We start from the raw sequence: 71,929 nt of genomic DNA on the forward strand, positions 1-71,929 counted from the left end.
CGACTTCCGTCGGGATCGAACTCAGGCCACGAGCAGAGCTTGGGACCGCAGTCCCCTCCCCTCCCCAAACCCCGCCCTCCTCAGGCTCCGCCCCCAAAACCTCCCGCCGGTGGCGAAGAGGCAACCCTACGTCATCCAAAGTGGTGCGCTTTTGTTTTTCTACAAGACATCCGGTTTTGAAAACGGGTTAGCAAGAGGTTCGCAAAAATGACTGGCACCGGCCCTGCCCAGTGGGCAGCCGCGGGCTGAGCGAGGGGGCGGGGCCAGCGCGGCTTCCCTCGCGCCCTCCCGCCCACTCGCCCCTTTCCTGAGGCGACGGGTTAGCAATAGGGGCGCTAAAATGACTGGCACCGGCCCTGCCCAGTGGGCAGCCGCGGGCTGAGCGAGGGGGCGGGGCCAGCGCGGCTTCCCTCGCGCCCTCCCGCCCACACGCCCCTTTCCTGAGGCGACGGGTTAGCAATAGGGGAGCTAAAATGACTGGCACCGGCCCTGCCCAGTGGGCAGCCGCGGGCTGAGCGAGGGGGCGGGGCCAGCGCGGCTTCCCTCGCGCCCTCCCGCCCACACGCCCCTTTCCTGAGGCGACGGGTTAGCAATAGGGGAGCTAAAATGACTGGCACCGGCCCTGCCCAGTGGGCAGCCGCGGGCTGAGCGAGGGGGCGGGCCCAGCGCGGCTTCCCTCGCGCCCTCCTGCCCACACGCCCCTTTCCTGAGGCGACGGGCCTCTCTCCGGCCTTCCTTCCTTTCCCCCCACGCTCCGCCCTCCGCGAGGTTCCCTCCAAACCCCGCGATATTTCCCCGCCGCCATCTTTGTTGCTCCCGCGGCGGCGGCGAGAGCGGGGAGGCGAGGCCTTGGAGACGGGCCGGGTTAGGCCGCAGGGGGGCGGGAGGAGAAAAAGGGGGGGGGGGACGGCGGCCGTTGCTGCTTCTGTCGCCGCTTCGGCCTCTCCGGGCTCAGCTGCCGACTTCGGGGCGAGACTCCCCCTCCCCGGCCCCGGCCCCGCCCCTCTCTCGGCCCCGGGCCCCGGCTGCTGCCCCTCCCCCCCCGCCATCGCTGCCTGGGGGAGGCGGGGCTCGGGCCGCTCTGGATGGTGGTTAAAATGATCATAGAAAACTTCGAGGCGCTGAAATCCTGGCTCAGCAAAACCTTGGAGCCCATGTGAGTAGACCCAGCCGTCTGTGTCCCTCCCCCCCTCTTCCTCCTCCTCCCCCTCCCCCGTTTCTTGCTTCGGTGCACGCCCCCCTCGGTCCCCGGTGCGCAGCGGGGGGACCCGTGCATGGGGAGGCTGGGGCCATGCACGCCTGGGAGGTTTCGCCTTGGGTTTGCCGCTCTCTAGATGCACATCCCCCCCCCCTCCATCCGAAATCTCAAATCTAATAGATGCACGGGTTTTTTTCCCCCCGCTTGGATTTCCCTTGGATCTCTAAATGCACATTTCCCCCCCCCCCAATCTGAATTCTCAAAACTCAACAGTAACCCCCCCCCCCCAAACACAGATTTGAGAACCTGAATGGGGGGGACATGCACCTAGAGAGTGTCAAATCTAAGGCGAAACCTCTCATGCATAAATGGCTCAAAATAAGCCCCCCCCCCATATACAGATTTGAGAATCTGAATGGGGGTAAATGTGTGTCTAGAGAGCGTCAGGTCCAAGGCGAAACCTCTCATGCATAAATAACCAAAAATAAGCCCCCCCCCCCACACAGATTTGAGAATCTGAATGGGGGGAACATGCACCTAGAGTGTCAAATCTAAGGCGAAACCTCTCATGCAGAAATGGCTCAAAATAAGCCCCCCCATATACAGATTTGAGAATCTGAATGGGGGTAAATGTGTGTCTAGAGAGCGTCAGGTCCAAGATGAAACCTCTCATGCATAAATAACCAAAAATAAGCCCCCCCATACATAGATTTGAGAATCTGAATAGGGGGAAATGTGCGTCTAGAGAGTGTCAGGTCCAAGGCGAAACCTCTCATGCATAAATAACCAAAAATAAGCCCCCCCCCCTACACAGATTTGAGAATCTGAATGGGGGGAACATGCACCTAGAGAGTGTCAAATCTAAGGCGAAACCTCTCATGCAGAAATGGCTCAAAATAAGCCCCCCCATATACAGATTTGAGAATCTGAATGGGGGTAAATGTGTGTCTAGAGAGCGTCAGGTCCAAGGTGAAACCTCTCATGCATAAATAACCAAAAATAAGCCCCCCCATACATAGATTTGAGAATCTGAATAGGGGGGAACATGCACCTAGAGAGTGTCAAATCTAAGGCGAAACCTCTCATGCATAAATGGCTCAAAATAACCCCCCCCCCCCACAGATTTGAGAATCTGAATGGGGGGAAATGTGCGTCTAGAGAGTGTCAGGTCCAAGGCGAAACCTCTCATGCATAAATAACCAAAAATAAGCCCCCCCCATACACAGATTTGAGAATCTGAATGGGGGGGAACATGCACCTAGAGAGTGTCAAATCTAAGGCGAAACCTCTCATGCATAAATGGCCTAAAATAAGCCCCCCATACACAGATTTGAGAATCTGAATGGGGAAAAATGTGCGTCTAGAGAGCGTCAGGTCCAAGGCGAAACCTCTCATGCATAAATGACCAAAAATAAGCCTCCCCCATACACAGATTTGAGAATCTGAATTGGGGGGGGGGGAACATGCACCTAGAGAGTGTCAAATCTAAAGCGAAACCTCTCATGCATAAATGGCTCAAAATAAGCCCCCCCCCCCACACTCACAGATTTGAGAATCTGAATGGGGGAAAATGTGCGTCTAGAGAGCGTCAGGTCCAAGGCGAAACCTCTCATGCATAAATGACCAAAAATAAGCCTCCCCCATACACAGATTTGAGAATCTGAATTGGGGGGGGGGAACATGCACCTAGAGAGTGTCAAATCTAAAGCGAAACCTCTCATGCATAAATGGCTCAAAATAAGCCCCCCCCCCCCACACTCACAGATTTGAGAATCTGAATGGGGGAAAATGTGCGTCTAGAGAGCGTCAGGTCCAAGGCGAAACCTCTCATGCATAAATGACCAAAAATAAGCCCCCCCCCCATACACAGATTTGAGAATCTGAATGGGGGGGGGGAACATGCACCTAGAGAGTGTCAAATCTAAGGCGAAACCTCTCATGCATAAATGGCCCAAAATAAGCCCCCCCATACACAGATTTGAGAATCTGAATTGGGGAAAATGTGCGTCTAGGGAGTGTCAGGTCCAAGGCGAAACCTCTCATGCATAAATGACCAAAAATAAGCCCCCCCCCCATACACAGATTTGAGAATCTGAATTGGGGGGGGGGAACATGCACCTAGAGAGTGTCAAATCTAAGGCGAAACCTCTCATGCATAAATGGCTCAAAATAACCCCCCCCCCACAGATTTGAGAATCTGAATGGGGAAAAATGTGCGTCTAGAGAGCGTCAGGTCCAAGGCGAAACCTCTCATGCATAAATGACCAAAAATAAGCCTCCCCCATACACAGATTTGAGAATCTGAATTGGGGGGGGGGAACATGCACCTAGAGAGTGTCAAATCTAAAGCGAAACCTCTCATGCATAAATGGCTCAAAATAAGCCCCCCCCCCCACACTCACAGATTTGAGAATCTGAATGGGGGAAAATGTGCGTCTAGAGAGCGTCAGGTCCAAGGCGAAACCTCTCATGCATAAATGACCAAAAATAAGCCTCCCCCATACACAGATTTGAGAATCTGAATTGGGGGGGGGGAACATGCACCTAGAGAGTGTCAAATCTAAAGCGAAACCTCTCATGCATAAATGGCTCAAAATAAGCCCCCCCCCCCACACTCACAGATTTGAGAATCTGAATGGGGGAAAATGTGCGTCTAGAGAGCGTCAGGTCCAAGGCGAAACCTCTCATGCATAAATGACCAAAAATAAGCCCCCCCCCCATACACAGATTTGAGAATCTGAATGGGGGGGGGGAACATGCACCTAGAGAGTGTCAAATCTAAGGCGAAACCTCTCATGCATAAATGGCCCAAAATAAGCCCCCCCATACACAGATTTGAGAATCTGAATTGGGGAAAATGTGCGTCTAGGGAGTGTCAGGTCCAAGGCGAAACCTCTCATGCATAAATGACCAAAAATAAGCCCCCCCCCATACACAGATTTGAGAATCTGAATGGGGGAAAATGTGCATCTAGAGAGCGGCAAAGCCTCCCAGGCATAAATGGCCTCGGATACATGTTGACCTGTATAGAAAACGGAAGCCTGTAATAGCCCCAGCTGATCTACACCCCGTTGCTGCAAGATCCGTGTACTACTCAGGGCTGCCTTAACGGCAATAGAGGTCTCCTGGGCAAAGCAGTGCGCTGGGGCCCCTACCTACACAACCACTCACAGGAATAAAAATGTACATGGTCGATCAATGTCAATGTATCCTCTCCAGGATCAGAGGATCATGCCTATTCTATTAGGTGCTGTGGAACACAGGCAGGACAATGCTGCTGCTGTCGTCTTGTTTGTGGGCTTCCTGGCCACTGTGTGAACAGACTGCTGGGCTTGGTGGACCAGCATGGCCTTTCTTATGTTCTTTTGTCCTTGCTCCTTACACAGACATCGCTCTAAACAGCCATTTGTATTTATTCAGTATATTTGTGTGTGTTTATTTGTGTAAAGCATCTCTGTGAGTGGGGATGTGTTGGTGCCATTTTCCCCTGCCAGTTTTCCCCAACTTCAACTCAAGGTGCTGGTTATAACTTTTAAAGCCCTTCATGGCTTAGGACCCACATATCTGAAGACTATCCCCATTCATCCCTATTCACAGTACAGTCTTTTACTTGCCGTCTTTTGGTTGGCTTCTTAGCATCTCCAGGATCAGAGGAGCATGCCTGTTATATTAGGTGTTGTGGAACATAGGCAGGATAATGCTGCTGCGGTCGTCTTGTTTGTGGGCTTCCTAGAGGCACCTGGTTGGCCGCTGTGAGAACAGACTGCTGGACTTGATGGGCCTCGGTCTGATCCAGTAGGGCTTTTCTTGTGTTCTTATGATAAAATTAAAGATATATTTACTGGTGCTTCCATAATGAACAAGTCCTTCCTTACATTATACTTCAGTATTTGTTCTTGGTCCAAACCCAAATTAACAATATTGTTCATTATCTTTAGTGCAACACGTGCTAAATATGCACTTTCCAATAACAAATATTTATAATTTGGCATAGTCTTTATTTATTCATTGACAGCAAGTCACAACATACATAGATTAGTGTGGGGCCCCCTGGGCAACTGCCCAGCATGCCCATGCGTTAAGACAGCCCTGTTTATCTGTGTACTGCTGATACCCTGCCAGGGATTTTGTTAGTTTTTAAGGTGCTACTGGACTCTTTTCTACTGCTAGTGACAGACTAACTTGGCTACCCATTGCAACCTTTCTCCTTGAAAGTCTGGTTTTCTGTGTGAAAGGATTATTTCTTTATTTGCTTCCATTCCTATGGAGGAACATTTTGCCATGCAAGCCCCTACTTGATGTATGGTACACATTGAACATGTGTTGCTGTCTCCTACTGAGACAGGCTACTGGTCTATGGAGGGCAGCATCATCTGTTCTGACTGGAAGAAACAGATCTTCCGGATCTCAAGTGGAGCTCTACTACCCCGTCCTATTAACTGGAGAGACCATGGATTTAAGCAGAGGTCTTTCTCTGTGTATGCTGATGCTTTACCACAAACCCACCCCAGTTTACTCCACTGTGAGATCTGTACCATGCAAATTGTTGCTGAAAATCGCTTTGGGCTCCCAGACAAAGATTCTCTGTCTCCCCACTCTCCCACACAACTTAGACCCAAACACCATATGGAAAAATCACAGCTGTGGCTCTCAGGGCCCCTAGAATATTTTCCTCTTCCGTAGCAGTAGGGCCGTGGAAAAGAATTGGGGATATGGTGTTCTGGAAAAGGCTTTGTGTGCTTTCCTAAGGTTTGTGCCTTATTTAGGGGTATATATTCATAGCTCACCCACCATGGATCATAGTATATATGCATACTCCATGTTTTCAAAGGCTCTGACACAGGTTTTTATAGGTATGAGTGTTAAATAGTTGCATTCAATGGTTTTTGAGCATGTTAAACCTTTATAGCATGTACGAATAACTGATGATGTATGTATATATACTTTACTGTTGTTTTGGTTATTTGGGTGACACTCAGACCTTGTTAATTTCCATAGACTCTGTTACAAGTATAGGCTATGCTGCCGTACCTAAGCTATGTGCTTCAGATTTATGTAAAGGCGACTATGAACAGGAAATGAAAAGTAGGAACAAGTAATTTTTTCAAAAGGTCAGCTGCAGATGAATTCTTGCCTGGTTCAAATTCCAAGAGGAATCAGCAATGGCTTACCTAAGTACCTAATTTAATGAAATTCCTTGATTTGTTTCTTCGTTAGTTTGAGTATGCAGGGTAGACAGAAGAGCTTGAGTGTGGAGCTCGGTTTGACTTGGGGTTTTGTCTTCTTCACCAGTTATTGTGGGTTCCCCTCACTTTAAAGTATGTGTAATGGTTTGCTAGGCTCAAATGTAGGCAAAGTATGTAGCAAAGTGTGGTGCTGCAGTCATTAAAAGAGAGGGTAGTTTTAGCATTTTCACTTACCAGTGGTAAAAGCAACGTGGAGGCAATTTTTTTTTCATTCTGCTGCTTCAGAAGCTGAGCACCGAATGAGGCTTTCTTGTTTGTGACTGTTGTATAGTCTTCCTAGTATTAAGCATCTTGTAACTTTGCTTTAAAATAACAGGACTTTAACAACCATAAACATGAAGCTGGCCATGCCTTCTTTTACCCAAAGAGTTAATCACGTTATCAACATAATGAATGTTTCAGATTTCAGTGGGTTTCAGATTGTTTTCCATAGGCTATAAAGTCTGGATGGCCCCCGGATTGTGAGAGGAATAAATGATTGCAGTAGATTTCCTTGATTACCTTTGGAACATGACACCCCCCCCCCCAGTAAATATAGGAGTTGGTGAATTTACAGAGTTCCTTCTTTCCATGGAAGTTATTGTAGCTTAACTTTATTTGAAACTGCTTGACTTTTTGTCAGGGTGCATTTTGTGAATGATGGGCGATAAAACAAGGTTTCGGTTTATTATTCTGAGCAAACAGTCTTCTCCCCATTTTTCTTTTAATATGCCCATGTCTCCCAGATTGCTGGTGTCCCTGAAGAGGCTGTCCATCCGTGCAGCTCATTGGGCAAACATTTTCATAGAATCACAGAGTTGGAAGGGACTACCAGGGTCATCTAGTCCAACCCCCAGTGCCCAGAAGATGGCCAAGATGCCCTCCCTCTCATGAACTGCCTAAGGCCATAGAATCAGCATTGCTGACAGATGGCCATCTAGCCTCTGCTTAAAAACCAGGGAAGGAGAGTTTACCACCTCCCGAGGAAACCTGTTCTACTGAGGAACTGCTCTAACTGTTAGAAAATTAAGTGTTGTTAAGAGTGTTATTTTCATTGCAGTGCTCTCTGGAGTTTTTAGTTGTATTTGTGTCGCACTGGAACTTGTTGCTTTGGTTTGGCTTTTCCAAAATCTGAGAATATTCTGTGTAGAGAGCTTTTCTTCGGTTGGCACCATCATTTTTTAATACAAAGGGATTTTATTTGTTGGCTTGTAGAAAATGGCCGTTGGAACATTTGGATTATATGAGTGCAGAAGCACAGGCTAAATAGCTGGGATTTTATTGTTTTAACTCCATAGTATGAAAGGAATTAATGTAAGGAGATTTCAGTGTAGTTCATGGTTTACGATTAGTTTTGTATTCTGTGTTTTATGACAAGTTTGAGGGAAGGGGACTCGGTCTTTATTTCATTTGTGTCCTGTGGCGGTTGGTTTTCTTCTGCCTTGTAATGGATTTGTTAGTATCTGGTTATTAATATCTGATGTACATGCTTTCATTTTAAGTAATCCACATGGGTGATCCATTCCGAAGAAAAGTTTTCATGTGGTGTGCTGCTGAGGAACAGCATTGGAACTACAATCCTTACTGCTGGTTTTGAGCAAGCGGAGTCCTTGTTTATTTAATATTTAAACAATGAAAGTAAAACAAAATTAAAGGCTCTGCTTCACTGAATGCTGGTGAGCTTGCAGACTGTCATTGGGAGCTGAGGCATTCAATTTTCCCCCCATTCCTTTGGTCTGTGAAACTGGATTTCTGCAGCGTATTTTTCCCAGATTGTCAGGGTAAGGAAAGTATGTTGCTGGTGAGCTAATAAAGAACGGGGAGCACTGTGTGTAAGTACTTTGCATGAATTTGTCCATGTACATACCTGTTCTTGCTAAGGAGGCTGAGAGAGAAGGATGGTTACATTTCCCCCCCCCCCCAACTCGCTGATTCTCAGGTTTGAAACCTGCCAGATCTTGGGAAGAGTAACAGTGTTAACTGTCCAGACTGTAAGGAGTTACTTAATAACCGCATATAACTCTTGCATACTGATCTTATCATTGGAATACAGTTTATGCTGCACTTGAGAAGATACACAATACGTGTCTGTAACATTTGGCATGGATACAGACCTAAATAAATACCATTGGCCACAGTGCAGAAAGGCGCCATGGGAAAGTTCTGTTGTTACAGTTTGAAAAGAGTACACAGTATGCATTGTAGGAGTACACACATTGTCCCTGGATTTGATAGTCAACCATTACATCTGAACAACCTGTTATTAAGTGCGGTCAATGCTACAGATTACTGTCAGCTTCTGACAAAAATTTAGGAAAGAGTATAATAGGGTGGGGTCTGTGTGAAGGTTATCAGATGAGTGCAGGCTGTTGATTCCTCATTCGAAGTAGAAGAGTTGGTTTTTATATGCCGACTTTCTCTTAAAGGAGACTCAAACTGGCTTACAATCACCTTCCCTTCCCCACAACAGATACCCTGTGAGGTAGGTGGGACTGAGAGAGAGTGACTTGCCCAAGGTCACGCAGCTGGCTTTGTGTGTAGGAGTGGAGAAACAAGATTAGCCTCTACCCATCATGTGGAGGAGTGGGGAATCAAACCCGGTTCTCCAGATCAGACTCCACCGCTCCAAACCACCGCTCTTAACCACTACACCACGCTGGATCTTGTTAGTGATGAAATGGCACTCTGTATATGTCTAAGGAATAACTTTTAAAGTTGATTGCTTCATTACAACTTGGTCAGTTATTTCCCCAGTGCTCATCCCATCCAGTGGCTTTTTGTTGCTATTTCAATTTGATAATGCAAAATCCTATTGCCCCATATGGAAAAACAGTGTCTTCTACTCCCCCCCTCCACTGCAGTTAGCTACCCCCCACTCGACTTAGCTAAAGCAAGTGTTCTTAGCCGCATAATCCTACGCTTGTTTATTTCAGAACTAAGCCCCACCGAATTCAGCAGTGCTTGCTTCCGAGCAATTGTACATAGGCATTTGAGATGCCACACTCTGACCCCTCTAGTAACTTTTTTAGGGGGGCACCTACCCGTGTGCTAACGGGAACGTGCATCATACGGAAAACCTTGAGAATGGTCAAAACAGATTTTGACTATGTTGCTCCAGAGAGCGCTGCATCCTGTGCAGCAGTGCAGAGAAACTCATGTGGTCCCTCTTTCGTAGTTGGTTTGGCGTGTGGGGGGGGAGATAATCACTTCCATACTCATTCACACAGGCCAGCAGATAGTGCTACTGGGCAGTTGCAGCCTGCTGCACCAAGATCGGCCAATCTATTCAGCATGAACACATGAAGCTGCCTTATACTGAACCAGACCCTTGGTCCATCAAAGTCAGAATTGTCTACCCAGACCGGCAGTGGCTCTCCAGGGTCTTAGGCAGAGGTCTTTCACATTACCCACCTGCCTAGTCCCTTTAACTGGAGATGCCGGGGATTGAACCTGGGACCTTCTGCGTGCCAAACAGATGCTCTGCCACTGAGCCATGGACCTTCTCTATGGAGCTGCCTTATACTGAATCAGACACTTGGTCCATCGAAGTCAGTATTGTCTACTCTGACCCGCAGCAGCTCTCCAGGGTCTCAGGCAGAGGTCTTTCACGTCACCCACCTGACTAGTCCCTTTAACTGGAGATTCCGGGGATTGAACCTGGGACCTTCTGCATGTCGAACAGATGCTCTGCCACTGAGCCACAGCCCCTCCCCCAAACCTGCGATTGAGTTAAGGACAGTTTTAGTGTGTTTTAATTTGACTATATATTAGCCTTTGCCCGTTTTGTCTTCACAACAGCCCTGTGCATAGGTCAGGCTGGCAGACAGTGCCCAAGAAACTCGCAGAGGGGAGTCCCATCTCCCTCTGACGGGGAGGGGGGAGGAGTCCCATCTCCCCCTGCTGGGGATGGGGGCAGGAGTCCTATCTCCCCCTGGCAGTCCTGTGGATGAGGAGCCAAGGCCATGAACGGCTTTATGCGTGATGGCCGATACCTTGAATTGAATCTGGCACTAATGGCCAGCCAGTTAGAGTGACGATGTTATGGCAGCAGGTGCACACTACCGTTTTTTGCCCCAGAGCAACAAAGAGCACCCGCCCTTCCTCTCTCCCTCCCAAGTGCTTCCGGGAGGAACAGAAAGATGATTTCTCTCTCTCACACACACATAGGGCTTTTGCAAGAGGTGCCTGCAGCAATGGGGGCAGCGTATGTGGGAGAGAAGCAGGGGCATTTGTCAAACAGGAGAAGCATTTGCTGATCAGACACCTTGGTTTATAGAGGCTGAAGGGCCTGTAATGTGTATTCCAGAGGCCTCTGCGTTCATGCCAGCCCTCAAGGCTGCAGTTATTGCTCCAGGAGCTCTGTGGGCGTTTTACTTACTTGACATTTATATGTGTTCTTGTACTCACTTTTCTCTGCTCAAAGCAGATTCAGGTTAGGAAATTAGTACAAGAATATGCTGGGATATCTGCAAAAACAGTTTGTATTGGAAAACCAAACAACAACAGCAAAGTGCTACATACAGAAGTGACAATTCACATCAGTGAAGTGCTATGTACATAAATTGCCATAAGCATATACAGCAATCTAGGCATATATTTTTCGTATCCTAAACGCAGGTAGATGTCCAATGGATGTTCATGCTACTGAAGAGCAAGGTGGAATGCTGGGATACGATCGTTTCGGAGTCTTCTTCAGTCCCTCATCTACACAAAAGTACACAATACACAATGTTCTAAACTATCCATACAATAATAAATTACTAGTATACATCATATTATGAAAAAAATGTTTTGTTACTCACAGATTTTATGCAGATTCAGAGCAGTTTAAGTTGTCTACAACAGCAGCCACCCAAGCCCGCCAGCGTTTAAGCCCAGGTTACTTAACAGCAAATCTGCTTGCCATCCACGGGGGGGCAGAATAGGGGGGGCAGAACTCTGCCTTTGATGGCAGCCCTCTCCCCCCCCCCCCCGGCACTTCCTTTCAGGACTCAGCTTTCCTTTAAGGGTCTGGGAAGTGGATGGGAAGGGGTAGGGCAGGTGGTAACAGCTTGATGGCAGCAACCACACATCCTTATGGTCCTGGAAAGGTACTCTTGAACCAGAGTATTTAATTTCTGAAAACAAAGAAGTGGAGAAGAAAACCTCCTTTTGTTGCTCCTTCTGGCCCCTGTGATGTGAGCTTAGTCAGGTCAATGTACGCTGTGCAGAATAACAAAAATCTGCATACATGCATTTAAATTTTTTTAACGATGTAAAAGTGGATTTGATACAAATAACTGAGTATTTCAAGAGACAATTTCTTTTTGTAATGACTTATAAACTTTTAAGGTGTGTTGTAAGGCTGCTGCAGAAAAAAAAATTCACCCAGCCTCTTGATGCTACTTTGCTTAGATCCTGTTTTTGGAATGGAAAGTGCTCGTTCTGTGTTAAACACTATCCTGACCTCTGGGCAAGTAATTAATGCTAGTAATTGGCTGCTTCTTCTGAATGGACATGGTTGATGAGAGAGAATTAAAATGGTGGAAAGTTAATTCTTAATCTTCAAAGAACATGTAGTCATTTGAATGCCTCTGCTATTTTTAGGTTTTTTCAGTTTCCTTGAACCTTTCCTTTGGCCAATTTACATGTGACTCTTAACAGAAGAGCCACCTGGCCTGATCTGAAAATGTGCTACCTTTTGTGTTTTAATAAACTTTAACTATAACATTCCTTCCTTTATCAACATTTCGTCTTTTTGTTTTTGTTTTATCCATCTCTTTTCTGCTTCCTTTATCAACATTCCTTCCTTTATCAACATTTCATCTTTTTTGTTTTGTTTTATCCATCTCTTTTCTGCTTAGCTAAACATCAAACACCAAATTGAGATATATTTTATTAGGGTTTCATATGGCTGTGTTTGCAGGTGTAAGTGAAACAATAAGGCAATATAACTAGAAGAAACTGTTACCCACCCACACTACACAAAACAGATTAAGGTTAACCAGGTTTTGAGGCTGTATTGGTTTCTAGCTGACTAGTCTAAAACGTTGGAAGAATATGTTGATTCTAGCACCGAATGAAAACTTTCAGAGATGCACGACTGGATCCACTTCAGAAATAATGGGAGACAACTGCCATGGATATCTTTGAAAACTAAGGAGATCATATGATTTGATAAGCCAGCGTGGTGTAGTGGATAAAAGCGGTGATTTGGAGTGGTGGAGTCTGATCTGGAGAACCGGGCTTGATTCCCCACTCCACATGAGTGGTGGAGGCTAATCTGGTGAACTGGATTTGTTTCCCCACTCCTACACATGAAGCAAGCTGGGTGACCTTGGGCAAGTTACAGCTCTGTTAGTGCTCTCTCAGCCCCACCTACCTCACAGTGTGTCTGTTGTGGGGAGGGGAGGGGAAGGTGATTGTAAGACAGTTTGATTCTCCCTTAAATGGCGGAGAAAGTCGGCATATAAAAACCAACTCTTCCTCTTCTCCTCCTTCTCTTCCTTCTCTTCCTCTTCTTCCTCCTCCTCCTCCTCCTCCTTTTCCTCCTCCCCCTCCCACTCCTCCCCCCTCCTTCTTCCTTGTTGGATCCTATAGATTTGTTCTGCTAAAAGTACCACCTTCCTTTGGCACATGCGTTCCCCTTCCACCAGGGGAAGGCAACTTGAGTTGGAGGAAGGTTCTGTTGTTAGTGGAACAAATCCGTAGGATCCAACCCATTATAATTAGTAAAATCTCATTTTTACAATTGGGGGGGGGGCTTGGCAAAAGGAATGGTGTGTTGTGGGAGTTGGGGAAGGAAGTAAAGCAGAACATATGAGGATGTGTTTGTTGTACCTCTGTGGTTGCTGTTCCGTGGTGCCTGGGGCTGCTGAGTTGTGTTGGTGGGGAGTAGGTTTAGGCCCCCCACCAAAATGTGTTCCAAAGGCTGGCAAAGATGAAACCGAGGAACTGACGTGTGTACTGCAGATCGGCACTTGGAATATGTGCATCTTCAAGTGGCGGAAGATATAGGCTCGGATTTAGCGAGCAGGGTAGGTCCCGATAAGTACTTGGATGGGAGACCACCAAGGATGTCCAGGGTTGCTACGCAAAGGCAGGCAATAGCAAACCACCTCTAAACGTCTCTTGCCTTGAAAGCCCTACAGGGTCACCGTAAGGTGGCTGTGACTTGACAGCTCTTCCCACCAAGTGAAAACGTAAACTGGTTTTATACAGTTCTGCTGGTTCCTAATGCTTTCCTCCCTATATATCTTATAATGCCCATAAATTGCTTGTGTAGTATCTTGCACAGGCTGAAAAGCAGGGTGGGGTACACCAGTATGAGGTTTTTTCCACACCTTCTCCAAGGACCCTAGCACATGCAGATATTTCCCGTGGAGCCAAGTTGTTGAATACGCCCATCATATTTCGTCAGCTTGAAGATACCTTTCTCACTGGCATATATTCCTGTGTCTTTTCATTTCCAGATGTGATGCTGATCCGTCAGCACTAGCTAAGTATGTTCTTGCTTTGGTGAAGAAGGATAAAAGTGAGAAGGAACTGAAAGCACTGTGTGTTGATCAGCTGGATGTGTTTCTTCAGAAAGGTAAGATCTTGTCAATGCAAGCTTCCGGTGAGTTCTGTTTTAAGTGTTTCTGAATTATCAGTTTAGGATCCAGTGTGTTTGCTTTTACTGTATCTTGGATTAAACACCTCAACATTAAGTAGAACAAAGGTACAACCTGGCAATGTTATTGCCATGTAGAAATATAAGTGTTATGCACATACAAAAATAAATACTGATATTTAATGCTGCTGTAGAACTAGGAGTCCCTGTGAATGTCTCTGTTGAAGGCTTTCACGTAATATATTCTGTCTAGTCCTTAGATTTCTGTGTTTAGAAAAAACAACTTTGCAAATGCTATGGAGTGTGTACTTATTGCATCCCTTCCATGCTCTGCCCCTTAGCTCCACCCCCACCCCCTGGTGATAACTGAAGAGCCTATGCTGGTAGTTTAAAAAGATTACTCTAGCTTGAATATTTCATAATTGGTGCATCTAATCACATTCCTTGACAGAAGCCATATTTCCTGTTCCTCATGCTTCAAATGTTAGGTACCAAAAGTATGTGCATGATGGTTGGGATCTTGGCTCGGATTGGAGTGGCTAATTTTTTCTACCATTTTTTCTACCATTCTACCAGCTGACTTCCCTTCCTTTCCCTTTCCTTTTTTCCTTCCCTTTTTTGTCCTTTCCCCCTTTTCCTTGTTCCCTCTTCCTGTCCCTATTCCTTGGAGGACCTGGGACTTTCCGGGTTCATGTTGGTCACCTGAGTATCACCTTAGATCATCCTCAACATCGAGGATATTCTTGTCATTTCTAAGAAGTGGTTATGGAGTTAGGACACCATCTTGATAATTTAAACTGGACAGCTGGTTTAAAAATAATGTTTTAATCTTACATTTATCTTGTAATACATTGTGAGTTGTCAACGTTGGAAGCTGTCCTGAGCCTGGCTTTGCTGGGAAAGGGCAGGGTATACGTTAAATAAAATTTATAATATAATAATAATCACATTCCTTGAGTTTCTTTAAGTACCAACTACAGGGTAAGGTGTTAGCCATACTGCCTTTCTGGCCCTTGATGTTCTTTGACTGGCACCTGTGACATCACCACGATGAAGGACTCTTGGAATCCACAGTTTATTTCTCAAATGCTAACTTGTGTACTTTTTCGGTCAATGTTTTAGAGACCCAGATATTTGTAGAAAAACTTTTCGACGCTGTGAATACAAAGAGCTATCTACCTCCACCAGAGCAGCCATCGTCAGGAAGCCTGAAATCGGACTTCTTCCAGCATCAAGAAAAAGAAGCAAAAAAGGAGGAGGTAGTACAGATGCCTGTTCTTTGGTTTTGTAGGTTTGCTCTGCCTAGAAACTGCGTACAAAATGTCATGATAGTCTTTGCGACGGGGTAGCTGTGTTAGTCTATTGTAGCAAAATAAAACAAATGTCCAGTGGCACCTTAAAAGACCGACAACGTTTATTTCAAAATGAGCTTTTGTTAGTCACAACTCACTTGTTCAGGTATCGTGACAGGTTGCTCCTGGGAGATAGAGTTGGTAGATTCTATAGCATATTTAATAGCAGATGAACCCTGGAGATACAAATGAAGGTTAAAAGGGCTATACAGTAAAATAATGGTTCGGGAAGGCACTGGGTAAAGGGAAAGGGACTGTGGACTGTACCACCATGTATAGATTGTATTATCTGGTTGCTGTATTTATTATGCTGCTGTCACCGCATTTTTTCTACTAATGTAATACCATTTTTTGCATTGTGTCTGCATTCTATATCATGTCTAGTATCTTACGCTTGTTCAGATTTCTTTAATCCTGATCCAAGTACATTGCTTATTAGATGGCTCGAGTACATTGCTTATTAGGTGGCTCGAGTACATTGCTTATTAGATGGCTCGAGTACGTTGCTTATTAGATGGCTATGGGTGGGGAGGGAGTCTATCGGGGAGGGAAGGAGTTTGGAATTTCCTGCATTGTTCAGGGGGTTGGATTAGATGACCCTGGTGGTCCCTTCCAACTCTATGATTCATTATACTGATTGCATAGATTTACATTGCGTAATCCGCACTGTGTCTTAGTGAGAAAAAGGCAGACTGTAAACCTAGTATATAAAATGAATAAATACGTTAATGGCAGGCCGAAGTTACAAGGAGCCAATATTCATTGGTGTAAGAGTTGTATGGAGAGCTAGTAGTAACAGCAGAACAAAGCAAAAGTGTGACACTGACCAATTTCTTCTTTATTTAGTATTATTTCATGGCATCTTCTATAAAGCAAAGACGAGAGCAGTGGTGATGGGTAGCTCAAGGCTTGAAATTTTATTATTCTGCAGGAAAGCCTCACAATTGCTTCAGTTTTAGCTGATTGCTGGATTTCGGGAAGCCGTTTTCTGTATTGTAGACCCAAGTTTGATTCTCTCCCCCCTTATTCTCAAGGTAATTAAGGAAGACGAGCGAGAGAAAAAGTTTTCTCGAAGGCTGAATCATAGTCCACCTCAATCAAGTTCACGGTACCGAGAAACCAGGTAGCCATTTCTTCTCATTCTTGCTCTAAATGTGTCGTTAGAGGTACAAAGATAGAGATAAGCAAGCAGATTATATACGGTTAGATTTTGGGGCAGGGTCACAATCCATATTTTGTAGTTTTTTTCAAAGATAGAACATTACATTTTCAGAAAAAGTGAAAATAAATAATTACATAATAACTTCAGTGTTGTACTTTTCAAACATACCTGTCTTCTCTCACTTAATCATTTTGAAGTTAAAGTGAAACACACTAAAAACAAAATGAATAGTGATGTAGTAGAAAGTAGCCACTGTCAGGAATTTTTGTCTGATAATGGCATATCTCTGCATCATCTGTGGTTTTTTCCCCCCACCCCCACTTGCATTTGGCTGTCTAAGAAGGAAGTTTGAAAATGACAGTGACTGAGTTGTGAAAGGAAGGATCAGTATAAACTTCATATGCTTTCAGAGGGGCAATTGATATTGAAATAAGTGCTTGCTTATGCAAGAAGGCCTTTGTTCCTCAAACCCTTAACTGTGGACGAGATGTCACAGAGACTGAGGAGATGCTGAAATGTAGTAGGTGTATGTGTGCAAAGAGCATGAACAAGCTATACCATGCCTACAACTATGACTTGGGTACAGAGTGCTTAAGGGTCAGAGTTGGGCCTTGAGCATGCTGAATGACTGCACTTACCCAGTATTGTAGTTTACAATACATGAATTGAGGCAATGGAGCATCACATTTGCCTTAAGCTTGTGAATACAGGAGATGAATTCCAGCACTCCAGTCTTATAGATCCCCTTGTTGTAGCACAATTTGTGGCTCAGTGGTAGAGCATCTGCTTGGCAATTTGTGGCTCAGTGGTAGAGCCTCTGCTTGGCATGCAGAAGGTCCCAGGTTCAATCCCCGGCATCTCCAGTTAAAGGGACTAGGCAAGTAAGTGATGTGAAAGACCTCTGCCTGAGACCCTGGAGAGCCGCTGCCGGTCTGAGTAGACAACAAATGGAGGAGGGGAGAATGATAGCATAAGCCACATAAGGCTGTTGCTCAGTTGGTAGAGCATCTGCTTGGCATGCAGGAAGTCCCAGGTTCAGTCCCCAGCATCGCCAGTTAAAGGGACTAGGCAAGTAGGTGATGTGAAAGACCTCTGCCTGTGACCCTGGAGAGCCGCTGCTGGTCTGAGTAGACAATATTGAGTTTGATGGACCAAGGGTCTGATTCAGTAGAAGGCAGCTTCACGTGTTCAGTCGGAGGGTTCAACATCTACTTGGATCTAGAACTTATTGCCCCTTGTATAATAGCTAACCTGAAATATTTAGAAGCAGGGATGAAAGAAAGAAAGATGAGCGTTCTCGGAAGAGAGAATACGACCGGAATCCTCCCCGAAGGGAGTCCTACAGAGACCGCTACAACAGAAGAAGGGGCCGGAGTCGGAGCTACAGCAGGAGCCGCAGTAGAAGCTGGAGCAAGGAAAGGTTGCGGGATCGAGATAGAGACAGGACCAGGAGTCGCAGCAGAAGCAGAACGAGAAGCAGAGGTAATTGGGGGGCTTTATTTCGCTGACTTTCAGTATTTTCAAAACAAAGATATTGTATGTATATGCCTGTACTCCCTTTCATCAACGACTATGCCCATGCAAAACAGAGAAAGTGGAAACAGTAGAACATGTTCTGCTGCAATGTCCCTTCTACAACAACATTAAATCGCAGTACATTCTCCCCATATTGTCATCCTTTCCTGGGAGACCAGAAGCACAAGTTTCCCTTCTCTTAGCAGACTCCTCTCGGGAGATAACCATTCAAGTAGCCAAATTTTGCCTCCGGTCTAGTCGGATTAATAAACAGCCAATTGAAAACCCTTCCCCATAGAAAATCTTTCCTCCTCCTCTTCAAATCATCCTTCCCAGAATCATCCCCAGAATCATCAACTTTTATTATTTTATTATTTTAAACCCAACTTTGATTTTTATTCAGAGCTGATATTGTATCGTAATAAAGATTGATTGATGTATCTGTCTATCTCACATTTTCATCCTGCCCTTGACGTGCCAGCTGTGAGTTTTGTTTTTAGAAAAAGAAGTCCAGCTTCCTTGGTCTCTGGCATTCCTCTTACGTTACTCTGTCACCATGTACCCTCCCCCCCCCCAAAAAAAAATTTCTTGCAGAAAGGGACCTGGGGAAGCCCAAATACGACTTGGACAGACCAGAGCCGCTGGAAAACAACTATACCCCTGTTTCTTCCGTAACAAACATTTCATCCGGCCACTACCCTGTCCCTACGCTAAGCAGCACTATAACAGTCATTGCTCCGGCTCATCATGGGAATAACACTACTGAAAGTTGGTCGGAGTTTCACGAAGAACAGATGGACCACAACTCCTATGGAAGACCTCCGCTGCCAAAGAAGCGTTGCAGAGACTATGATGGTGAGCCTTGGGGGGTGGGGGTGAAATCCCAGCATTCCAGTTTCAGACTAACCCAGAGTTCTTAGTGTCATGTCAGGTTATCAGTCACTAAATGCATCAATCTGTTTACCACTTTGCTCACTCCGTTTCAGCATGCTACTCTAGTTGAAAAGGCAACATTTTTCCTGCTTGGAATCTTTTCTGTTTTGTCGCTGACAAAATCGAATGCATTAATACATAGCCATGCCAGCAGATTTTTTTTAAAGTTTGAAACATTTATATTTTGCCTTTGAATTTAAAGCCAAATGTTCAAGTTGGCTTACCTCTCTATTACAAGTAAACTGAAAAAGTCTTAATACAAGAAAGACTGAAACACAAAACGTCAGCCAGGGTAAGAATCTAATTAATCATCATCGTAACCTTTATTAGGCATTTGTCACACCATGTTTATAAAACAAAATTGCAAAAACCAAACCGTCTATAAAAGAGTTAAAACAACAATGTCAGTAACGTTATCTAGGAACACATATAAGCTGTTCATGTATTCTTGATGCAGCTAGCAGATACCTGGCTACTTGTTGAGTGATAAAAGAGTTTCTGTCTGATAAAAGATACGCCACCGACTGCTGGTCTGAGAAGCTCTGGGCCCTAGACAACGGGTCCGATAAAAGCACTCCTTGGCCCCAAGTAAAATTTACAGTGCAATAACACATAAAATCATAGAGTTGGAAGGGACCACCAGGGTCATCTAGTCCAACCCCCTGCACAATGCAGGAAATTCACAACTACCTCCCCCACACACACACCCAGTGACCCCTACTCCATGCCCAGAAGATGACTAAGATACCCTCCCTCTCATGATCTGCCTGTGGTCATAGAATCAGCATTGCTGACAGATGGCCATCTATCCTCTGCATAAAATTAACATAAATTAAGTGTTCAGATACCCCAACCATAAATGGACAACTAATTTTAAAAGTCCTTTTGAAATCAAGCATTTATGTGCTGTTGGAAGTTCTGTAGTTTTACACTTCCAATAGCACCTTGTTGTCTAGTGCCCAGGCCAAAAGGACAACGGGAGGCCACACGCTAGAAGCAGTTCCATCACTTCCATGAGAAGGCGGCAGAACACCAAAGGGGGGGGGGAGAAAAAAAAAAGGAGAGGAAGGGAAAATGAAGAGGATGGGAAGTTAACATTCAAAATCCTACCAAATATAAAAGAGGGCACCCCCTCAAGGCAATGTCAATAATGGGGAGAGCGATCAAGGAGGAAAGGAAGGCAGGAGGGGAAAGAAGAAGGGGGGGACAAGAGAGGGCGGCCAGCTAGAATGGAACTGTCGCTGTCCTCAACTGTGGGCCCAGCGGAACATCTTGGTTCTTACAGGCCCTGCGGAACTGAGCCAAGTCCCAAAAGATCTCATCCGACAGAGGGTTTCAGCAAGTCGGAGCTGGAGCCGAAAAGGCCCTGGCCCGAGGCCAGCCGGATACTTGACTAGGAGTCAACATTATATTGCTGGTTGTGATATTGTGTCCTGGATGAACTGGTGTCCTGGAGATCAAGCTAGGACAGGAGTAACAGGAAATAGGAAGTGGGAGGAGACTGGACAGAGGACACGGAAGAGCATGAAACCTTTGTCCCAGTGCCTTGCTTGGCTTATAAACCTTCAGTAGCTACCTCCTATACACTTTCGTGACCCTTCTGAAATTGTGAATCCTAGAAGTAATTGCTTTTGGTGCCTTGAGCTTGGGCTTGCAGGCAAAAGTACATGGGGAAAGAGTTTAAAAGGGTCGTTTTCTGGCATATTTTTGCAGAAGAATTGGATGACATCAACTTAAGCCCTGTTGTGGTTGCAGTCCAGAAAGGAAGCAGGAGGTACCAAGCAGAAAGGGAAGGGAAGATACTTGTTAAACTGATAATAATCAGTGTGCAGATACCCTGGCTCAATAGCTGGCATCTGTAGATGAACTTGGTATAAGAAAATAACTGATAGATTCTTCGGTATCTTTTATAGTAGGTTCTCTGTACTTGGGAAAGTTAAACACGAAAATTATTCATTGTTCAGAGGTCTCTGATATTCTCAATTAAAATACTTGAAAGCAGTATTCTGGACTTGAAAGTGAAGTAATACAAGGCATAGAGAAAGAACGACTGATTTTTTTTTTTATTTTTTGCAATAGGTTTGTTGAGTTGCAAACCCAAATCTATTAAACTTGTAAATAAACTAGGCAGGAAAGTGTTAACTTCTGTCGCCCGACCCTTTTTTGTTTTTTTTTCAGAAAAGGGTTTCTGCATGAGAGGAGACATGTGTCCTTTTGACCACGGAAGTGACCCTGTGGTCGTGGAGGATGTGAATCTTCCAGGCATCCTGCCTTTTCCAGCACAGCCCCCGGTTGTTGAAGGACCACCTCCGCCAGGACTTCCTCCGCCACCACCTATTCTTACTCCCCCTCCAGTAAACCTCAGACCTCCAGTTCCACCCCCAGGCCCTTTACCGCCCAGCCTTCCACCCGTCACTGGTAGGATGTACCTCTTTAATTTTTTATTTTATTTTTGAATAACAGCATATTATAATACTGTACTATTTTATATTGAATTTATATAAAGTTCATGAAAGCCCTGAGTCTGTCTTATTCTGTGACCAGTTATAGATTTTCTTCACTGTATTTATAACGCAGAATATGTTACGTGTGCTTGAATTTTGTTCACCCAGTGGGACTTCAGGACACTTTATAGTTCCTGCAGGCTAGTAATAACTGCCCGGTAAGCTAATGTTGATTCAATTGGTATATTCTCCACAACAAAATGACAGCAACAAATCGATAGATATAATAAATTACAAAAAAAATTAATCAACCCTCATAAATCCCTGAGGTGAGCTTAACTCCCGATACTACTACAGATTAAAATTAACTCCAGCTGAAAACTCTCTGAAGTAAAATAGTTTTTGCCTGCTTCCTGGAAGAATGGAAGAAGATAAAGGCAGACTTCTGGGCAGAGAGTTCTGTAAGAGAGGTGGTGCTATCAAAAGGGCTGTGGCTCTTAAAGCAATGTGCTGCACCTCAGAATGTGGCCCTTTGCAGAAAGCTTTTTCTGAAGTTTTTGATGAGGAGGTACGTTTTCTGAGATGCAAGGACCAGGCTGTGTAGTACTTTAAAGTCAAAGCCTGCACCTTGTGTGGTGCTGGAAACCAAATGCCTGTCAGAGTTAGACATTTTAGGATCAATGTTATGTGCTCACTGTGGCCCACTTGGCTGCAGATTCCAGGCAACACATTTTCAGGTTGCTATAGTTTCTTGCCAGTCTTCAGGGGCAGCCCCTCATGGAGTTCATTACAAGCAGTCTAATGTAGAAATTACCAAGGTATGAATCGTGGGGCATAAAGCTTGATTAGCAAAGAGAGAATATACTAGGTAAAGCTAGAAAAAGGCAATCCTGGCCACAGTCACAATCACATAACAAGGCTGGGTCCAGAAACTCCCCAGTCTGCAATCCTGCATATTTAGGGAAACCGTGACTCCATGTAGGATAGGCCATCCACCCATTCCCTGAGTTGAGACACACTTCACGCCATCAGTTCTGTTTTATCTGAATTGAGCTTAACTGTACTGGCCCACTGTTGATTCCAGGCAAGAACTGGGAGGAGTGATAGGAAGCTGCTGCCGTTGCTTCTCCCCCATCACTGTACACAGCATCTTCCCTCTTTGGTGTGCCATCACATCCCGACGTTTACTAGGCAGACTTTGTTTGCGGGGTGGTTTGCCAGTACCTTTCCCAGTCATCTTCCCTTTACCCCCAGCAAGCTGGATACTCATTTTACCGACCTCGGAAGGATGGAAGGCTGATTCAACCTTGAGCCGGCGTCCTGAAACCAACTTCCGTTGGGATCGAACTCAGGTCGTGAACAGAGCTTGGACTGCAGTACTGCGCCACGGGGCTCTTTGATTAGAGACTTAATACATGCAATTTACATGTTGAGGATATCCTTACATTCTAAACCAGCGGAAAGCCTAGCGATGGAATCTTCTGTGCTATGTTTCCAACTGTTTCTGAAGATCCAGAATGGGATCCCCAACTTGGTGACTGGCAAAACCTTTCCTGGCACCCGCCAAGTGCTTTTAAAAAGTTGGCATGGCCAGATGAAACTTTTGCCCAGCAAGGCTTCTGATTGGCTGTGCAGATTTTTTTTTAAAAAAAAATGTTGCTTTGGCAGCAGCTGCCACCACAGCACAAGGATCTTCACCATGAGGCTGAAGGGTAAGCCACGGCAGCACTTTTGTGGCTGGCTCTGCCTTCTGCGGCAGCCATTTTTCGGCAGCCATTTTGTGGCTGTGGCCACCACACTGCGTCAGAATTCCAATTGTGCCCACGGGCTCAAAAAGGTTGGGCCCCCCAGACTTCCGCTAGAGACACTGGACTGAGCACCACGTTCTTCGGGGGCTCCTGAAGAACCCAAGAAACGTTCAAATCTGGGATGCATCCTGCACCTCTACCCGGATCCTAAATAGTGGACCAGGGACCAGGAACTCCCCTGCAGCCTTGAAGAGCGGTTTGACCCCCATTTTTCTGAGAGAGGACAACTCTCGGGGAACTGGGCGAGGTCCCGCGGGCATTGAGGGGAAAATACAAAGCCGCGAACGTCTCTTTGGATTTAGGCTCAGTCCTCCTCTACCTATTACCACCTAAGCAACTACATGGAAGCAAGAATACCTACTCTTCTAAAATCTGAGTAAGTTATAAAAACTCTTTTGTTTTACCTGGATTTGGAGGATCTGAAGAATTGGCAAATACATCTATCAAATCCGTGCCTCCCCACATCAGATAAACCGGCAGGAATTCTATCAATTTGATCAGTGGGTAGACATAACAAACAGGAGCTTTTGAAAGACGTTACAACTACCAATCAGATACTTTGACATTGAAAGGGGAGGGAGGAAGAATCCCCCCTCTTTAGTTGTCGTCTTTCCGCCTTCATTGTTTAATGCCATCGCGAGACTGTAACAGACTGTGAGATCGTGAGACTGGAAGTGTGTCTCCCTTGTGTAACTGGCAAATCACTCCCAAGTTCCTGGAAGAGGAGGTAACGAAAAGTCCACGGTTCTACATCTTTATGGGTATATCCTGTTCTTTGCCCCAGTCTATACTAGAGTGTTTTCAGCTTGATGGTATTTAACATCAAAATACTACCCACAATACAGGAATCCTGTTGAATCACCTACAAATTTTTCTATTTTTTGGTTTATTTGCCCGGACTCTACCAACTAACTAACAAAACTTTTAAAAGGAGCAAGCATGGAACGTGCGATTAAACAGATGGATTTGCCATGACAAACACCATATATCAATCTATTAACTAAAAATTGGATTTTATTTTGGACGTACTTAAAGACATAAAGGACCAAGCTAATATAACAAAATCAGATGTGATAGCAGTGGATTCTCCAAGTGAGAAGATGGCTCAAGATCAGGAAATTCCTCAAAGGAAAAGGAGAGCCAGGATAAACAACAAGATGGCACATCCCTTCAACAGGAAACTGCAACTGATCAGCTGCTTACGAAGGATATGAACGTGAGAAACCTTGACTTTTATCTTTACAAATTGCCTGAAGAATTCTTTGATATTAGCTTGGAGGACTGGAAGGGTGGTAAGGCTGGAGCTACCGGGATTTCTTTTTATGGACTTGGAATTGAAGAAACTACAATGCAGATGTACTATGAGAACTCTATGCTTGCAGAGGGAATTTTACCAAACACATCCAAGGATGCTCTCCGGTGTTTGGAGTTAATGAAGAAAAGTGGAAGATGCTGGAAATTCCGGACAAAGGGACTGGCTAAAAGCGTATAGTTTTGTTTTCTGGAAATAGACAAGGGACTGGTTAAAAGGCTTGATTTTGGCAATAATGGTAGAATTTACTATATTAATACATTATAAAGACAATTTACAATTAAGAGGTGTAGGGAGACATGGAGGGTTTACGGAGGTATTGTTTTATGAAGAAGATGATAATCTTTACTTATTGATCTAATCCATTTATTATTAGTGAGACGTATTAACCTTCCTTTTTTGAGATAATATTAACCACCTTTTAATGATTACATTCAATATTATATTTTTAAAACTGTATGAGATTTAGTTCAATTAGTGTAATTAGAAATATTAGGATTAGAATTGTAGATACCAAAGAGTATACAGATTTATTAATGGATGGAGGAAGATGTAGGGGAAGTCCTGTTATATTTTTTCTTTTCTTTCTCTTTCTCTTTATATGTTAATTTGTTTCAGAAAAATAATAAAAATTATTTTTTTAAAAAAAAAGGTTGGGCTCCCCTGATCCAGAACATACTTAAGGAAAAGATCTAGGACACAATTTTACGGATTGTACTTTATAATTTTGTAATTATTGACATATCTCTATAGATGGATTGTTTCTTGAATGTTGTGAGACGCCTTGTGCCCCAGGGGAGAGGTGCAGTATAAGTCTAAAATAATAAATAAAGGTATAACAGGATTATGCTGCATGTGTGGTGGGTTAGTTGTCTTTAGTAATTCATTATTTCTGTGTTGGGTAGGACCGCCGCCGCCGCTTCCACCTTTACAGCCCTCCGGTATGGATGCTCCCCCAAATTCTGCAACCAGTTCGGTTCCTACAGTTGTAACAACAGGTATTCATCACCAGCCACCACCTGCTCCACCCTCTCTCTTTACAGGTGCGGTACTGGCATTTTTTTCACTTATGGTAATGAAGCCTCTGGTTATTGTGCTTGTATAGAATTTAGAGCATAATACATCATCGTACAGTGTAAACTTCTGTTGGCAAGAATGGTGAGCGTTATGACGCAATATAGGATAGCTTTTTAAAGTGACTGTTATTTTCACGATCAAACCAGGATCAAAACTACTGTGAAACTGGTTGTTGAGTCAAGTGGGATGTTGGATATGATTTGATGATCAGGTATTATTTTCTCAGATGGCAGTCTTCCCACGGTACACTTTTTTGAAAAAGTTTGTGATGTGGCATGGGAATCGACTTTTTTTTTAAGATGGGAAATGGAAAATCTCAGTGGGAGAATGCATGTTTCTTACCAGGTGGTCTGTTGACCTGGACCAAATTTTCCCACAGGGGAAAGAATATTTTGTTACATATCTGTTGGTTTGGCTTTGTGAACATTAAAGAATTGCATAGTTCCGTTTCCCTCTAACCGTATAATTAGTTTGGATTTGGGATTGTTGTAACGATTTGTTCATTGTCGTCTAACTGGATGATTTTATCTGTTCTCAGAGTCCTATGACACAGATGGCTATAATCCCGAAGCACCCAGTATAACCAGCACTTCAAGACCCATGTATAGACACAGAGTGCATGCCCAGAGACCAAATTTGATAGGACTTACATCAGGCGATATGGACCTGCCACCAAGAGGTATAGTGAAAGATATCTTTGTTGCGGTCTTGAGCTTTGCTGCTTTTAAAGCAAGTACTCTACGTGGGGTAATTCCCATATTAGGAAAATGTTGGGAAAGCTTAATTGTTGCCATGTTGGTAAGCTTGGGAACCAGATCTTAGCCAGGTTCTGTTGCCTGATTGTACTGTGGAAACTGCATTTTTTTTTAAAAAATCATGCTGTATCCTACCGCTTGGTTTCAACTTTGGGGCAAGGAGCTTTCCTCTATCACGGCTGTTCTGCCAATGGAAGATCCTCCTGCACCTGAGGGAAGTCTCCTTGTGTTGGAAGAGCATGCTGCCTTATCTGGGGAAAGTGGTAGGATACAGCCCATTAATACTCTGGATTCTCTTCAGATCCTATAAATCTTTGGCCTTTTATTAATGATAGTTCTCTTTCAGGGTTGGCCCCTTCATTTGTGGAAGTGGCACCCCAGAGATGTTGTAAGAAAGCCTGCAATTGTTTACAGCAGCTGGCTGAAATGCTTATTTCAGAAGCCGTTTGAATGTTTTAGCTAAGTGCTGTTTTAGTCATGGTGGGATCTTTTAGTAGGCCTGCACTGGTTATAACTGTTGATTATTTATGCTGATATTATCATTTTGTGTAATTTGTAAGCTGCCATGGGAGTTCTTTTGATACTGAAAGGCAGGTTTAAAAAAAAAACACTTCGGTATGCCTTGGGTGTGCAGTAGCTTTTTTACTGATGCAAGAAAGCACTTTGTAGTTACAAAGCGTCAAGCATATCTTCTTCAGAAACAGAAAATCACCGATCAAAAAAAAACCCTTCTCCTTTTTTGGCCTTGCATTTTCTTCTGTGGTGGCTGCTGCTAGATTAGTCTCACTGTTTGCTTTCATATTAATCTGTCTGCATCCTGGAAAGGATAAAGGGCCCCCGCGGTGCCTACGCGCCACCACAAAGTCTCCTTTTCAAGGTGCTCCCAGGTCAGGTTTTGATGGCCTCAGTCCCGGCTTCCTTTGGCATCTCCCGCCCAGGCATTATCCCCGTTATTTCACAACAAAAAAACCCTGCCAGGTGTGTTACATTGGTTAAAAGAGACAGCCAGAACTTTACTTGGTCCCTCGTTTTGGTGAAGCTCCTTCCACTTTAAATAGATCTTCATTGACAGGATCCTTTTGTAATCAGGCTGCCCTCTTAAGTAAGGACAGAGCTGCTGCTTGCCGGTCACATTTGGTAGTACAGAACAAAACAGCACGATGGCATCACCAATTAAATATCTCGGAATCAGCAAACATATTTATTTATTGGTTGCATTTATATCCCGCTCTATCCCTGCAAGCCAGGCTCAGAGCAGGTCACAGTATAATCATAAAACATCAATTAAAACATACATTAAAACATACTTTTAAATCCCATACTTCATATTACATAAAACAAGATGGCCTTTAATTCTAAATCGCGGCCACTAGACATATTACCGTATTTTTCGCTCCATAGGACACACCGCTCCATAAGACGCACCTAGTTTTTAGAGGAGGAAAACAAGAAAAAATCTTGTTTTCCTCCTCTAAAAACTTGTCTTATGGAGGGTGCGTCGGGATGCCGCGAGCCCGCGTTCCCCGCGCCGACGGCCAGCTGGGAGGTGGGCAGGGCCGCGCAGAGCACTTTCCAAGACCTCCCCCACCCCCGTCCGGCTTCTAGAGACTCCTTGGAAGCCCGGCGGGGGGGTCTTTAAACTCCTCTGCGCTGCCATCCCAGGCAGCACAGAGGAGTTTAAAGATCCCCCCGCCGGGCTTCCAGGCACTCCCTGGAAGCCCGGCGGGGGGGGGGGTCTTGAAAGTGCTCTGCGCTGCCATCCCAGGCAGCTCAGAGGAATTTAAATACCCCCCCACCGGGCTTCCAGGGACTCCCTGGAAGCTGGGCGGGGGGGTCTTTAAACTCCTCTGCGCTGCCATCCCAGGCAGCACAGAGGAGTTTAAAGATCCCCCCGCCCGGCTCGGCACCCCGCTACCGCTGCATTTGCTCCATAAGACGCACTGACATTTCCCCTCACTTTTGAGGAGGAAAAAAGTGCGTCTTATGTAGCGAAAAATACGGTATATATTATAACACATACACTCAAATTACAGAATTTAGTAACATAAATAAAAGACAGTCCACGCCCTAAATACTCTGAGCTACAAAGTTCATGAGTATATTGTCACAACATGCTGAGACAAGGCTAGAGCAGCTGGAACCTGCCCAAAATTGAGGTTGTAGATGCAGTTGCAGCTAGCTCAGATGGAAACCAATTCAGGGTTGTGAACTTGCCCAGAAGTGCCGGAACGAGACCTCTGGGATGTATTATTCTCGTTTCGAACCACTGCTTCCTCAGCCCACATGCAAGAACGATGTGCAGTTTCAAAGTAGCTAGACCACAGTGGGTTCAATTAGACCCTCTCAAACGGTTCATTTGGTTGCGTGATGATACGGATATCATAACAGTTCTCAGTCCGGATCCTCACGCTGCTATGTATTTCACTGACAATTTGTTATGTTATATGTTAAGTTACAAAGACAGCAACTCTTAACATTCTAGTTTGCTTCGGGGTGTTTCAGAGATTCCTGTAAAATTTTGAATGTTACATCTGCGTTGGGGCTTCTGCAACACACGGTCCTCCCCACCCCTTGTCTGTTTTTTTTTCCTTCTCAAAAAATATTGGAAAATATCAAAGGAATCCCTCTCAGGCTTCAAGTCATAAGCCATCTGCTAAATATCTAAGAGTTGAAAAAGAAATTTTGCTTTCTGGGCAATGTATTCTGTAGCTGCCCTGTGGGGTTTCTCGCGCTTCTTTTTGAAGCATCTGGTTTCGGTAGCTGTTGGAGACCGACGCTGAACCGAAGGGACCTTGGGTTTGAAGGCGCGCAGCACTTAGCATGTTCCAAAAACGCAATAAGTCAGCTGACGGTAATAAGGAGAGAAACTTCTACTATAAAATGCACAGACAAACATCCTTTAAAAATTAATCAGTGTACGCTTTTTCTTCCCCACACACAGAAAAGCCTGCTAATAAAAGCAGCATGAGGATAGTGGTGGATTCTGAGTCCCGAAAAAGAACTATTGGCGCAGCCGATGGAGTTCCAGCGAAGAAGAATTGGTTTGACAAGTGAGTAACTGTTAACTGTAAAATAATTTGTTCGCTGTGTTAATGCAGTTAAAAAAATTGCTCTTCCTGCACTCAAGCCTTCTACGTAGTTTGGAATTTTCCAATTAAAATCTCTTATGGTTTTTTGGGCGTGTTCCCTTATCCTCCCCATTACATCCTGGTCCACAGTGGAGAGCATATCTTCACCACAGATTGCGGTGGACTCTGATCTGGAGAGCCAGGTTTGATTCCCCACTCCTCCACATGAGCGGCAGAGGCTGATCTGGTGAACCAGGTTGGTTTCCCCACTCCTACACACGAAGCCAGCTGGGTGACCTTGGGCTAGTCACAGCTCTCTTAGAGCTCTCTCAGCCCCACCTACCTCCCAGGGTGTCTGTTGCGGGGAAGGAGTCTCCCTTACGTGGTAGAGAAAGTCAGTATAACCAAGTCTTCTCCTTCTTCTTCTCCTCCTCCTTCTCCTCCTCCTCTTCCTTCTGTGAGGGGGGGGTGGCATCCTGAAGGCATACCGTAATATTTTCCATATTTATGGAATAGACCTCTTAACACTGCTTGATATCCTTCAAGATGGGGGCGTGGCATACTTTCATACATCATCTTTCTTCTTGAGAAAATGCTAATAATTTTCATTGTTGTGCCATTGTGGTTGTTTGATCACGGCACAGAGCTTGTAGTAAATTAGCATGCAAAATCCCTGGTTTGCCCTATGAGGTAACCAAGCTACATTAACATTTAAAATGCTAATCAGGGCATCATGAATTAAGGATGCTTATGATTTGTGGTAGAAAGACCTATGTGTGTATCTACAGAAATGCATACTTAAAAAAAAAATTGAATAGGCCAAAGCTATAATCTAGAGGGGTGCTTTTGTAGCATCTGAATTCACAGATGAAATTTTCAGACCTTTATCGGTAGAAATTTCAGGAAGTTTCTTACACTCAGATGATTCAAGAGCTGTTTAAAGAGAATTTATCCTTTTCGGTTTTGGGGTATCTTGGAAGAGATTTCATGACAAGGTTAGATTTTATTTTAAAGCCAAACGAGTTCTCTCTTCTGCTAATGGACGCACATGGAACCCCAGATGATGTACAGTGCCCCCTCCAATGCGCACTTGCTCAGCAATTCATGTGTTCCTCAAGGCTAACAGGGTCTGATACATCGCACTGTTTCAGACCATCCCCCCCCCCCCCATTCTACTTAAACATTTAAGGAAAATATCGGAATACTCTTGTGTGTGTAAGTGACCCTCACCGGAATGAATGAGAAAATGAAAGCCCTGCACACCCAAACGTTTGGGAGTGTATTGGAACCATGCATACTGTAGAATTTTTTGTTCTAATATGCCATTGTGGGGTAAAAATAGAATAGCATGGGTTAAGTTATACCCCTTGTGGACATCTTCAGTTGTCAACTCACAGTTTTAATCAATCTTTATTCTTTAGATAGCAGTTTGTATTTTGATAGTATAATGCTTCAAAACTTTTTTTAAAAACTTGCAAACATCCTTGTGTTGCAGGCAAAACTTTAACAGAACAAACAGTCCAGCTTTCCAGAAGAAGGTGCTGTTTGGGAACGAAAATACGAAACTTGAATTGAGGAAAGTTCCTCCAGAACTTAACAACATCAGCAAACTCAACGAGCACTTCAGCAAATTTGGGAACTTAGTAAATCTGCAGGTAGGTGATGACTCTGACTATTTCTCACAATTCGCGTTGCTTCTCCAGTGAGAACTTGGATTGTGAGAGTGGTTTATGATAAGCAAGACTCACAGCTTTCAGATTTATTCAGTTTTTATCCTTCATACAATCTTCTCCTGTTGATGGCTGTTTGTGTTTATGTTTATCCCATGTAAAGCTCCCATGGTGCTTCTTCCTTTAGCACTATTGCCACCTCTGTCTCCTTAACTGGGACCCCTGTTGCCTCCTTTCAGAGTGACACATTGTGTAATCCTGCAGGAGCATGTGGGTGGAGGAAAAGGGGCCCATCTGCAAATGGACAGATGTGTTTATATAGACATGATCTTTTCATCCCAGATTTGGGGAGGGGTAGTCCATTTAACCTGTTTGCTGAAAGTTTTTGTCTTTTCGAAAACCATCCTGTCTTCCCCTTCACATTTGTATGGTAGTAATAGGGGTGGGGTGGGGAAGGATGCTCATTTCTAATTTCAAAATAAGCATTATTAAGTATCATTGTCAGTAAATTGGGACTGCCCCAACTACTGCCTCGTGGGACCATGTATATATGTTGAAGTTGTAAACTTCCTCTGTGTTATTGTTTAAGTTGCAACTGCCTTGTTAGTACTCTCTGTTTACACCTTATTCATTGGCCTTCACTCCACTGCTAAGTTGGTTTTTAACCCTCATATTGCTAATGTCTATTTGCTCCACAAATCCTCCTACCCAGTGGTAGGATCACATGTCCTTAAGACGGACATTCAGGGAAAGTTCTGCTCTGCCCTCAAATGTCCATGAAAGAAGTGCGTGTTAGTTTACAAGGTCTTAATGCGTCCCTTATATTACCTGAATGTGCCCCCTATTTGCACCCTAGAGAATTTGGATGGTCTGAATGGATTAAATTGTGGCAAGGAGTAGACCACTCCAAAGGTTCATTCTTCTGAGCTGCTGTTCTGAGTGTAATATGACTAGCCATTCTTTTCAAGGTTCCTTTTATTTCTGGTTCCCTCTCCCCCAACTCCTTGGAGTATTAACTGCTCTTAAGTGGTAGCGCATAAGCCTCTTGGAGCAGGAACCAGATTTTTTCCTCGAACGTCTTGCTGTTTGGAGCTAAATAACCGTGTAGCAGATTGGATTTTTACAGTGCGGCTTCTCCAGGGCCCCAAGCAGCTGGATGTTACTGGCAATTGACAGCAAGCCGACATTCTCTTATGTATATTAGCCTCTTATTTATATTTATATAGTCAAGCGCTCCCTGGGAGGAATTGCTAGGTTGACGTCTGATTCTTCTTGAACTTTGCAGGTAGCCTACCAGGGAGATCCGGAAGGTGCTCTCATTCAGTTCGCCACCCACGAAGAGGCCAAGAAAGCGATCTCGAGCACAGAAGCAGTCCTGAATAATCGGTTTATTAAAGTCTACTGGCACAGAGAAGGCAGTGCTCCCCTAATGCCAACGGCAGTGCAGAAGGTAAAGCAGTAGAACCCTTGGTTCGTTTTAATTTTCTGTTATACTTCCCATTATGTTTTTTGAGTGACAATTTTAAAAATTACTAGGGAATGAGCAGAATGTTTTCTGTTGCCCTGCCTTGATCGGTCACGATGACAGTTAAATACTACACTTAGACTAAAAATCTACTGCATAATCTTGGGTTTTGAGTAGGAGATTACTGTATTTCTGCGGTTGGCTCATCAGAACATATTATTACAGGTTTCTTCTAATGAACCAAGGTCAGATTTCAGTAGCTGCTTTTCCTCTCCTGTCATTTAGTACACCAAAATTAAATATTTGAATTGCATAGATGTTGAATTTTGATGATAGGAAATTAATCAGAATGTCCTTTAAAAAAATTAAACATCAGTCATTCCTGGATTGGTCAGTTTGGTTTTATACCTGTAAAGTGCATTTATAGACCTCTTTAAAAGGTCTTCAAGTTGTAAGACCCAGATATATTCTGTCTGCCTAGCCAATACAACATTGGAGAACGAAGCAGCCCCTGAGAGTACAGAAATTGGTCATCCTTACTCTGAACCATCATATGTACGTGGATTTTATGGCAGTGTTTGAGCAGAGCAGAAGTTGGCAGTCACTTCTTCAATAAGGGCTACTTCTGAGTAATGAAACAAATCATACAGCAAAAACAAAACATTGGCCAAGACGAGCAGCAGAAATGAAGCTGTCAGCTGAGCCAGTACAGAGAAAAGTCCTATGAAATGTGCTTAGTCTTTAAGGTCTCAGTGGACCTCCATTTTATTTATTTATTTTATTCATTTGTTCGTTCATTCAATTTCTAGCCAGCCCTCCCTAGCCGAAGCCAGGCTCAGGGCAGGTCACATCATTTAAAATATACATCAGCAATATTAAAACTTAAAAAGTAAAACAGTACATTCCAATTAAAATGGAACATAATCCCAAGATAGCGCTCCAATTTCTGTCAGCTTAACCTAACAGATGGGCAGGCTACCTACCCCTTCAGATGGAGCCAACATATAGCATAAGAATTGGGGGGTAGGGAGGCCAGCAAGTATAATATCTGTGGCTGCCCTCACCCATAGGCCTGGCAAAAAAGTTCCCTCTTACGGGCCCTGTGGAACTTTTTACGATCCCTCAGGGCCTTGACAGAGCATTCCACCAGGCCGAAAAGGCCCTGGCACTTGTTGAGGACAGCCGCACACTCTTAGGGCTGGGGCATGCCAGTAGATTGCTATCAAATTATCATAACGCTCTTTGGGGGGGGGGTATACCAGGAGATTTTCCTTTAAATGGTATGTTTCCACTAAAATGGAGAAGTTTCAGAATTGTCTATAGTGGAATTTAGTAAAGTGGAGGAACTTGTAAGACTGTGTAATATACCAAGAGTGGACCTCTTCTTTGTAAAGACACCAACAAATTACTGATGTTGGTGTTGGAAAAACTTATATTTTATGCCATTAAAGATGACTGGTGTACCCAAGTGCTTAATCTTCAGTATATGACAATGATAAAATTACACTAATAATGAGAACTAAATAATAGCAGCAAAGTTGGAGATGAGATCTTTTTTAAAAATCTAGAGGAAGTAAATTGAGCAAAGATCTGATGTGTGCAAAAAAACATGGCGGTCTATCTGCGTATTATAATTTTCAATGGGATGTGACCCGGAGTTATCTAGAGAGCATCTTGTTGAAAGTAAGGAGTTCAGACAGACACAGCTTTGGGATTTGGGTTTGTACTGGTTGTGTGGAAGCCTCTTTCTGTGAATCAGTGTAAAAGTCTTCTGAAATACCAAAAACTTGATACATGTAGGAGTTTTTGCAATGTGTCTGAACTAATTACATTGCTGAACTTGGGTTCCACAGAGTCCAAGGTCGCAGCTTTTGCAATATTTACTTTGAAACTATTAGACTTAAAGTATCTTTTTTATTTGATCTTAGACTTAAGTGGTCTTACAATCATTGTACTAGAGACAGAAAATTGTGGGGTTCTTAATCTTAGAATCATCTGAGAGTTGGAAGGGGCCATACAGGCCATCTAGTCCAACCCCCTGCTTATAGCAGGATCAGCCTAGAGCATCCCTGACAAGTGTTTGTCCAGCTCCTGCTTAAAGACTGCCAGTGAAGGGGAGCTCACTACCTCCCTAGGAAGCTGATTTCACTGTTGAACAACTCTTACTATAAACATTCTTTTTCCTAATATCCACCTGGTACCTTTCCGCCCATAATTTAAAAACATTATTTTGAGCTCTATCCTCTGCTGCCAAGAGGAACAGCTCCCTGCCCTCCTCTAACAGGCAGCCCATGAAATACTTAAAAAGAGCAATCATGTTCCCCCTCAACCTCCTTTTCTCCAGACAAAACATACCCAGGTCCCTCCGCCTTTCCTCGTAGGGCTTGGTCTCCAGGCCCCTGATCATCCTCGTCACTCTCCTCTGCTCCCGCTCCATTCTGTCCATCTCCTTTTTGAAGTGGGGCCTCCAGAACTGCACACAATACTCCAGGTGCGGCCTGATCAATGCTGTGTATAGGGGAACTATGACACCTTGCGATTCAGATGTTATATTTCTGTTAAGTCTTTTAGCAACCAGGTGAATGTTCTCGACTTAGCGCATTATAAGAGTGAGAGCATTTGATACAAAGGTCTAGCAACTGGTACGTCTTGGTGCCAAATGTCGAAATGCGGTTATGACAATCTGATTTTCCTTTTAAGGTAATACATCCTCTAGGCCAGCAGCCCATCTTGCCTGTGGTGAAGCAGTCAGTCAAGGAACGACTAGGTCCAGTACCGGTCAGTAACATTGAGCCTGCAGAACCTCAGAGTGCCAGTACAGAACCTGTTCAGGTGGCTGTAACATTTTTTTCCAAAATATTAGGCATCTATAAATCTGAACCACCATTTTTTTCTTTATTTTGGATTTTGCACATAGGAATCTCCCCCCCCCCCCCCCCGCTTTCCATGGCCCCTTCCTATGAGGGCTGAAGAGTCAGCTTTGGGGGTAGCCTCAAAACCCCATAAACGAGCAGTCGCAGTGATCGAAATTGACCCTCTTGCCTCTTATGCTTGTGGAAAAGGAGGCACAGTACCTGTATTTTCAGATGTTTTAAAGAAGCTGTGACTTTTCACAGCTTGCTTGAAATTGTGCGGTTACAAACGCAATACGCTTAATTCAAAATGCATTGCTACAGATTCTTGATTTCTCATGTTCGTTCTTTCTGTAGAATGTCATGAAACTGTCTGTGAAGGAGAGACTAGGGTTTGTGCCTAAGCCACCTACCCCCACCACTGAAAAGGTAAGAAACATTTATCGGCAGATATTTGTAGAACTACAGTTATGTGAGCATGCTTCAGTACAGCTCTGTGTATCCTTCTTTTCAATATTGTGAATGCAGAGCACCTGCGATTTTGGCATAGACGACCGAAACCCGAAATTAATTGGACCCATCTGTACTGACAAAGTTCACTGCATCTGTGAGACATAGAATCACAGAGTTGGAAGGGACCACCAGGGTCATCTAGTCCAACCCCCTGCACAATGCAGGAAATCCACAACTACCTCCCCCTCACACCGCCAGTTACCCCTGCTTCATGCCCAGAAGATGGCCAAGATGTCCTCCCTCTCATGATCTGCCTAAGGTCATAGAATCAGCATTGCTGACAGATGGTCATCTAGCCTCTGCTTAAAAACCTCCAGGGAAGGAGTGCTTACCACCTCCCAAGGAAGCCTGTTCTAGGTCAACACGGGCTTATACCGACTCTAAGGTCAGTCCACTAGAAGGTAAAGAGGCATACTGTGGAAAAACAACAGAAACTGGAAGCTGAGCTCTCTCAGCCTGAATATTTATATGACACTAGAACCAGGAGGCAAACAGTGTCACCTGTAAAGGCAGAGATTTGGGGTTCTCATACCCTTCTTTATTTTTGGTTGAAGATAAATAGAGGCAAGCGATATGGGTTACAAATGCAGAGGTCTACAGATGGAGTGTGCCTGATAAACATTACAGTCTTCCTCCCCCCCCCGCCGCCCATAAATAATCTTCCTAATTCATTATAACTAATGTGCCTCCTTTATCAGCCTTTTTAAAAATCGAAGGCCTATCCTCCCTAAGCGCCTTCAATAAATTCCACTGTTTATTAGACAAATTGTAGTAAATGCCTCTGTTGTTCCCTTTCTATCTTTTCGATTTCTCTATGTACTATCTGGCTGAAGATGTTAACTGCTGGTAGGTCAGCCCTGGTTAGTATTTGGATGGGAGAACCACCAAGGAATACCAGGGTTGCTGTGCAGAGGAAGGCACTGGCAAACCACCTCTGTTAGTCTCTTGCCATGAAAACCCAAAAAAGGGGTCGCCATAAGTCAGCTGTGACTTGACGGCACTTTACACACACACGTCTATTTTAGGAACAAATACTGACTTGAGGAGGTGGAAGAACAACTTAAAGAGATGTTAGTGAAAGAAGAATTTGACTCATGTTTGAGTAAAATTGAAACAGATTTAAAACAATACATGACAGAACTTAAAGAGATAAAAAAGAAGAAATTTACAAGGGATGCCTAGGACTACACAAGTGGTTATATTTATAAATGGATGAATAGAAATAGAATTAGCAGTAGCAATAATACAAGACAGAAAAAGACAGTATCTTGGCAAGACAGAGAATTCAGTACATCTGAATATGAATCTCCAGATGGTTCTGCCAGTACATCAAGAGAGGAACCATATGTTAGAAGGAGGCTAGAGAGAGTTACGAAAAGTAATGTTGGCCACGGTTTTCAGAAGCACTCTTTAAGGGGAAGAAGGAAGATTTAGCAGTTAATTTATCTAGCAAACTCAGTCATTTAGATGTTCTTAATTATGGTTTAGGCTTTGCTCCAACTGCCAATTATTCTTTTCAAGCTAGAATTGATACGTTTAAGTGAACAAGAATGATTAAGCTTAAACCTTTTTGGGGGGAAACAGACAAAATGACGGAAAGTTAAACTTTTAAACCCAAGTCTGTATTTGTTCCCAAAATAGACGTGTGTGTGTGTAAAGTGCCGTCAAGTCACAGCCGACTTATGGCGACCCCTTTTTTGAGTTTTCATGGCAAGAGACTAACAGAGGTGGTTTGCCAGTGTCTTCCTCTGCACAGCAACCCTGGTATTCCTTGGTGGTTCTCCCATCCAAATACTAACCAGGGCTGACCTACCAGCAGTTAACATCTTCAGCCAGATAGTACATAGAGAAATCGAAAAGATAGAAAGGGAACAACGGAGGCATTTACTACAATTTGTCTAATAAACAGTGGAATTTATTGAAGGCGCTTAGGGAGGATAGGCCTTCGATTTTTAAAAAGGCTGATAAAGGAGGCACATTAGTTATAATGAATTAGGAAGATTATTTACGGGCGGGGGGGGGGGGAGGAAGGCTGTAATGTTTATCAGGCACACTCCATCTGTAGACCTCTGCATTTGTAACCCATATCGCTTGCCTCTATTTATCTTCAGCCAAAAATAAGGGTATGAGAACCCCAAATCTCTGCCTTTACAGGTGACACAGTTTGCTTCCTGGTTCTAGTGTCATATAAATATTGAGGCTGAGAGAGCTCAGCTTCCAGTTTCTGTTGTTTTTCCACAGTATGCTTCTTTACCTTCTAGTGGACTGACCTTAGAGTCGGTATAAGCCCGTGTTGACCTAGAACAGGCTTCCTCGGGAGGTGGTAAGCACTCCTTCCCTGGAGGTTTTTAAGCAGAGGCTAGATGACCATCTGTCAGCAATGCTGATTCTATGACCTTAGGCAGATCATGAGAGGGAGGACATCTTGGCCATCTTCTGGGCATGAAGCAGGGGTAACTGGCGGTGTGAGTGGGAGGTAGTAGTGGATTTCCTGCATTGTGCAGGGGGTTGGACTAGATGACCCTGGTGGTCCCTTCCAACTCTGTGATTCTATGTCTCACAAATGCAGTGAACTTTGTCAGTACAGATGAGTCCAATTCATTTCGGGTTTCAGTCATCTATGCCAAGATAGCATGGTGGCTTTTTTTTTTGCCAGATATGCCTGTTCTTGCTGTCTTGACAGGCTAATGTCTATCTTGAAGAAAAGCCTGTATTTGAATCTTTTTTTTTTTTTAAGTGGACTTACTAGCACAATAAAATGGTTTCCTTCTTTAGGTCTTGTCTACTTCTACCGGCTTGACAAAAACCGTGTATAACCCAGCCGCTCTGAAGGCAGCTCAGAAAGCGTTGCCTGTTGTAAACGCTTCCGTGCTGGACGCAAGTGAAGCACAGAAGAAAAAACAGGTAAATTTAACTCTGCTTCTTCTTAAAATATAGTGGTAGTTGTTTAGAAGTTTGTGACATCCTAGTACTCACTTTGTAATGACTGGCTCGGATTTCAAAAAGGCGTTTACTTGTGCCTGGTCTTTAAAAATAAACTTTTTACTTGTCACAGTTTGGGATGTTTTACTGATCTGCATATCGTATAAAGGCTAAATCTGAAACTGCTTTCATTCATTTTTTAGGTGTTGGGGGAGTAATTTTTTTCCTTCCTGTCAGAGACAGAAAATTGCTGTCCTTTCATACTGTTTCAATAGCTTTTCTTTCTCCTGGGGTTTTATGGAAGAGCCTGAAAGGTTGCTAGGTAAATACTTTGATCACCCACCGCAACAGTCACCCCAAATTATGAAAGAAGGCATGGTTGAGGAGGGTGAAATTTTAAACCCTGAGTACCTAGCCCGTAATGCTTAGTTGGAGTTGCTCTAGTTTTTCTTGTGACATATTGAGATGTTACTTTTTTTGGTATGTTTTTACAGGAGGCACTAAGGCTCCAGCAAGATGTGAGGAAGAAAAAGCAAGAGATTTTAGAAAAACACATTGAAACACAAAAGGTAATGTATTTATGTCCTTTGATTGGACCACTGCTGAAAAACAGCTGTGGCGTGTCGTATGTTGTCGCATTAGTGCTGTCGTAAAAAAATTCTGCATTAAAGCAGTTAAGTTTCAGATGAAATATTGTATTTACAATGTTAGTAGGGGTCTCCCAAGAATTTCATACAATTTGAATTTGGGAGTGATTCTTGAGCTGCCCGATTGAATTTTAGCAATAGATTTGTTGATGCAGTTATGTAGGCAAGTAGAAATTAAGGGTAAGCATTTGTATTCTTTTGTGCAAGGAGATCAACGGGTTAACAAAACTTGGGGAAAGGATTCAACATTTTCACTTTTAAGAAATTCTCATTACTTTTCCTAGCTACTTTATTGGTCTCATTACAAGGCAGATATTGCTTTTGCTTTAATAATTTGAACCCTTATTTAATTATTTCATTTATGCTCCACCTTTTCCCCCAATGGGGACACAAAGCGGTTCACATTGTTCTACTCTCCTCCATTTTATCCTCACAACAACCCTGTGAGGTAGTTTAGGCTGAGAATGTGTGACTGGCCCAGGGTCACCCAGCCAGCTTCTGTGGCAGAGTGGGGATTCAAACCTGGCTCTCCCAGATCCTAGTCTGACACTCTGACCGCTACACCATGCTGTCTCTCAACCACCAGCAGTAAATGGTCTTAACAGGTCCAATTAAAGCAACATTTTTCAAGCTGACTTTTTGATGGGTTTTCCCAACTGTTTTATCCCCAGGGTTTCTAAAAAAAAGAAGAAAAAGACACAGGGTTGAATCCTGTGGGTGTGTTGTACTAACAGAGGTGTTTTCCTCAGGTGGAAAGAGCCTTCCCTGAATGTAAGGGATTCATGTGCTGAAGGAACGCACCTCCACTAGTTCAACGTACTTGGTGATCGAGTTCACGGTTTTAAAATTCTGTAGAAATCTTTCGAAAGCAAGTGGTAGGATTTTGTAGCAGGGAGTTTTACATTCCTGTCTTTAAGCCTATTGCATGCTGTGACAATCCTTTGACCTCTGCCTCGGAGTATAACTGGTGTCAAATCTCTCCTTCCCTTCTCATCTCATTGGTTTTCAGTGGGTAAATGTTTGAGCTAGTTGGATGTTTATCAGCTTTCCCTTGAGACTGGTAGGAGGAGGAATGTTTTTGAAACTCAGGTGGTCAAAAATACACCTCTGTACACTTAACTGAAAAAAAAACTTTTATGTTATCAAAAAGGTTGATGAAAAAGACCATTCCAATAGATGAGTCTTGTAAGGGTGCCGAGTTGTTTTGTGTTGCCCCAGAAGGTCGGACCAGAACCAATGGGTTGAAATTAAATCAAAAGAGTTTCTAACAGTTAAAGGGGTTCCTCAGTGGAACAGGCTTCCTCGGGAAGTGCTCCTTCCCTGGAGGTTTTTAAGCAGAGGCTAGATGGCCATCTGTCAGCAATGCTGATTCTATGTCCTTAAGCAGATCATGAGAGGGAGGGCATCTTGGCCATCTTCTGGGAATGGAGTAGGGGTCACTGGGGGTGTATGGGGGAGGTAGTTGTTAAATTCCTGCATTGTGCAGGGGGTTGGACTAGATGACCCTTGGTGGTACCTTCCAACTCTATGATTCTAAGTAATAGCTGTTATCTCAAAAGATGCTGATCTCAAAGCTGGAGAAGAATAAAAACATGAAGTCGGAGGATAAGGCAGAAATCATGAAAACTCTGGAGACTTTGACCAACAGCATCACCAAATTAAAGGACGAATTGAAAGGAGTCTCTGCCCCAGCAAATGCTCCCCTTAAAAATATGAAAACAAAGACACAGGTATTCTGATCTTGTTCCTTCAATCGGATTATTTTTTTTCCTTTATATTTTCCTAATACTGTTAAACAAGTTGAGTAGGAGCACATTTATCATGTTTGTTTTGCAACTTTCCTTCAGTGACCTAATACTATTGTTGGATTTGTACATGCCAAGAAGAGAAGAGCGATTTCATGGTTTATTTTACCCTGACTGGCAGGATCAAAGATTGTTTGAAGACCGTTGCTTGAAAATTAGTACCTGTTTTATACATGGACAAGGAGTCCTATTTCACAGTGGGTAGCCGTGTTAGTCTGTCTGCAGCAGTAGAAAAGAGCAAGAGTCCAGTAGCACCTTAAAGACTAACAAAAATATTTTTTGTCAGGGTATGAGCTTTCGTGAGCCACAGCTCATTTCTTCAGATATCTCACTTCTTCAGATATCTGAAGAAGTGAGCTATGGCTCACGAAAGCTCATACCCTGCCAGAAAATATTTTTGTTAGTCTTTGAGGAGTCCTATGTCATCCAGCATTCTGGTTGGGGGATGGGGGTCTGTAGTCAGGTTGTAAAAGGGGAAGAAAGCTTGTTTCAGTCACCTGGCTCTTTTGGGTCTGTGCTGAGATGCAGTTCTTGAACTTAATTTCTTGAAGCCCATAGTGCCCTAGTCTTCAGGCATGCTGGGTTCAGCTGGCCCTCTTCCTTCACCAAGGCCATTTATGCATGGGAGGTTTTGCCTAGGATTTGCTGTTCTCTAGATGCACATTTTCCCCATCCAAATTCTCAAAACTCAACAATAAGCCCCACTGCAGAGCTTTGAGAATTCTGATGGGGGAAATGTGCACCTAGAGAGCGGCAAATCCAAGGCAAAACCTCCCGTGCATAAATGGCCCAAGAGTTCATTTCATGCTAATCTTGAGGACTCACCCCATTGGATTTGGCAGTGGTTGCAGCGCCCATTGGGATTGGGTTATTTAATTGCGTGTTCCTCCATTTAATTTGAGAAGTGCATACTAAATAGCTCCAGTAACTCCTTAGATGCAAAAAGAATTACTGGACACCGAGCTGGACTTGTACAAGAAGATGCAGGCTGGGGAAGAAGTCACTGAACTAAGAAGAAGGTACACAGAGCTGCAGCTTGAAGTAAGTCTACTTGAAAACTTAACTGAAATCATGACGTTTCCAAATTCCTTTTTAAAAACTTAAATCGGTGTACCTGCATATTACAAGAAGAGGGCTCTGGCTCAAAATAACACATGCCCCTATAAATGTGTTGGTGTTTAAGGTACCACAAGACACAATTTTGGATGCAGCAGACTAACATAGATGACATCGTCTCTGGAATCTATGCACAGAAACGCTTTAAAGAGAAAAGAGTGGCCCTCTCATCATAAAACAGAAAAGTATTAGCTCCCTTTCCCATGCTTCCCCATTTTTTTTGTCTGACGAAGGGAGCTTTGACTCTCAAAAGCATATATGTCTCTAAAAGCATATGGTCTCAAAGGCTCTACGAGACTTCTTACTTGCTCTTTTCCCGCATTCCGACACAGCTGCCCACCTGGAACTCATTTCCTATTATTTGTTGAGGGGCATGCATTTTTAATACATGCCCCATAGATGGTGCTGTTGGTATTTAGAACTTGTAGCCACACTTATTGCAACGTCTTTCTCTCAAGCATCTCCTGTATTCCAAAGAGCGTAGATCACACGTTAAATGGGCTAGTGTAAATCCTAGAGTTATTGGATTGCATATTAGAGGGCCGTGGCATCCGAAATAGATGCCTAGTTTCCTTTCAAGATCGCTGAGTTTTATAGACTGTTTTCTAGCTTTGTGTCTAAGAACTTAATGAAAATAACCGCACAGCAGTGCCAGCTTTGTTAATTTCGTATTTTTATCTCTTTGTAAGTTGACTTTACTGTGCCCAACTTCATGTGTTGATGTTTGTTGTCCTGTTTGGTGTTTTGCCAATAGCAGATCTCATTACAGGGGTGTGTCAGTAGCTGCCAAGTTGTTCCAGGGAATAGGAAATGGAAAACAGTTAGTGTTTTGGGGAGCAAGTTTGTGCAGAGTTCAAGCAACTCTTCATCTGTTGTCTGGCATTGCTGTTATATAAATGCATATGGCAGGCATGCGTGTGTCCTCTTGCTGCACAACAATGAATACAGGTGGGGCTTATATGAACCATCTCCAGGCCAAAACAAAATTGGGTGTTCGTTACCAGATTCCTGGGGGTTACAGATTACATGCAATGGAAAGACAGGCTTGTGAAATGTTTAAAAGGATCCGAGGACAAGAGATGCCTGGAAAATGAGGTGTTTTGTATAGATAGGTGTTGTGTATAGGGAGATGTGAGATGGGGTTTAGGTTAGTTTCAAACATGGCTTCTTTTCTCCATCCATACTTTGTTCTTGTTTCATCCTTTCATTTAAATACTTTGCAAAGTGTTTTTATTGCTCTCCAGCTGATAGGGGCAGCGACCTCGGGAGAAAGGACTGAAGGTTCTTGGGGCAGTTGTCAGTGTCAACTAATTGGGCATTTGTATGTATCCAACAGGTTGTGCTTTTTTGTTAGTCTAACAGTGGTCTTTTACAACAGGAAACCTTTTTGCATTTTCCCCCCTGTTCAGCTATGAGTTTCAAATCCATTCATGAATCTTGCTTGTAAAAATCGGTTGAATTTTTTTGTGGGGGCTTCTATAGCTTGAAATCAGGTTTTTGCAAAATAGGCAGGTGGTCTGAAAGCATGACAGTGGTTACAAAGCATTTTCCTGAAGGGCACTTCTGTCGAACAATGGAATTTTTGTTTAAGAGCCATCCTTAGGCTTCAATCGCTTACCTTGAATGAACACACATTTTGGTGAGACCTACCTCCTGCCCCCCCCCCACTCCAGTGCCTTGTGGCACTTAAAAAAAAATCCCTTTGCTGTCAGCTTGCTTGTAATACTGGTGGCTGCTTGCTCATATTATGAAATTTCACAGAGAAATTACTCTGGATGTGTCTTTTAGAGAACAAGAAAGAAAAACTTTGGTGCAGCGTAGCAGCCAAGCTACACATTGGGAAATCCCTGTTTTTGAAACGCGTTACTCCAGTGGCCTTACACAAATAATTCTCCACTCAACTTTCCATCTGTAATATGGAATACTGACCGACCCTGCTTGGTGGTTTGTAAACATTACGAAAAGAAAATCATGAGCTTGGATCCAAAGGTGTTCTTCCTCAAGCAGAAGTCCTCTTCCGCTCCTGAAAGTACTGTTTCTACACCTCACGCTAGAGCAGTGGTTCCCAAACTTTTTGGGCCACCACCCCCTTGGTTCCACAAACTCAACCCCAGCGCCCCCTACCCTATCCCAAAGCTTCTTAAACTGTGGGTCGCAACCCCATATGGTGTTTATTATTATTATTATAAATAATAATTATTTATTACCAGCAAATGTTTGATTTGTATACCTGTTTTATATACCTATATACCCGGGGTTGCGTAAAAAATTTCTTGGGCGAAAAGGGCTCGCGAGTGGAAAAAAGTTTAAGAAGAAGCCCTGCCCTATCCTATAAACATTATTCAAAATAGGGGTTTGCATGATACACTAAAGAAGATAATAACACTGAAATTTCAAAACAGTAACAATTAATTGCACATCTATTAAAAATCAAATTAAAACGTTTTAGTTGAAATGTATTTAACAAAACTGATGATCCAGTGGTACCAGCTCTTCAAAGTCTGGAAGAAAATTCTGATAGTTTCCACCAAATTTGCCAGCATGGTGCCATAGCTTGATCTATTGTAAATTAATAGACAACACAGTTGAAGGGGTCCACCTCTAGTGCCCCCCTGCTGCCCTCCTGCCTCTTAGTGCCCCCCTAGGTAATCCCACTGCCCCCCAGGGGGTGGTACTGCCCACTTAGAGAACCACTGCACTAGAGGTTTGTATGACCCAATCGAAAGATGCACTCCCACTTGTGCAGATCTTGCACAACCATTTGGCACAAGCAAGAAGTTTAGCTTCCTTGCACTTGCAGTGCTTTGCATGCAGCCCAGTGTCTTCCAAATGATACATAAATGCTAATTCTTGTTGCTTGCCAGGCTGCGAAACGAGGCATTCTTTCTTCAGGTCGTGGCAGAGGAGTTCATGCCCGAGGCCGGGGTGCCTCACGTGGCAGAGGTAGGGGAGCGCGAGGCCGTGGCCGAGGAAGAGGCGTTCCTGTTCACGCGGTGGTGGATCACCGTCCTAGGGCCCTTGAGATCTCTGCTTTTACAGAGAACGACCGAGAAGATCTCCTTCCTCACTTTGCGGTATGTAGAAACGTCGCTGTTCTTCTGATTGCGGCCGGGGTATGTGTTGGCAGTCTCACCTGCCGGAGAATGGTTGTGATCACTGAAAATAGAATACTCAGCCCAAGGGGATGGAAATTCAGTTTCCATCTCTGTGAATTCTTTAGGTTTTACAAAGGCCAGTGTCTGTTTGCACAGACCAAAACAGTATATAAAAATAAGTACAGGAGAAGATGTGGAGTGGGGGCAGGAGAGCCCAGCTCTTAAAGCCATAGCTAAACTCTACAGCGATGTCTTTCAAAAATATTTCTGCCTTGGAGGGTTGTTGTGAGCATAAAATGGAGGAGAGGAGAAAAATGTAATCCTCTTTGGGGGAACGGTACTGGCTGGATATTAGGAAAAATATTTTTTACCATCAGAGTTGTTCAACAGTGGAATCAGCTACCTAGGGAGGTGGTGCACTCTCCCTCAGTGGCAGTCTTTAAGCAGAGGCTGGACAAGAATTTGTCAGGGATGCTTTAGGCTCATCCTGCTTTAAGCAGGGGGTTGGACTAGATGGCCTGTATGGCCCCTTCCAACTCTTATGATTCTGTGAAAAGGTGGGATATAGGTGAAGTATATAAATAAAATAAACTTATGTCTTCCTTTGGTGACGCATGTATGAAGAGCAGTGATTATTCAAAGAGCTGCAGCTAATGGGTGCTTCTCGCATGATTTTTCCTTTATAGAGAATAAAAGGTAAAGGTCTCCTGTGCAAACACCGGGCCATTCCTGACCCATGGGGTGACATCACATCCCGACATTTCCTAGGCAGACTTTGTTTACGGGGTGGTTTGCCAGTGCCTTCCCCAGTCATCTTCCCTTTACCCCCAGCAGCAAGCTGGGTACTCATTTTACCGACCTCGGAAGGATGGAAGGCTGAGTCAACCTTGAGCCAGCTACCTGAAACCAACTTCCATCAGGATCAAACTCAGGTCGTGAGCAGAGCTTGGTCTGCAGTACTGCAGCTTACCACTCTGCACCACGGGGCTCTTACTTATAGAGAATAGTCTTTGGAAAAACAATTCAGAAGACATCTGGTTCAACTAAATAGTTTAGGAAGCCCAAATGTGTTGGTGCGTTCATAAGAAAGAGAGGCCTGGTTTCCTTCACAGTTTAGCTTCTTTTCAGAGCGGAACATAAAGTGGCCCTTTGCAATGTGTTCTAGCTGCTTTTCATCCCAAGTCCAGGTCAAGCAGAGTCCCGGCTCAAAAATCAAGCATAGCTGATGTAAGAAATTCTTGAGCTGTTGTTTCAAATGGTATAAATCAAGTGACGTGCCATAACTGATTAAAAATTGGCTGTCTTTTGGCTGAACTTTCACACACCTAGTGCTTAAGCTACCTTTTAGACCATTTTTGGCTCTGCCTTTTCTTTCCCTCCCCCCCTGTGATCTTACATTGGCATGGGACACTAGGAGTCACTAGGTCACATCACTCTAGAAGTGTTAAAGACGTTGCATGGCTGAGAAATATTTCAACTAGTTGATGATTTTCCTCCTCTTAAAAAGCAATATGGTGAAATTGAAGACTGCCAGATAGATGACTCATCTCTCCACGCAGTGATTACTTTCAAGACCAGAGCGGAAGCCGAAGCAGTAAGTGTCTCTTTCTCCTATTTTTTTTCTCCAAATGGGTTTTCATATAGAAGGCAGGGTTGAATTTGACTTTGTCCAAGTATTAAACAGAACCGTTGTATTCCTGCTGTAAGGTAATTATGCCGGCTTTGCTTCAACTCATGGTTAGATTCTGTTGAGGTTATGGAAGTAAAAAGTGAAAACCAAACACCTTACACAGTGTGAGTGTGTTGAAAGAAAGCCTGTTTCCATATATCGGTTTAAGAAGAATGGCGAGCGGGGTCTATCTGCAAGGAAGAGCATTAAGAAAAGTGGCTTTCCACCGGTCTTTTAGCTGTTGGGAGTCTAGGCATTTAAAATTATTAATTTCTTCATTACTATTAGTAGTAGCTGTAATTACCGCTGCAGCAATTTTTGATCCACTGAAGCTTTCTGTGGCTTCGTTCGGGTTTTAATTGAAGTCTAAGAATGAACAGGAAACATGCATTACGAAAATCGGCTCTAGAAGGAGCTACGGCATGGATTCTTTGTCACGTCATTTGCATTTTGTGAACCCTAGGATGGTAAAACTCGAATCTCTGGGGAAATGTTCACCGTTTCACAATGGGATGCTGTTAAAAACCACGGTCACTTGTTAATCAGAGTTCACTGTTAAATTGTGAAAAAAAGCTTTTTGTGCAAGATTCCCCAGGAATTGATTACTTTTGAGAGATTTGGAATAGGTGGGTGGGATTTTTAATGCTTGAATACCTGAAAAGGTATCCTGTGCTGTGTCTGTATGTCATGCGCATTAAGGGATTGGAAGTTTTGCTAAACATTTTGGAGGACTTGAGATTCAAAGTTGTGTGTTATGCAGTGACGGGGACAGTTTTTTGAAAAAGAATAAAAGGTCCTTAACTAATAAACTGAAACCTAAAAAAAAGTCCACAATTATAGCTCAAACCTATAGGTTTCTACTTGTTAGTAAATTATGATTTAAATTTGTAATTGGCAATAAAGATTGATCTGTAAAACAGCAATAGCTTTTTGAAAACTGTCTTTCAAGAAATGGTAGCTAGTATGTTACCGGCTTGAATGAAAAAGGTTTATAGTCATTTAGGATAAGGGGAGGAGGATTTCCTAGTCGTAAAACACTGCATTATTATGTAGCCGTAATTTCAAAGATTACAAGTTATTTCTGAACCCAAATGTCACACATAAGCATCCTTTAAAAATTCCGGTTGTGTGACATCGTGATGAGACAGTGGACGGGAAAAAAAAAAAACCCTCCTGAGCTGCATTTTAATAGGCGTGGAATCTTTTAAAATTTATCATAAATTTATATGTACAGATTTAAAATTTATACCTGGGGACTTTAATATCACACAATTCATGTTCAGATGTCATCGAACATGTAATTGTTTCCACATTTCACATTATGCTGTACTTTCAGATTGTACTATAAATCTTTTGTGACCGTGGCAGTTATTTCGGAATGTTTCTAACGCTGATTTATGATAGTTCATGTTACTTTAATTTGAACATACTATTTCCAAAGTAGCCACTTAATGCATCTGGCACTTAAGGAGGCATGAATATCCCATAGGTTAAATTCTTTTTTTTCTTTTACATTTCAATTACTAAGCCTTTGTAGCAAACGGGACATTTTTCAGCAAAATAAGATATATTTATTAGGTGTAATTTTTGTATTGACTATTTTCAAGATTCCTTGTTTTGGCTAGTAGAACTAATGTATGGAGATTAAAAAGTAATCAGTATTTCAAAAAAACAAAGCACCAATGAGATCATTGTTCAGTGAACAATTTGGTTGCTCAGGACGGTACGTTAACTGCATTTCAAAGTAGTTCAGGACTTGATACGTTCATCTGTCTTCGGTGCATTGTTCACTCAGCACGTGACGTTTTTAAATATAAAATATATAAAACACACACACACACACACATATATATATATAAAATGTGTTTACATGCACTTTTTGTAAGCTCTGAAATAACTTGTAATACATCTGTATTCCCAATTATTTAAAATAAAAGTCTTGGCAACATTCTAACAAGTCTGTATAGATTGTGACAGGTAGCCGTGTTACTCTGTCAATAGCAGTAGAAAAGAGCAAGAGTCCAGTAGCACCTTAAAGACTAACAAAATTTCCGGCAGCTGTCATGAGAAAGAAGTGAGCTGCGGGTGACGAAAGCTCATACACTGCCGGAAATTTTGTTAGTCTTTAAGGTGCTGCTGGACTCTTGCTCTTATCTATGTCTGTATAGTCACAGAGAAGGGCTTGCATTGAAAGCTAGGACCAGAATCCTCTGGGCCACTAAAAGTATGCCCAAGGACTTCGGTATTCCCAATGTTGTTTCCCCCCCACTTTGAGCAGCAAACCTATGTGCCGGTTTACAAACTGTTAGTTTGTGATAGTCCTTCAGTTTCAGAAAAGAAAAAAAACCACCTTTGTTGCCTGGTAAAATGTTGTTCTAGAAATACGAGACTACCCTGGGGGCACAGAAATAAACACAACAGTTAATCACATAAGTAGAGCCCATTGGATCAGTCCAGTGGTCCATCTAGTCTAGCATACTGTTCACTCGGTGTCCTACCTGTTGTCCTGGTGAGCCAAACAAACATGGCATGGAGGCCAAAACCTGATGCTGCCTCCAGCACTGGCATTCAGAGGTTTACTGCCTTTGTAGATGGTTGCTCCAGTCAGTCACAATGGCTAGTAGCCATAGATGGATCTCTCTTCCTTCCATCTGTGTGTGTGTGTGTGTGTGTGAAGTGCCGTCAAGACGCAGCTGACTTATGGCGACCCCTTTTGGGGTTTTCATGGCAAGAGACTTAACAGAGGTGGTTTGCCAGTGCCTTCCTCTGCACAGCAACCCTGGTATTCCTTGGCAATCTCCCATCCAAATACTAACCAGGGCTGACGCTGCTTAGCTTCTGAGATCTGATGAGATCAGGCTAGCCTGGCCCATCCAGGTCGGGGCTCCCTCCATCTAGCCCCTTTTTAAAGCCATCTATGCTCGTGGCCACCACTACCTCCGCTGGCAGCGAACTCCACAGTTTAATTACTCGTTGAGTAAAGAAGTATTTCCTTTTGTGTGTCCTGAACCTATTTCTCAACAACTTCATTGGATCTGCGCCTTCGTGGGGACAAACTACTGGCCACGCCGCCTTGGTTGTGGCCTTAGTGCCTGTGGTCTTGGACTGCCAGTCATGGAATACAATTTTTCCTTCTAAAGGAGAGTTCACAGAGAATATTGTTCTCTTCAGGCTGCTGTCCATGGAGCTCGATTCAAAGGGCAGGACCTTAAGTTGGCCTGGAACAAACCAGTTACAAATATGTCTGCTGTGGAAACAGAGGAGACCGAACCCGAAGAAGAAGAAGTAAGTGTTTCTCTTGTTTCACACCCTGTTTGTGGACCTCTGCCACTTGTTTGAGTGAGTTTGTTGTTCTGTCACAACAGTATGATCTGTTAGTTCATATTACTTGCTTTCCCCTGAGGGATTTGTTTCTTTCTGTCTTTCACTCTCTGTCTCTCTCTTCTGTCTGTCTCTCTCTCATGACAGAAATGTTAAGATTCTGACATTGATCAGAAAAGTAGTATGAATAATAGTCTTAAAACATAACTTAATAGTCCCTTAAGAACATAAGAAAAGCCCTGCTGGATCAGACCTCGGCCCATCAAGTCCAGCAGTCTGTTCACACAGTGGCCAACCAGGTGCCTCTAGGAAGCCCCCAAATAAGACAACTGCAGCAGCACCATCCTGCCTGTGTCCCACAGCACCCAAGACAATAGGCATAAGATAATCCTCTAATCCTGGAGAGAACACGCACGCATCATGACTAGCATCCACCCTAACTCCTACCTAACTCCCTACCACAGAAGATGTTCAGTAATACTTGGAACAGTTTAATTTTTGTTCAGCTGTTTGGATACCTATATCCTATTTCTGTCCCGTCCCCCAGTCATCTGTATTTGTACGATATTGATAGCTGTGCTGCTCCCTTCTTTCAGGTAGCTCTGAGGTTATCCCATTTATTCTCACAATAACTGTGTGAGAGGTCAGGCTGAGATAGCTGAGGTGCCCAAGTCGGCCAAGTGAGCAAAGGGTCTTCCCAGCCCATCTATGACACCAAGCTAGTCCTCTTGAAAACAACTAACTCACAAATTTGTTTTCATGGTCTCAGCTGATGTACAGATCTTACTCTGTGTGTGTGCCTTAATTATATTTTAAGTACAGCCAAGACAAGACAAATGTCACCAGAAGACCATCTCACTTTTGTGTATTCAGTACTGTGGCAGCATTTAGGAATCCTTAATTTTCTCTCAAATGGATATTTTGATGTTTGTTGCAGTTTTAACAGTGGACAGACCAATATTTTCAAAACCCTTTCTTTAGTGGCTGATGTTTTTTTTTTAAAAGGTGCTCAGTAATTTTATCATATTTCCCACCTTAATGTTTGATGATCTTTTTTCTGGTTTGTTTAGCCAGATTATCTTAATTTGCATTTTCTTATTGTATTACTGATCTAGTCCCCTCTTTCCCCTCCCCTTCCATAAATTCCCATTCATAATGAATTTCCAATCAAAGTTCCCTCAAACATTTTACATTTTTTTAAATGTCAGCTTTTCCTAAGAGGAAAGTTCACTACTGCTTCTAGCCCAAGCACCCAGGAGTATTGAAACAGAATATTTGTAATCACCAGGCCCTAGATGTATTAGCTATAGAGTAAATTATGAGTGAGAACCTCCATTGCTTTCACCATAAATTTTGTCAGAGTTGCTGTTCCAATGTCAGGACATTTTCTGTTATTTACGATCTTTAGCTTTGACCTTTGTGTAAGCACCTCCTAGTAGATGCATATTTCATTTATGAAAATTACTTTTGTAACTTCTCACCCAGAATTGATTATCTCTAGTGTCGAAGTAGTAAGAGAGTGTTAATTCCTGAATAGTAACCTTTACTTAAATAAAGTACTTAACTCTTGAAATTACTCTTTGTGATTAGGAGTACTTTGGTATAGTAGAGGACAGTTCAGGTAATTTTTGCTTGCTCATTCAGGTTCTGTCCAGCCTTATTCAGAAAGCTTAAGGCAGATGGGCAGAAAATATGTATTAATTGATGGGTTGTTGCTCCTAAAGGTGTTTTTAGAAATGGATACTCAAAGAGAGATTTTTCTGTGTAGCGTTCTGAAAGTTTACAACAAGGTGGCAGCTGGTCAGAAAACAGCCACAAAGGTTTGCAAGAGTCAGCAGTGACATACATTAGATTGCCTTCTTACTATGAGTTTTCAGAGCACACAACTTCAACCGTGGTCCAAGTAGGGCTCGTCAGTATCATAGGGGTGGGTCTTTTGTCTTGACAACTATTAGCCAAGTCCTTAAGAGACATGTTGTTGTTGTTTTGATGTGGAAACAATATTTGGTCATTTAAATAATAATAGATGCTAAATTGTTCCAACTTTATGGCAGCATGACAGGTTGAGATAAAATAATTGAATCACCACCCCAGACATATACCTCTTGGTGTGCCTTCTTTTATTTATTTTATTTTATTACATTTCTATTGCTGGCAATATTTAACTTTGTAATACTGGTCAAGGACCACAATAAATTAAATTAAAAAATTAATTGTTGGCAATATTAATATTCTGATTTTTCCCTAGTTCACACCTCTTCCATTCTTGCAAACTGCAGTAGTGACTTCTGCGTCTTTATTAGTGGGGTCTGTATTTTCATCTTCTCAATCTCGTTCTATTACTGGGCATTTTCTGTATAGTTTCAGGAGGAATCTTTGGTAGACGACTCACTGCTTCAAGACGATGATGAAGATGACGATGACAATGAATCTCGTTCTTGGAGAAGATGATTCAAGTGATGGATGCTGGAACTGTACCTGTGTTGCATTAGCATTTCCTAATGTACTTTTGCATATTTGTACTGCGAGATGTTTGGGTAAAACTGATGAAGTTGGATTTTTCAGATGAGACATAAGCAGCTGACCCTGTATTTTGAGTGACTGATGTTCGAGTTGCATTTACATTTCGGTAAATGATTGATAAAGGCATCATATTAGGAACATATGCAATGTTTTTATTACTTCTACTGAAACATTACAGAATTCTTTGGGTTCTTTGTAATTTAAAGCATTGGTCACACAACAAAACGACCAAGAGTTGTTATATCATAGATAAATTTTTCTGTTTGTTTTATTCCAAGTATGGAATGAAAATTTGCATTTAAGATCTTTGTGAATGTTTTCAGAAATAATAGATAACAGTACTAAACTGAAGTCTCTCTAAAGTTATGTATTCATAATATTGCATAGTAGTATGCTTAGGCTTTACTATGTACTAGCCTTTTGTTGGATTTGTGTACGTATTCTACGTATTTTAATGATACTGTGTACGACTGCTTTGCATATATCTCTCCTTATCACTTTAAGATGTTAAAAAAAAATAAAAAACGGAATGGTCTTCCCCCCAAAAAAGAGGAAAAAAAGCAATAACAAAATAATACCACGGCCCATGATAATGGAGAAAAAAATTTAAAAAAGAATGAAGCCATTCCAAGTGGTGACCCCCACCCCCCCATATTCAAGAAAAGAGCTGAATCACTATGACTTTTCATAAACAATAAAATAACATTTAAAAATGAAGCTATATGCTGATGTTGCATACATACCACGTGCTGATGCACTCTCTAAGCTATCTAACTTCCAAATAAGGCTATTCCAGCGAGAGTTGTTGCTTCCAGAGCAGCACCATCGTTCTTGCATTTGAGGAACGGAAGAAGATTTGCTTCTCTGGCCAAGGCCCCCATAGTTAAAGAAGTATAGCAAAACGAGCGAAGAAATAGGGTAAGTATTGATTTCTTTCCAACCAAATATACCAAGACAGAAGCTAGAGAGGTCCAAGTCAGAATGGCCCACAATCTGACAGGCATGACTCGTAAGGCAAAAGGGGCAGCGATGGGAAGAGGGAAACCAGGCACATGCAGAGGTCAGGTAGACCCCTCCCTTACAAATGTCGAGGCGGAAAACGCCATTCTCCCTGCCGGTGTGCCAGGCCAAAAGGGAACAGGAAGCTGCCTACTGGCAGCTCCGTCCCCTGGCATTCCCCAGGAGCACCCCCTGGGATGCTGGTGTGGGCTTTTGCACCAGCGGGACGCTGGCGGAATGCCCAGCTGGCATCCCTGGGCGGCACTGCCACGGCAGCTCCAGGAGACCGGCAGCCAGGCCTCCCTGCCAGCGGCCGGCCCATCCTGAGTGGCATAAGTAATGCTGGTGCAGGGTCCCCGAACGCCGGCGCAGCCCCTTCCTGGCCTCCAAAGGACTTTCATCCTTTAGGCTCGAGAATGGATTCCCCAGTATTTTGTAAAAATGCAGTTGCATGAAGGTTGGGACCACCTGCCTCGGGCTCTCCTCACCAGAACAAGCTGCATCCCAGGGCTGCTGCACCTGTTGTTTTGCAGGCACAGCCTTGCTATTCTCAATGGGGCAAAATGCCCCATTTAAAATTTAAAAAGCCAGCGAAAGACTTTTAAAGCATTTCGGCAGCTGGGAAAATGGTTTGGAGGCGCTGCCGCAGCTCCTCAGCCACGCCGTCCCCAGCCGCCGAAAGGTAAAGAATGGGCTGCTAGTGTACCCATCTTGTTGCAACTCTGTATGCATCTTTTCCCCAATGCTGATGTTTGGAAACAATATATGGGTAGGTGGGACCTAGCTGGAGAGTGTCCTGGTGAATTGTCCTCTTGGTTTGTATTTTCTTTTCCTGCCGGGGCTGATTCTGATAGGTTAGCTGTGCTTCTCCCTCGTTAGAGTGGAATGGGAGGGGACGCTGGCAAAGGCACCTGCTTCTAAAATTGTGGGCCTATATGGAAGTGTCATTCAACTTTTTTCTGTGAGGCCACCTTCACAAGGGAGAGGTAAAACCTCCGGCTACCCTTCAGTTTTGAATTCAATCTAAATTCATTGGACCAGCTTAAGTACAGGATTAGTTGCTATTGTTATACTTAGAAAATATGCATGTAATTCTTGATGTCTAATCACCTGTTGAATGATTGTTATTGCAATATCTTACTCTTTTATTTAAAGGAGGTGGTTAGGAAATAATCAGGAAGTGTGAACGTTCCCAGCGCGACAGTCAATTTATGTACACCTCTGCCATTATTCTTTAGTTTTGATGCTATAGGCCAGGGGTATCGAACTCATTTGTTACAAGGGCGGTATATGACATAAATGTCATTTGGTTGGGCCAGGCCATGCCTTTCCAGCCCAAAATGGGACTGGGGTGGGGGTGGCTGGCTGGCTCGCAGGCCGGATAAGAGCTCTCAAAGGGCTGGATCCGGCCCATGTGCCTTATATTTGACACCCCTGCTCTAAGCTGTTTTGAAAGTATTTTGGTACATACTTCATTGGAAAGTGTTTGCATTTAGAGCAGGGATGGGGAACGTCAGGCCCGGGGGCCGTATAAGGCCCGCGAAATCATTTGGTCTGGCCCTTTGTGGGTCCTGGCAGATCTCTAGCTCAGAAGGATCTAAGACTAGCGATCCGCCCCCTTTCGCGGACAGGAATAGCCTCTATTCAAGGCGGATGTGAGTTTGTCTTGCTGAGAAAGGGAACCTTTCCCCCCCCCTTGAAGAAGAGTCGTTCGCTATGGAGCTGCTAGGACTGCCCAACAAACTGAGTCTTGTGTTTGCTGCCCTGCCTGAATCTCTCAGGCCCAGCTGGGAAAGGCAGAGCTCAAAAGCGAGTCACTCTTCATGGCAGATACTCGGAGCTGTCTCCGGTCATGCCTCTTGGCTGAATGTTTGACCAAATATAGCAGGCTAATTTTTAAGTTGATAATTTTGTATGGCCCGCGGATGATGTTCTAAATATCCAAATGGCCCTTGGCAGAAAAAAGGTTCCCCACCCCTGATTTAGAGTATTGTATAGTGGAAACTGAATTTAAATTCCTAAATAAGGTTTTCTCCTGATGTCTTGTTATTTATGGGGCTTTTGATGTATCAACTTAATGTGGCAGCAATAGCCAACATTTTAGACTGTTACCACAGGACAGTAGTTAAGTACCATTTCCGGAGAGAAAACTCGCACAGTGTGAAACTTGTTGAAAGCCAACGGTCAGTGTCATCCAGGCAAGTGGTGGAGGTAATTTTTTTTCACTCCTCCGTCCCATTCCGGAGTCTAGAAAAGCAGGAAGTGAGGCAAAATTCTCCTAACCTTTCTTCTTCATTCACTAGAGATAACCGATTTACTGCATGGTTCTCTGCATACTGCAGTAAGTTACTACTTGCTGCGTAATCATCTGAATTCACCCTATGTCCAGCTGTTTCCTGGTCCAATTTTAGCTGAATTATGTTGGCAAGAACTGAGACCCAAATGAGACCATAGCTCAGGGTTTTCATTGTTTGAACCATCTCAGAAAACACCAACATTGATTTGCCACGTCTCTTTCTATTTCTCAGGAAACCCTTACTTAGTGGCATTCACAGACACAAAGATTTCGCCATGCTTTGGATCTCTTCTAAGCAGTGATGGAAAAATGGAAAGACTTCTTGTAATTATGGCAGCCATGTGGCTCCTACTCTATCATCTGATTTCCGGGACCTCCTTTCACTGCAACATGACACTTTAAAAAGTCTACTGCAAACATAAAAGAGATCATTGGAGTTCTGCACAGTGCTTTGCCACTGGAAAGCATGATGGCCAAAGGTATTCATCCTATCTGTATTAGTTGTGGACTACTAATACATATCAAGCAGTCTTTCTGTAGAGGCCAGAATTTAAAGTCTGCTTTTTGCAAAGCTCTTCTTGAATAACCTCAAAGTCAGCTAAAATTGAAGTGGTTGCCGTGATGATATTGTATACACTCCATTTCTGGATTGAGCAACAGATTCGCTGAAAAGACATACCCGGAGCAAGAGGGCCGTTGCAAATCTGCCTCTTCGGCATAGGCACAATGTAATTCAGGGAGGGAGTTGTGGACGAATCCCAACTTGTCTCCGGGAGTTGTCACCTGTGATGGACAAAAGCTTTCGTACAGCTGGCTCCATGCGATTAAATCATGGCTCTCAGCCCTCTTTAAAATCCTTGGCTGGAAATAAATTGTGGACTTCGGGGAAAGTGTTGGCACCTGGTTAAGTAAAGCCATGCAAATTTACCACTTGGAGCCAGCATGGTGTAGTGGTTCAGGGCGGTGGTCTGGGGTGGTGGACTCTAATCTGGAGAACCAGGTTTGATTCCCCACTCCTCCACGTGAGCGGCGGAGGCTAATCTGGTAACTGGACTTGTTTCCCCACTCCTTCACATGAAGCCATCTGGGTGACCTTGAGCTAGTCACACTCTCTCAGCCCCACCTACCTCACAGGGTGTCTGTTTTGGGGAGGGGAAGGGAAGGTGATTGTAAGCCGGTTTGATTCTTCCTTAAGTGGAAGAGAAAGTTGGCATATAAAAACTAACTCTTCTTCTACCAACCATACACGGGCAAGTTGCTTTGCCAAGCCCAGATTTCCAGGCTGACAGCGGAAAGGCTCAAGTGTTGTAGGGGCCATAAGTTGCCTGCCTTTGTCAAGACTTCTTGCTATTGTCACTTTTCAGTTTTTAAAAGGCTGCATTATTTTAAGTGTCAAAAGCAAGGAATGAGGTCTCGCTACAGTTGTGCCTAAATAGAAAATACAACCAGAGAGCATCAATAAGAGAGCTTTATGTTTCTTATGCCATGTCATGTTTCAACCTACAACATATCCTGTGTATATTCTATTCCTGGCACAATTCTTGTAATTAACATCATTCTCTTCTGAAGCCCTTTCTGGCAACATTGTGCACTTATTTTCCTTTGACTTCTTTGCATTTCCATTACTTTTGTTTCTTATTTTGTGTTAATTGACCTTTCTGGATGTACTGCTTGTTTCGCCCTCTCTAATAATTTTCTGATTGTGTTTGTTTTTCCCCAGACTTTGCAGTTGATCAATTGATCAGCGAAACCGTCCTGTCTTTTTCCCTCCTGAAAATGCTTCTGATCTTTTACGAAGGGAGAAATTCAGAAGGTAACTTTTAAGGGAAATTGAAATGTTAAGAAGCCATTTGGGGGGGGAAAGCTATAGAGGAAGCATTGCAAATTGGGTAGCTGAGTTTTCCTTATTAATATAAACTTTGTGTGTATGTGTAAAGTGCCGTCAAGTCACAACTGACTTATGGCGAACCCGTAGGGTTTTCAAAGCAGGAGGCTTTCGGAGGTGGTTTGCTGTTGCCTTCCTCCGCGTGGGTTGAGAGAGTTCTGAGAGAACTGTGACTGGCCCAAGGTCACCCAGCAGGCTTCATGTGGAGGAGTGGGGAATTGAACCCGGTTCTCTGGATTAGAGTCCCCCACCGCTCTTAACCACTACAGTATTCTGGCTCTCTAAAAGACTGATCTAGCCACAGTCATCCATGCTCTTATTACACTGAAAACCTGCAGAATGCCTTAACTGTAAACTAATTCCTTTGCTTCTGAGTAAGCATGGTGTAGTGGTTAAGAACGGTGGTTTGGAGCGGTGGTCCCTGATCTGGAGAACCGGATTTGATTCCCCACTCCTCCACATGAGCGGTGGAGGCTAATTTGGTGAACTGGGTTTGTTTCCCCACTCCTCAACACGAAGCCAGCTGGGTGACCTTGGGCTAGTCACAGCTCTCTCAGCCTCACCTACCTCACAGAGCGTCTGTTGTGGGCAGGGGAAGGGCAGGTGATTGTAAGCCGGTTTGATTCTTCCTTAAGTGATATAGTCAGCATATAAAAACCAACTCTTCTTCTTCTAAGCGTTTGCAGAATAACTTTTCTGTGGTTTGAAGAAATTCTGGCCTTTGAGAAATGAAAGTTCTTGGAGGCTAATATGGGAAGGGGTGAACTCTGTGCTCTTTGGAGGAAGGGCAAATTAACTGTAGGATAGATAGGACTAATAGTGGGCTTAAGGCCTCCTCTTTGTCTTCAAGCCTACCACTGTGTAAATGGCACCAAAAGTGGCCATCTTATGTGCTAATTCCATTGACGTGAAGAAAAATGGATGCCTCAAATCAGATACATGGCAGCACTTCTGCCTATTCTGGGGAAGCAATATATGACTATATTTTTTTCCTATTCCCTGATGATGGGAAATCGCTGACAATCAAGAAGAACTTCTTTTTTTAAAAAAAATGAAGAAACCAGACTTGTCTCTTGAACATAACTAGCAATTTCATAGCTTGAACCAACTGTAATGTTCTTGAACGGTAACTTGTGGGTGGGTGAATCAAACACTTGGTCCATGTGTACATTTTTACATGAACTGTGCCTTAGGGGTTATATTTCTCCTGATGCAAGACTTTATCACTTGCAAATGTATTTCTGTAGGATGCTGGAACACCTGGTGTTGAGGTTTCCCATGTTTTGCATCTGTTTGCAGTGTGAAGGGGGAAAAAAGCTTCCTCTTTCTTACAACTAATGCAAGACTTTTCAGCTACATCTGAGCGTGAAGGGTTTATAATTCTGTGTGTACCATTTTCTTTCAAAGGCTAGAGGGCGCTCCATCTACATATCTGGGAACCAAACTGATTTTCTTGTACTCAATCAGCTCCTCTTCAGTCTTTCCCTTCTCTCTCGGGCTACTCAGATCTAATGTATGAATGTTTATGCATATGTATGCAAAATACTGTGCACATTCTTACAAAGGCCTCATTTAAAACCCGGTTTCTGGAAGTTAAAAGTTCAGTCTGCTCCGTTGCGAGAGGATGCCATTGCTAGGTACTCGTGTTTTGCTAACGGGGCATTCTCATCTTTGCCACTCTTCTGAAAAATAAGTTGATTATACTGATTAGGATGCCTTTTGGTGAGCTCAGATTCTCAGCCATAAGTTCTGTTATCTTCATCTGCCTTTCATATGTGTAACAGCTGAAGGATGTGCATATCTAAAGAACACAGAAGCAACAATATATGATACATAAGGGGAAAATAATACCACAGGGCGAGCCTCCACAGCTGTGCAGCGATCTTCTGAGATGGCTTTATTTTGTTTTGCCGCGTGTTCACTTCCTGCAATCTCCAGATGGTTGCAGTCCTGCCCTTCCCTCCTAACTAAATGTTCCACAAATGTCATTCTTTCACAGTGCAAGAAACCTTTCTTCTGTTGTTTCTGCATCGGCTGTAGAAAATAATTTTCTGGACCCTGGATGTCTGTATGAAATTAATTAAGAAATGAGGACAAAAGATCTCAAGTTCTAATATGTTTAGTATTACCCAAATTGATGGGGAAGGGTAAAGCATCTGCTCAGTGGTAGAGCATCTGCTTGGCATGCAGAAGGTTCCAGGTTCAATCCCCGGCATCTCCAGTTAAAGGGACTATGCAAGTAGGTGATGTGAAAGACCTCTCCCTGAGACCCTGGAGAGCCGCTGCCGGTCTGAGTAGACAATACTGAGTTTGATGGACCAAGGGTCGGCAGCTTCATGTGTTCACATGATCAGCAGTTTAGGGTTGCACAAATGGTAATGTTTCAGCAAAACACAAATAACAGCACGTAGGCTAGTAACCAAACAAGGTACCTAATAACTGTCACTGTTTTTATTTCATAGATGTTGCTTTTTAATACCTACTTAAATACTATAAACCATGTGTACAAAACACTTGCCCTGACCTGGATGGGCCAGGCTAGCCTGATCTCGTCAGATCTCAGAAGCTAAGCAGGGTTAGCCCTGGTTAGTATTTGGATGGGAGACCACCAAGGAATACCAGGGTTGCTGTGCAGAGGAAGGCACTGGCAAACCACCTCTGTTAGTCTCTTGCCATGAAAACCCCAAAAGGGGTCACCATAAGTCAGCTGCGACTGGAAGGCACTTTACACACACACACACACACACACACACACACACACACACCCCACTTATATCTCTTATATAAACTACAAAAAGACTAAACAGTTAGAATGTGCTTCTCTGTCACCACAACTATATAAACATCAGACAGTGTCCAAAATGCTTGTACTCAATGGCAAGGTTGCCAAATAATGCTATTCCCAACGTAGCTATGTCCACTCTTGACAAAGCAAACCACAAAAGGCAAAGTTCTCTTTACGTAGCCTGAAGGTCAGTGACACCAAACTGTAACTGAGCAATTAGATACGCTGGCTCATCACCTTCATATCACTGAACAATTGTAAACATTCAAACTATTTATGTAGTTTATATAAGATAAGAGATATAAGTGTTTCGTACACATGGTTTAAGAGTCCCGTGGTTCAGAGTGGTAAGCTGCAGTATTGCAGTCAAAAGTCACGACCTGAGTTCGATTCCGACAGAAGTCGGTTTCAGGTAGCCAGCTCAAGGTTGACTCAGCCTTCCATCCTTCCGAGGTCGGTAAAATGAGTACCCAGCTTGCTGGGGGTAAAGGGTAGATGACTGGGGAAGGCAATGGCACACCACCCCGTAAACATAGTCTGCCTAGTAAACGTCGGGATGTGACGTCACCCCATGGGTCCGTAATGACCCTGGGACTACCTTTACCTTTACACATGGTTTATAGTATTGAAGTAGATATTAAAAAGCAACATATATGAAGTAAAAGTATAGTGACAGTTATTAGATACCTTGTTTGATTACTGGCCTATGTACTGTTATTTGTGTACTAGATTGACTGTGCACAGCATAGTGATCGCTTGTTAATGTTTCAGCAAAAGCCAGATTTTCCCTGCCATTTCTGAGAATAAGTGAACCATGAAGGACGTGCCAAGCGATCACTTCTAATTTGAAAAGGGAAGAATTGTACTCAAAAGCAAAAAATGACAGATGACCTATTATTAGAATTCGTTTCTTCCTATTGTTTTGTTTCAGAACTCTGGATTTTCATTCTTTTTATTCATAGGGTAACAGCATTTTTGCCAAAATTCAGTGATAAAGAGAAACTCTACAATTCAGTGGCTGTCTTTAAACATTGTGTCATTTAGCAGCGTTTTCTTTCAATATCAAAGTTTTCTTTTTCAAGACCACATCAGGAAAATGGTTAGATGTTCCCAGAAACCTCCTCAGAATAACTATATAATTGAGGTCACTGTTTCTGAAATATTGGAATGCTTGGATTGGTAACTTGAAACCAGTGCACATTATGGGCTGGAAATAAGAACCTTGCAAGATCAGACCAGTGGTCCATCTAGTCCAGCATCCTGTTTCACATAGTAGGCATCTGATTTCTCTGGAGAGGCAACAAACAGCGCACATCAATCAAGGCCTTCCCTTGATGTTGCCTTTTAGCTCAGAGGTTTACTACCTGTGAATGTGTAGATTCCATTTAGTCACTATGGCTAGTAGCCATCGATGGGCCTATCTATCCTTCATGAATCTGTCCAGTTCCCCTTTAAAGCCATCTATGCTAGTGGCTATCACTTTATCAACTACAGTGAGGGAAAACAGTATTTGATCCCCTGCTAAATTTGCCTGTTTGCCCTCTGACAAAGAAATGACCAGTCCATAATTTTAATGGTAGGTTTATTGTAGCTGTGAGAGACAGAATAACAACAGGAAAACCCTCAGAAACCCGGAAGACAAAAGTCAGAGATTGATGTGCATTATAATGAGTGAAATAAGTATTTGATCCCCTATCAACCAGCCAGATTAGGGTTAGGGTTCAGCTGTCGACAGAAGCAATCAATCCATCAGATTCCAAACTAGCCACCATGACCAAGACCAAAGAGCTGTCCAAGGATGTCAGGGACAAGATTGTAGACCTGCACAAGGCTGGACTGGGCTACAAGACTATTGCCAAGCAGCTTGGTGAGAAGGTGACAACCCTAACTGTCAACCTCCCTCCATGCAAGATCTCATCTCATGGAGTTGCAATGATCATGAGAACAGTGAAGCAGCCCAGAACTACAAGGGGGGAACTTGTCAATGATCTCAGGGCAGCTGGGACCATAGTCACCATGAAAACAGTTGGTAACACACTACGCCGTGAAGGACTGAGATCTTGTAGAGCCCGCAAGGTCCCCTTGCTCAAGACAGCACACGTACAGGCCTGTCTGCAGTTTGCCAATGCACATCTGAATGACCCAGAAGAGAACTGGGTGAAAGTGGCATCAACTCAACTCGCCGTGTTTGGAGGAGGAGGAATGCTGCCTACGACCCCAAGAACACCATCCCCACTGTCCAACATGGAGGGGGACATATGCTTTGGGGATGTTTTTCTGCTAAGGGGACAGGACACCTTCACTGCATCGAGGGGACGATGGACGGGACCATGTATCGTCAAATCTTGGGTGAGCACCTCCTTCCCTCAGCCAGGGCATTGAAAATGGGTCGAGGATGGGTATTCCAGCATGACAATGACCCAAAACACACGGCCAAGGCAACAAAGGAGTGGCTCAAGAAGAAGCACATTAAGGTCCTGGAGTGGCCTAGCCAGTCTCCAGACCTTAATCCCATCGAAAATCTGTGGAGGGAGCTGAAGGTTCGAGTAGCTATAAATCCACCTCGAAATCTTACTGACTTGGAGAGGATCTGCAAAGAGGAGTGGGACAAAATACCTCCTGAGATGTGTGCAAACCTGGTGGCCACCTACAAGAAACGTCTGACCTCTGTAATTGCCAACAAGGGTTTTGCCACCAAGTACTAAGTCATCTTTTGCAAAGGGATCAAATACTTATTTCACTCATTATAATGCACATCAATCTCTGACTTTTGTCTTCCGGGTTTCTGGGGGTTTTCCTGTTGTTATTCTGTCTCTCACAGCTACAATAAACCTACCATTAAAATTATGGATTGGTCATTTCTTCGTCAGAGGGCAAACCGGCAAATTCAGCAGGGGATCAAATACTTTTTTCCCTCACTGTAGCAATGAATAGCACAGTTAAATTGCTGGTTGGGTGCCATGTTCCCATCAACGCCTTGATGTTGCCTTTTAGCTCAGAGGTTTACTACCTTTGAATGTGGAGATTCCTTTTAGTCACTATGGCTAGTAGCCATTGATGGGCCTATCCTTTATGAATCTGTCCAGTTCCCCTTTAAAGCCATCTGTGCTAGTGGTGTAGTGGCTAAGAGCGATGGTTTGGAGCAGTGGACTCTGATCTGGAGAACCGGGTTTGATTCCCCACTCCTCCACATGAGTGGCCGAGTCTAATCTGGAGAACAATTGGTTTCCCCACTCCTCCACATAAAGCCAGCTGGTTGACCTTGGGCTAGTCACATTCTCTCAGCACATCTCACGGGTGGCTGTTGTGGGGAGGGGGAGGGGGAAGGAAAGTGATTGTAAGCTGGTTTGATTCTTCCTTAAATGGGAAAGTTGGCATATAAAAAACAACTCTTCATCATCATCTTCATCATCATCTAGCAATGAATAGCACAATTAAATTACTGGTTGGGTGCCATTTTCCCATCTTGCTTATGCAATCCTTTCATTCCTCTGTCATGTAGAAGCCCAGTGGTGCCCCGGCCACTTTCCTGTGCCTGATATAATTCAAACAAAGTTTGTCTTAATATTTTCAGCAGTCCGCTTCTCACCCTCTTTTCGCTCATCCTCACCGTCAACTTGCCTTTGTTTTGCCGGAACCTACATTCCCTTCTGTTTCAGGGCAGGCATGGAGAAGCTAATCTCTCCCTTGGGAGAGGGGAATTTGAACGCCAGTTCTTTGGCTAGAGGTCTGGAATATTCCAAAGCTGCTTCTGTGTTTGTGTAGGACCCATATGCACAGATGGACTACTTGAAGGATACGAGTTACAGGTAAGTGGCCAGGCTTTCTTTCTTTTTTTAGAGTAATATTGATTTCAGTGAAACTTGGCATGGCAGGTGAGGGAAGGGTACTAAAAGATACAGGAAGAAAATATCTGGAATATCTTTGTATGGCTGAACATGATTGCAAAGTGTTATTATTTTGATTTCTTTTGTGTTTGATAGTGGGATGTTTTTCTTCCTATCACTGAAATCCGAAAAATAATATGTTAAATCGAAATCTATCAGCCTTTGGCAGTTGTGTCATTAAAAAAAACAAAAAACTAAGAGGCAACAACATCCCCCCCAACTTTGTTCACAGTCGGAAAATACCATTGGTAATTTGAATAGTTCATTTACCAAATTTTAGATTAAGTATTATGGGTAATGGCTCTGGCTCAGTGGGAGAGCATCTGCTTGGCATGCAGAAGGTTCAATCCTCAACATCTCCAGTTAAAGGGGCTAGGCAAGTAGGTGATGTGAAAGACCTCTGCCTGAGACCCTGGAGAGCTGCTGCTGGTCTGAGTAGGCAATACTGATTTCGATGGACCAAGGGTCTGATTCAGTATAAGGCAGCTTCATGTGTTATAAGGCACCTTCATGTGTTCAAGACAGGAAGAGGAGTAGATTATGCTAAGAAAGCAGCTAAGCCTTGGTGGTCGGTTGTATAGCCACAAAAATCTAATGGGTACTGAATGCAAATGTGACTTTGTCAGGAAATTGTGCTGATAACTCAAGTTACTTCTTTCTGGTCTCTGTGCACTGCCCTGGTGGGCTTTACACCTGTGTACAATTATCCTTCAAAAACTTCTAGATCCTAGCTTTTAGATACAAAATTCTCTTTTCCCTCAGCAATGCAGTTTGTATTGTCTATGTCTTCTCACTCAAGATCAAGATAGTTATCAGAACTAGATTTTTTTAAAAAAATCTAAATATTGGGGGGAAGCCACTAAATATACTTGTTTTGTCTGCCTCAGTGGGAGCCTTCTGGTAAGATCCTTTGTGTATCGGAGCTAGTTTTTGTTCACAGTGGGGAGGCCTGGTTATGATGCACCTGCTTAATGAACCGGCGTCCACCTGCTTGTTCTCTTAAGCAAAAGAGACCGCGGTCGTGCCCATTTTTGGCAGCGTTGAAGATGGATTTCTGTGCCATAGGCGCTGAGGCACTGGAACAGTCCACAAAGAAAGCAACTAAAGAGAGCCAGCGTGGTGTAGTGATTAAGAGCAGTGGTTTGGAGCGGTGGACTCTGAACTGGAGAACCAGGTTTGACTCCCCACTCCTCCACATGAGTGGCAGACGCTAATCTGGTGAACTGAATTTGTTTCCCCACTCCTACACATGAAGCCAGCTGGGTGACCTTGGGCTAGTCACGCTCTTTCAGTCCCACCTACCTCACAGGGTGCCTGTTGTGGGGAGGGGGAGGGAAGGTGATTGTAAGCCGGTGTGATTCTTCCTTAAGTGGTAGGGAAAGTTGGCATATAAAAACTAACCTTCTTCTAAATGCCAGCTTTTGCATCTAAAAGTTACCTCTAGAACTTCCCAAATCATACCTCTGTGCAGGTGTGAACTCATCAGTGTGAATGCAGTTGACCACTCAAAGGACAACAGCTATGAGTAAGCAACATGTTTTCATGAACCGAACTTCTCTCTGTACTCTTAACAGAACCGTGGCCACTTGGTGACCTTGAAGAAACCGTTTCGAGCAATATGGCCAATCGCATGTTCGCTTCTTTCCTTTCAGAGAGTTGCTGTCCTTGCAAAACACAATCAATGCTGTGTTTTTTCAGTTGCTTGCCTAGATTAGGATACAATATTTGTTCACTTTGTTTATTTATCAAAAACATTTTTATGGTGCCTCTCCAGGAATCTGCCTGAGGCAGCTTACAAAATAAAAACAAAAGATTAAGTTATTATATCATTATAGGTATAGATTTTGAAGTGTAAGGATGTGTCACTGGCCACCAAGATTAGATTAATTCATGCCATCGTATTCCCTATTACTATGTATGGGTGTGAAAGCTGGACATTGAAGAAAGCTGATAGGAAGAAGATAGATTCCTTTGAAATGTGGTGTTGGAGGAGAGTGTTACGGATACCGTGGATGGCCAAAAAAACAAATCAGTGGGTTATAGATCAAATCAAGCCTGAACTGACCCTAGAAGCTAAAATGACTAAACTGAGGCTATCGTATTTTGGCCACATCATGAGAAGACAAGAGTCACTGAAAAAGACAGCCATGCTAGGAAAGGTTGAGGGCAGCAGGAAAAGAGGAAGACCCAACAAGAGACGGATTGACTCAATAAAGGAAGCCACAGCCCTCAGTTTGCAAGACCTGAGCAAGGCTGTCAAAGATAGGACATTTTGGAGGACTTTCACTCACAGGGGCGCCTTGAGTCGGAGGCGACTTGACGGCACTTAACACACACACACACATCTTTATAGGTGTCTTCTCTTGGTAGAAAAATGCGGAAAAAGATAGTAGTGCTATTTGCTCCACTAAGACCACCAATACTGCACCCAGCTAGCAAAAAATTACAGTGAGGTCTCTTGTAAGCAGCTGGTTTAATTAGTTCTGAATGCCAGAGAAAGAACCATCTCTCCCGTTTTGTAGGAGCAGGTGGCGTTGGATTTACCGTGCAAGTGACCACGGGAGAGGGAGCATAACCATGTAAGAAGGACTGACGAAAATTTCCCCTCAGACTTTGCCTGTCCCATCGTGTAGCTTTAAATGACCAAACGTCCGTGCTTCAGAAAAAAAGGTAAATCTGTAAGAGCGTTTGTGTAAGCTCAACCTTAGAAGGTGGAAAGGCCCTTTTGTCTTGCTGTGCGGCTTCCCAAAGTTCATCCATGATTGTAGCACATGTTACATTAATTCTTAATAACAAACCAAGAACATTGCATGGGTTTGCTAATCTTAACGCCGACAGCAATTGTGACTTGGTCTCAGCGTCTAAAATTTCAGAACGAGCTGCTGTGCTCTGAAAAATTAACAATCCAAGTATGTTAAAATCTGAAAAGTGACAGAGCGGCTCAACGGCGTTTCGGTTGTGTATTTATAATGACTGGTGTTGTATATAGATATGTGCCTTTTTAAGAAGTTGTAACAGATTAGAGCCAAAGGACCTTCCTCTCCTCTCTTGTTGCAGCCAGCTGCGTTCCCTGTAATGCTGCTTCTGGGGGTCCCTGAATGGTCTGGAGTTAGTCATCATCTCTCTTCTCAGGATGCTTGCAAAGCTAAAATCCGTGCTGAGGTCCTTGGAGAAGCATGAAGTGCAGGCGTTTCCAAGAAACTCGTCTTCTAATCATGGGAAACCTTTTTTGCCTTGGGTATTGTTTAGAATTGTAGTCTTTTTTTAAAACTGGGTTTTAAGGGGGAAAATTCATGTGCACTCTCAAAGGCTGTAGTTTTTTAAAATCTCTGTTGTATTAATGACTTGTTATACTGCTTCAGTCTCCTCCAGAAATGGCCCATGTAACCTCATTTATACATCATTCAATAAATTGACTTTTTATGTTAAATAATAAACATTTTCCCCAAAGTTGTGTATTTTATGTTCATCTAGTCTTTAAGAAGACTGTTTGTTTTTGTTGTATTTTTAGTCGTGTCAAACTTATTTGTTCAGCCTCCTCTAAACCTCCAATTAAACCAATGTCTCTTTCAGTGTTCTGATTCTTTCTAAGGAGTAACTCAATACCAAGCACAAAAACGTTGCTGGTGTCTTTTCGAATAGCAGCTTTCTCTCTCATTGACATCAGTACGGGTGTTGGTGTCTGTTGGGTGTAGAAGTAAGAAAGGCTTCAGAAGCTGATATAAAGGCAAATAGTTGCAGCCAATTCCCGAACTTTCAGCCAGGACAGAATGCAACTTGATGGACTGTTGTTGCTGATCAAGGTGTCCAATTTTTATAACATCTTTAAAGAATATATTAATTTGGGTTCTTCAGAATTGTTTACCGGACTCTCTGTTCTGAATTAACAAATCCCTTGAAAAGCAGTTTAAAAGTTTTCAGTAGGTAGATGTTCAGCTGTTCAGAATTTTTAGTTGTAGCTTTAAAATCACCTTTTCAAGGCAATAAGCTAATGGTGCAATCCTTTTTATTTATTATTCCCCACACAGGGCCACTTTTTAAAAATTCCCTTTGGGGACCGCTTATGTGATGTGGAACCAGCGAAATAGAAACCTTAGGGCACTTACTTCTATTTTGCAAAAATTGGAACAAAGAGAGAACAACGTGGATCACACCTATCTTAATAAAGTATAATCTTCCCTCTGAACCCTGGATCATTCCCTTTCTCCTATCAGACTTAGAGGTAGTTAGTGAGAAAATCCATCAGGTCGCCAAATATTTAACCCAGGTAATGGTCTCAAAGCTATCCCGGTGAATGACACTGGCATGTAGCCTAAGAGATTTTGTTGCACATGTATACATTTATTATATGCTTTTTACACTTCATGTATTTTTATACACTCTAGGCATTTACGTGTCTTATGTATATGCTTATGACTTTGTTGTTAATGAGCAATAAACTAAACTTAAATTATTTTGGTTCTTGTAGGTTATCCGGGCTGTGTAACCGTGGTCTTGGAATTTTCTTTCCTGACGTTTCGCCAGCAACTGTGGCAGGCATCTTCAGAGTAGTAACACTGAAGGACAGTGTCTCTCAGTGTCAAGGGTGTAGGAAGAGTAATATATAGTCAGAAAGGGGTTGGGTTTGAGCTGAGTATTGTCCTGCAAAAGTATTGTCCTGTAAGTATCAAGATAATGTGCTAATGAGGGTATGGTATGTTAATATGGAACCATTGTATCCTGAAGTGATCTGTTAATGTGTGTAATCCAAAACTAATCTGTATGGCTATTGTTGAATGTTGTCTTTGTCTGGAGGTTTTTCAGGGCAGGAAGCCAAGCCTTATTCATTCTTAAACTCTCCTCTTTTCTGTTAAAGTTGTGCTGATGTTTATGAATTTCAATGGCTTCTCTGTGCAATCTGACAAAATAGTTGGTAGAATTGTCCAGTCTTTCAGTGTCTTGGAATAAGACCCTGTGTCTTGGAATAAGACCCTGTGTCCTGTTTGTGTCAGTCCATGTTCAGCCACTGCTGATTTCTCAGGTTGGCCAAGTCTGCAGTATCTTTCATGTTCTTTTATCCTTGTTTGTATGCTGCGTTTTGTGGTCCCGATGTAAACTTCTCCACAACAATAGCCATACAGATTAGTTTTGGATTACACACATTAACAGATCACTTCAGGATACAATGGTTCCATATTAACATACCATACCCTCATTAGCACATTATCTTGATACTTACAGGACAATACTTTTGCAGGACAATACTCAGCTCAAACCCAACCCCTTTCTGACTATATATTACTCTTCCTACACCCTTGACACTGAGAGACACTGTCCTTCAGTGTTACTACTCTGAAGATGCCTGCCACAGTTGCTGGCGAAACGTCAGGAAAGAAAATTCCAAGACCACGGTTACACAGCCCGGATAACCTACAAGAACCAATGAACTCTGACCGTGAAAGCCTTCGACAATATTTTAAATTATTTTATTTACTTGGTTTTGGCTTTGCATTTGAAGGTGAGACCGCAGGTGCCGTGGCACTCAGTGGTACTGAGTATACGTGTCTGCGATTTGCTTTGCGTCACCTCAGTGAGTTGGATCCAACCAGCTTTTCCTCTGGTGAACAAAGGAGGAGGGGTCTCCCTTGACAGTCCCGAATGGTGGGCACCATAATTACTGCATGGACAAAAACATGTGGAATGGGAGCTGCAGCAAGGAGGAGAACCGGATGAGATTGAGTGGTGGGGTCCAAGCCAGTGAAGGATCTTACAAGCCCGTTGCTTATCTCTGGGCTAGCAGTCTGCAAGCTTGGCTTCCTTCCTTGTTGCGGAGTATCTATTTGTTCATGCTTTCTGTCTGTTTTAAATCTATTTCAATTTACGTGCCAGAGCCCAGTTTTTAACCATGGGTCACGACGCTGCTAGAACTTTAAAGTTAGTTGAGATCTGAGTTTGTAGTAGTGTAATATAACTTGTGCTAAGGGCGTGTTTTTTTACAGTATATTGTGAACAGAGGCTTCCAAAGGAGAGTAATTATACTGTGAACATTGCATATTCGTTTCTAGCATCTTAGTTTTTAAGTCTGTTCCTGTGTAACGTAGAAGCAATATGACCACTTTGGCGAGGTTCCCAGTAGGGGGAATGACCATTTGAATTTGTTTCAGATCTCTGGCCAGCTAAAAGCTCTTCCTTCCTTTCACACAGTGTGACCATAGATGGCTCCTGCCTTTACAGCAGGAGTGAATTATTGGTTACTGAGAGGAATGACGAATAAAGACGTGTTTTTAATTCTCACTTTAGAAGGCTACAATTTTGATTTTTGCATCTGCTTTATTATATGAATGATACGTAGAATTAAGATCTTCATTTCCTCAGCTGGCCAGGAGTGAGGAGACTAATTTTTAGTCCAGCCATCTTAGGAGTTTCATTCCCAGAGCCTAGATTCCTTGCTAACAAACGAGTAATTTCCTCTAAGCTGCCATTCTGTCAAAACTTCTTGTCTTCGGTGGAGCTATGCTCAACTTCTTATGTTTCCGTTTCATGGTAAAACCTACAATATTTAACAAGATTCAGGGGGACTTCACTTCCAAACAGATACCTTTCGGTTCAAGCTGCAAGTCTCCTTTTCCTGCTTAATCAGTCATTTTAATAATTGTATCCTGTGGAGAGCCGTAAGATTTACTGGCCACTTCTTTGCATTGCTGAGCCATTTGTTTGCACGTGGCGGGAATGAGTGAAGCAATAAGGTGTTTGCTTTCAGGAGTTATAGTCTAATAACTCTTCCGCTAGTGAGTTCTTCTTAATTTTTTCTGCCTGCCTTCTATTCTTTCCTGTCTCTACCTCACCACTCCCTCCCTTTGACACCTTTCCAGGACCAGTCACGCACTCTTTTGAAAGAGATGTGCGTAACCCAATTAATTCAATCTTCGTCATTTTTTTTCATGCTTCCTAACGAAGGGCAATTGCATTGGGTTTAATTAAACCTACACAGAACTGGTATTCGTTGCTGCCGGTCTTTTGTTGGGTGACCTGTCAGGGTACAGCATTAAAGGTTATAATT

At 43.3% G+C, this 71,929-nt stretch overlaps 1 protein-coding gene across 1 annotated transcript; it reads left to right on the forward strand.

The window, feature by feature from the left end:
* Positions 1-1,084: 1,084 nt before the first annotated feature.
* On the forward strand, positions 1,085-53,058 carry RBM26 (RNA binding motif protein 26). Its single transcript, XM_056862095.1, has 22 exons — positions 1,085-1,156; positions 13,875-13,993; positions 15,137-15,273; positions 16,401-16,489; positions 17,793-18,010; positions 18,638-18,898; positions 21,155-21,394; positions 25,446-25,583; positions 26,156-26,296; positions 29,314-29,422; positions 30,936-31,095; positions 32,396-32,560; positions 35,276-35,407; positions 35,785-35,856; positions 38,716-38,844; positions 39,357-39,431; positions 41,069-41,239; positions 42,251-42,355; positions 45,295-45,504; positions 47,033-47,119; positions 50,366-50,479; positions 52,877-53,058. Exons 1-22 carry the CDS (start codon positions 1,086-1,088, stop codon positions 52,964-52,966), a joined length of 3,033 nt encoding a protein of 1,010 aa, XP_056718073.1. The 5' UTR covers position 1,085; the 3' UTR covers positions 52,967-53,058.
* The last annotated feature ends 18,871 nt before the right edge of the window (positions 53,059-71,929 follow it).

This window comes from Euleptes europaea, chromosome 16 (genome assembly GCF_029931775.1).
Source record: "Euleptes europaea isolate rEulEur1 chromosome 16, rEulEur1.hap1, whole genome shotgun sequence".
Taxonomy (NCBI): Eukaryota; Metazoa; Chordata; class Lepidosauria; order Squamata; family Sphaerodactylidae; genus Euleptes; species Euleptes europaea.

What these genes read in the sequence shown, in the direction of transcription:
- RBM26 (XM_056862095.1), top strand. Translation starts at nt 1,086, where the DNA reads ATGGTGGTTAAAATGATCATAGAAAACTTCGAGGCGCTGAAATCCTGG. An exon ending in AAGCAGAACGAGAAGCAGAG is followed by an intron (nt 18,011 to 18,637) that starts GTAATTGGGGGG and finishes AATTTCTTGCAG; the next exon opens with AAAGGGACCTGGGGAAGCCC. An exon ending in CCGAACCCGAAGAAGAAGAA is followed by an intron (nt 50,480 to 52,876) that starts GTAAGTGTTTCT and finishes TTTTCTGTATAG; the next exon opens with TTTCAGGAGGAATCTTTGGT.